The following is a 72,089-nucleotide window of genomic DNA, read 5'->3' as shown; positions in this document are numbered from 1 at the left end:
GACAAAAAACACAAAAACAAGAAGAAAAAAGGATTCTACTTCTACGATTACTGTCAAGATTGTTTGCTAACATGAAAAGGTATGATCAAGACATACAGCATGGTACTTTGCTCTTAGTCCCAAATGAGGTCGAAAAAGGAGAGTGTCCACTTCGTTAATCACCACAGCCTGTCCAAAGAAATGGCCAAAGGTAATCAACATAAGATATATATTAAAAAAAAAAAAGGAAAAAATAAATAAAAAAAAAAAATGAACCTTCATATTTGGGTGATCAGACAAAAGGTTTGACAAGTGAAAGTCAGCATTGGAAGCACCCCTATTTTGAGGATCACCAAGCTGCAAATAATCAAAATATCAACTTTGAAGGATCATGTTAAGTTGTTAACTAAAATCACTTCAGAGCAAACCAAAGTAGGGAATTCAATATTTCAGAAGGCCAAAGAGCAAAAGTAACTTACTTTGTTGACAAGACCAGTGAGCAATCTGCGCTCCTGCTCGGATTTGCTTTTCAACAGGGCATACATGGTCTAAAATCGGAACCATCAACTGATTAACTTCGCATCAAACATTGAAATTCTCACTTCACATAGACTTAATGAAAATATATTTGGATAGAGCAAATATTAGGAAGTGAATAAACAACAACACATTCATAAAATGGGAAAGCAGTCATGAGGATGTTACATCTAAAATAGATGTGTAAAGATTCACATTAAGGTGTGAGAGCAGAGCACACATAAATTGGAACTGGAACCCTTGAGGACAAATTGAGTGGTGACGGAGATGGTTTCATCATGTCCCATCAAGTTTGACTAAATTACTTGGTTGGTGGGGATTAAATGGAAAACCATAGATAATGTGTGCTGATGCATAAATTTGTGATTGACTAATAGTAATACAAGATCACACAGATTGAAAGATACATACATACATGCATATATATACACACACTCACAAACACACATATATACACATAGAAAACAAAAACGTGAGAAAACATGCAAATATAAAAATATATGGATATAACTATCAATTTTTAAACTTATAAGAATGCATGTCTACGTATATATATATATACACACACATTAAAAAAAGTACATTCAATTCACATAATAAAGAGAAAACAAAGATTTTTCATTTTAAAAGCCTATAGAAGATGATCTAGAAAATAATAAGGATTTACTGAACATGTGATTAGCAGTGATCCACTTCTGAAAACACATTGCATCCTACAAAACGACTTTCCAATTTTTTTAAATCACACGTGTGACCCGAAACATTTTATACAAATTTCCGAGAGCGGTTTCCAAAACATTTTCAGAAACATGCAACACTTCTTAAGATCAAAGTTTTCATGCAACATATATATATATGGAGAGGGGGAGAGTGAATGGAAAACTAACCTTCAATGCCTTGTCTTTCAGTATAGGTAGCATATCTCTTGATGCTTCCTCAAGCGCAAAAACAAAACGTTCATACCTAAAATATGTTATCAATATCCAGATAAGACTATAAATTTGAAGATATAAGGCAAGATAAATCCAGTAGAATTAACCTGTGATGTGAAGTAGAAAGCAGTCAAGCAAGTAACAGTCACCACATTGATAGCAGTTCAAGAAACAACAGTTGCCATATTAAACGGACCATATAATATTTTCAACCATAGCAGGCCAAATATTTTTCATAAGTATAACACACTTCCTACCTTTTCATAATTTGAATTTGAATTCTAAGCTTAACCACAAAATTAAATCCCACAAAGAACTGAAATTAAAAACAGAAAGAACTGAGAAAAGACACTAGTCATTGGGATAGGCAAGTTACAAGTTCTATTCGAACTTTCAGTTCTTCTATACCCAAATGTTCCAAATAAATCAAGTTCTTTGATCTCAAAACACTGTCTTTCACGATTCAATCTAATAGCAACAGAATTTTTCTTTGATACAGCAGTGTATTTTGATAGTAAGATGCCAATGAAATGGTATCCACCATCCTTTAGTGCAATAAGCACCCTGCTTTGCTTTTTTAATACATCCAATTGTGGAAGTAATAAGATTCACTTCACTTATGACCATACAACATAACAAGCAAAAGTTGCACTTGTTTCAATTTGATTTGTAAGCTATTAGACTACAAAAGTCAATAAAAAAAAAATACATCAAAAAATTTGGATTACCAAAATATGCATGTGTACTAGTATCATGTGATACTAAATAAGTTGCGGTTGCTACTTTGAGAACACAGTTAGGAATGGTATATGGACACTACTGATGACGCATATATCATGTATGATAAACTAATCAAACGGAATGTGCAATGTGAATGGCTAAATGACTTCATCAGGTACTGCAAACTTGTAATCAAACTCAAGGCATGAACGGACAAAAGAAGGATGCCAATAGTGATTAATTAATCAGAGAGTTAAAAAGCCTTACCTTGTCTTCAAGCAATCCTCCCAATACCAGAAGAGTAGAAGAGAATAACCATCTTTTGTCTCAGGAAGAGTATCTACAGGCTGTTGCAAAAGGGTCTTCAGCTTCCGATCAGGCAGCATACTGGTTATATACAAGACGAATAGTACATCTTAAAGGATACTATATAATATGAAGCAAAAAAAAAAAAGAGAAATATTGAGTATGTTCACAAATTTTATAAAACCATGAACTACCTAAACGAGAATGAAAGGCTCCCTTATTATAGTTTGATGTTGTATGAGATGAACATATCATCATATCAAACTAGAAGGTTAAGCTTCTCATGCTCAAAGTGTGGCCATTAGTCATGAGAGGGAATACTTACTAATAGTGCATAAAATAGCACAAGAAGAAAGTACCCAACACTATTTAGCAGCAGATACCAATAATATGAAAATTATTGATAAGAATATATTCCCTTGAGAAACTATGCAGAATAGCTTTTAACATCCAAAAATGCAAGAGATACAAGAAGCATATGATGAAAATAGGAAGTATAACAATTAACAAATGACAACCTTGAAATAAAAAGTTCTTTAAGTGCTTCAAATCCAGTTAAAGCATGGCGCTTTCCTACTTTTGATGTTACCATTCCTACAACAAAAATCATTTGCGTCCGCTGTCAGGATATAGACAAAAACAACACATGCAATGCATTTGATTCAATCAATAAAATATAAGTATTTTTAATACAGTAATGAGTAAATGATGTTTCTTTAACAACAATCCAGTAAAATTTGGAATTAGTTATATAACTAATCCAACCAAACTATAAAAATACATTATATGGCTACGAGAAAAGCAACCAAAATGACTGCAAGGTAAAGATTATACCTAAAAGAATATCGAAAAAAAAAAGCTAGATGCGTTGGCCTTCCCCCTCCCAAAACCAAATTATCTTTTCGTATGGGATAGAGGGGAATCCCAATTCCTCTGATCTCATTTCCATCCATTTAGAAAAGAGAAAAAATCCAAAACAAGACAGCTAGGTTATCCTGTCCTCCTTTCCCACAGAATAGGTATATTAGAGGCCTCAAACAAAGTAGATAAAGCTAGTTTAAGAAACTGTTCTCATGTCAGAAAGACATCCAAAATTTCTTATTAGCAACCTCGTCTACACGGACAATAGGTTTCAGATAGTGACTAACCCTAGACATAAAAGCTAGCTTTCTGGAATGTCATGCTTGGACACAATGAGCAAACTAGGGGATATCCTCAAATTCAGGGAATGACCACTGTCTATGGCATCCGTAAATACAAAGAAGTAAGAGCCTGAAAAGCAAAATGCTTTAACTGAAAACCTTCTTTTACCATGTATATAGATTGGCATTTTAACCTAGTTTGCGCAACTTCAAGGACTCCTGTGTGCTTTGCAAGTTTTGTATCAAAGAATGGTTAGTAATCAGTAATCAGTAATCATTGAGCTATCTAACAGCAAACTTTACTCAAGAGTTTTGATAAAAGTAGACCTTTTTATACAATCCTCCAAGATCAGAACAAGTAATCATTGAGCTATTCTTGTTTTTTTCTTTTTAATCTTCTAAATAAGCCATAAGCAGCTTCAAAAGTTAACAGTTAACAGCTTGGCTTGAGGTTTCTATATTGTCCAAGTCGAAATGAAGGAAGTAACATTTCACCATAACTTAAACCCATAATTTTATCAACTAAAAATCACCATTGCTAACTAAACCAGAATTTCAAACATAGCACCATAACTAAAACCCATAACGTTATCAACTAAAAATCACCATTGCTAAGTAAACCAGAATTTCGAACATAACACGTACTAATGGTTCAACCTCGAAATCTAGGGCTATATTCACTATGCACGCTTCAACCTAAATATTCCATACAAACATTTCAAACTAAATTAGCCATCTACAAATACAAAAGCAAAATGCACCCAAAAAAAAAAAAAAAAAACATTCCATACCTAACAGTGCATCAAGTGACCTCAAATTGGCAACGCAATTATCCCCTACAAGCACAGAAAAAGCAGACACCTTATCAGCAGCTGTACCAGACCTCTGGGTAGCTACCAGCATCTTAATATCTCCACTCTTCCCTCTACTTTGCTCATAATCTTGAGCATACTGCCACATCAATCTCTCCCCTAACTGTTTTTTCTTCTCTACCACAAGCTTCCATTCCTCCGTACCCATCTTTAAATCCAACTTGCTCTTCCCTTCACCAAATACTTTTTTCTCAAACTCCATCGCATCCACATGCCACATGCCCAAAGTACTAGCCTTTACTAAAGGTAGCTTCGGCAGGTTCTTGTACTTATTAAATAATGTTGTATTGTTGTTGGTTTTCTCATTTTCATCAAGTGATAAAACTGGAGGCTTTGGTACTGGTTTTTTATTGGGATTTTGATCAAATTTTGAATTCTTCTCATGTCTGTTAGAGTTCTTATCCCTGTTGTTGAAATTCTGGGATTTCTGCGACCTCTTATCGAACTGGATTTTGTTGGGCTTTTCACTGTTATTGCTGCCTTCAGCATTACTAAGGGTTTTTGGTTTTGAGGGTTTTGGGTTCTTGAGAGTACCAGATTTTCGAAAATCGACATCATTGAAACCAGAGCTAGGAAGAGAAGAAAGACCAAGAGTGGAAGCAAACGAAGCTACGTCGGATTTCAAGAGCTCCAGGTTGTTGCTCTCACCGGCGCCGTGTTTCGAAGGCTTTGAAGGTTTTGACATCGCCATTGATGTTGCTGGCAGTGGAATCCACCCAGAGAGGAGCGAGCGGGTATTAAGTTTTCCTCCGTAGAGGATTAGGGTTTTAGCTCCAGAAACCTGAATAAAACGACATAGATTGTATGTCGTTTAGTACTTTTTAAAAGAGGAATTTTACAAAACTAACCCAATGCAAATCCCTTTTACATTTTTAAACTCATTTCAACACCTTCTGCCAAATTAAACACTTACGTGTTTTTCAAAAATACCCAAGTATATATATAACTAACAACACGACACAAATATGAAACTTATAAGTAATATTTCCAAAAGATAGGAATCTCTCTCTCTATGGCAAAACCTAAATCGTCGAAGGCGGCTGCGGGGATGGGGGATGTAGGCGGCGGATCGGCGCGGGTCTTGCTGGATCTGGCGGAGGGGAAGGCGCTGGAGGAGGATCCGTTGGCGGACGGGTTAAGGGAGGACCCTGCTAGGTGTTCGGCGAGTCTGCGTGAGGGTGGCCTGGAGGTTGGGGATGGCTGCTCGTCGGATCTGTCGCGAGAAAGGCGGAGGAGCGGCGATCGTATGAGGGAAAGATCGTGGGAGCGGATCCGGCCGGCTTGTGATGGGGTGGGATGCCGGATCCGGCGGGGCGCTTGGTGGGTGTAGGAAACTACGGATTGGATCAAGGCCGGGAGCGACCTTCCGGGTCTTCGGCGTTTGGTGTAGGGGAAGGGGGGTTGTGCGGTGCGATCTCCTTCGGGGCTCTTGCTCCTGTTGCGGGGGGCCTTGCCTTCGGATCCAATTCTGGGAGTGTGGTGGTGAGGCGCCCCACCCTTGGCGCGCAGGTTTCCCCTGCTGCGGCTATTTGTATTCCCGCGGGGGGGCCTGGTGGGAAGGGACCGGGTGTGAGTGAGGGAGAGGACAATGCTGCCGGGGCGGTGCCGGCAGGCTCGGAGGCTGTCTTGGCAAAAATTCTGGTGGTGCCCTTGGGTCCTAAGGATGCTAAGGATGTTGTGGCTGTGTCTTGTTCTAAACCTAACCTGGTAGATTATTCCAATTCGGGCAATGGAGTGGGAAAATTCTCTTGGAGGGATAAGGTGTTGGGGGTGGTTGATGATGAACCTATGATGGAGGAGGAGATTTTAGAAGAGGATTCTGTGGTTTCTGAGGATGTTTTCTCCGACTCTGATGTTGAAGATGGTGAACCGGGAGACCCGCTTTGTCCTGTAATTCGTCTTTCTTCTGAAGACAAGCGTGTCCTCAGATCGAAATGGAAATTAGCCTTAATTGTCATTGTGCTTGGAAAGAGGATAAGCTTTAATTACTTTGCTCGGAGGATTCAGGCTTAATGGGCAAAGAAAAGGAAGGTTACCATTACGGACCTGGAAAATGATTATTATGTCATAAAATTTACAAGGACTGAGGATTATAACGCTGTTGTTAATGGTGGTCCTTATATCATCTCCAATCATGTTCTGGCACTGAGGCCATGGGTCCCAAATTTTAATCCTCACGATTGCTCTGTGAATAGGATCTTTACTTGGGTTAGATTCCCAGGGTTACCCATTGAATACTATAACGAAAGATTTCTGAATAAGATTGGTGGCCTAGTTGGGAAAGTTCACCATATTGACAAGACTACCGTTGGGGCAGTGAGAGGCAAGTTTGCCAGGGTGTGTATTGACATTGATCTTGCTAAGCCTCTTCTGTCTAAATTCTCCATTCAGAATAAGGTCTTTCATATCGAATATGAAGGCATTCATAATATCTGCTATGAATGCGGTATGTTTGGCCACACCTATGATGGTTGCCCCAAAAGAAGGGTTGTGGTTGAGGAGATGGTGATTCCTATCATAGGCAAAACTGAAGAGAACCAAGGGGAAGGGAAAAATTTTGGTCCCTGGATGCTGGCCAAAAGGCCTGTTAGAAGAAAGCCACGGGCAAATACTACCCGGAATCAAATCCCAGATATCAGTAAGGAGATGAAGTCTCTCCAAATTGTTCCTGAGATCAAGGCTAGACCCCCTGAGATTAAGATTGGTACTGGTATTGACTTTGCTTCTGGGTCAGGATCTAGATTCGGAGTCCTTTCTCTTGTGGATGGTCATGATACGGAGCTATCCACCGATCATATGGAGTTAAGCATGCCAGGCCTTGAGTCTGTCGAGCCAACTACCATCCTTGGTGACTCTATAAATCCTCTTTTTGATCCCAAAGCTCATGCTAAAGGGAAATCTCAGATCATTGGCTCAACAGGGAAAGCTAAGCTTAGTGAGGTTAGTAAGTTGCAAACTCTTGTTGATGTCCCAATTGGAAAGTCGATAGGAGTTAATAAGTTGAATTTGAAGAAACCTAAGGCTAACCATAAAAAGAACCATGGTTCTTTGGAGTCTTAGGATAAAAGAGGGCCTGCTGGCACCTCTTCAAGGCTCTCAGGAGCCCCGAATAAATACCTGCTCTAGGGTTTGGGCCTGTGATCGGTTGTCTTCCTTCTGATGGACTTCTTTGTTTGGAATGTTAGAGGTGCGGCTAGCAAGGCGACCCGCATCCATGTTAATGATCTTATTAAGCAATTTAATCCTTCTTGCTATGCTCTTCTAGAAACCAAGGTTAGTGGTTCTAAAGCAGATGAGGTGGTTAATAAGTTCAAGAATTGGAAGTGTGTCAGGTCGGAGGCGACTGGTCGAGCATGGGGGATTTGGCTTTTTTGGAAGCCAAGTCGTGTTAGTATTGATATTATCACTATCGATAAGCAATTCATTCATAGTAAGGTGTGTTATCCTGGCAACAATCCTTTCTTTATCTCCTTTGTCTATGCTGATCCGGTCTTGACGAACCGGAAGAGGCTTTGGGAGATCCTGCACTCTATTAGTACGAACATGGTGGATGCTTGGTTGGTTGTTGGTGATTTTAATGATATTGCCCTGATGAGTGATCAGAAAGGGGGGGGGGGGGAAATCATTATATTAACCGGTGCCTTAACCATAAACAGAATATGGATCTTTGCGGGCTGTCAGACCTGGGTGCAGCTAGCCATAAGTTTACTTGGAAAAGGAATAGCGTGTTTGTTCGGTTGGACAAAGTTTATGTGAACGTGGCTGCGATCTATAGATTTTCCGAGGTAAACGTGCTGAATCTCCCTTTCCGCCATTCTGACCATTGTCCTATCCTCGTTAAGATGGTTAAAGGTCTTCGGCCCAAAGGGAATAGACCTTTTAGGTACCTTATTGCTTGGGATACCCATCCTGAGTTCAGGAATTTTGTTAAAGATAATTGGCAACCCCATTCTAATGTTCTCCTTGCTTCTGAGGAGTTCAGGAAGAATGTGGTGGGATGGAATAAAAACATCTTTGGCCATATTATCCGAAGGAAAAACAAACTTTTAAGGAGGATGGAAGGTATTCAGCGCTGTTTAGAGATACGTTTTGACCACAGTCTGAGTTATCATCTTAGATCTCTCCAGAACGAGTTGGAAGCAGTGCTTAGACAGGAAGAGCTCCTTTGGTTCCAGAAATCTAGGAAGGCTTGGATTAAGGACGGTGACTGAAACACCAGATTCTTCCACCTTTCTACTATCATTAGAAGGCAGAAAAACCGGATCGATGCTATTAAAGACACCAATGGTGTTTGGATTTATGAGGAGGAAGATATTCGTCGTCTTGCTCTTGATTTCTATAAAGGCCTCTTTAAAGAGGAAGATGTGGATCTGGACAAAGCTCTCTCCGGGATCACCTTTCTTAGGCTGGAGGAGGATGCTATTGAAGAAGCTTTCCGTCCTATCGATCTGAAAGAAATTGATCTTGCCTTCTCCAGTATTGGAGCTACTAAGGCTCTAGGGATTGATGGTATTCCTGCTAGTTTCTACCATAAACACTGGGACACGGTAAAGGAAGGCATCTACAACTTTATCTTAGGAGTTTTCCGTGGTTCCAATGATATTAGCCTGGTGAACAAAACCCTCCTGGTTCTGATTCCTAAGGTGGAGAAACCCTCCTCCTTTTTACAAATGAGGCCAATCAGCCTGTGTAATGTGTTATACAAAGCTATCACTAAGATTGTGGCTAATAGGCTCCGGCGTATCCTTCCTGAGATTATTAGCCAAAATCAAGGTAGTTTTGTTCCTAGAAGGCAAATGATGGACAATGTGGTTATTGCCCAGGAGATGGTTCATTCCATGAAAATGAGGAAAGGTAAGAAAGGGATTGTGGCTCTCAAACTTGATTTGGAGAAAGCCTATGACCGTTTAAACTAGAGTTTCCTTATGGATAGCTTAAGAAAAGCTGGTATTCCTGAGAACTGGAGGAATTTGATTGAGGGTTGCGTCTCTTCTCCTGTTTTCCAGGTTTTGATCAATGGAGAAATGTCTGATGAGTTCTCTCCTTCTAGGGGTATCCGTCAAGGAGATCCTATGAGCCCTTTTCTTTTTGTGATAGCTATGGAGAGGCTGGCTCACCTAATTCAAGAGGCTGTGAGTAAGGGGATTCTCCATCCCGTGACCATTAACAAGTTTTGCCCTCCTATTTCCCATCTGTTCTTCGCTGATGATGTGATGATCTTTGTGGAAGGGAATGAGGAACAAGTTGGTGTGGTCATGGACATCCTTAATAGCTTTTGCGCCGCTTCTGGATAGAAAATCAATGTCCACAAGTCTCGGATGCTGTGCTCTAAGAACATGGATAGAAGTATGTGCAAAAATCTTAGCGATCTTTCTGGTATTCCTCTTACTCACTCTTTGGGCAAGTATCTTGGGGTTCCCCTCCATAGTGACAGAGTTTCCAAAGCCTCCTTTAGAGAGACTCTGGATAAAACTAATGGGTTGTGTGCCAGTTGGAAGGCTAATTCCCTCTCTTTGGCTGGCCGTCTAACCTTAATTCAGTCTGTTAACTGTGCGGCTCCCAATCATATCATGCAAGCCTGTAAATTGCCTGAGCCGGTTCTCAATGAGCTCGACAAAATTAACCGGCGCTTCCTTTGGGGAAAGTTTGGAGAGGGAAGGAAAATTCACCTCGTCCCTTGGAAGGAGATTTGCCAGCCTAAAAGTAAGGGGGACCTTGGCATTAGACAAGCTAAGGACAATAACAAAGTTTTACTTATGAAGCTCCTCTAGAGAATGTGGCAAAACCCTTCTTCTCTTTGGGTTCGTCTGCTTTGTGGCAAGTATCAAAAGGACAAAATCTTTGGGGGCCCAAAGGAGAGAGTTGTCAATTGTTCTTTCCTTTGGAAAGGACTCAGTGCTGTGTTTACTAAGTTCTGCTCGGGGGTTGGCCTGGAGGTGGGTAATGGCAAGTCCATTAGCTTCTGGTATGACACCTGGATCGGAGATAAACCGCTTATTGATCTTTGTAGCTCTCCCCCGCCCAGTAACATCTGCAACTGGAAGACTGCTGATGTGGTGGACTCTGATGGGGACTGGATTTGGTCTAAGTTTGATTCCTTCTTGAGCCTGGATACTCTCCTCGGAATCAGGGGAGTTAAGATTAGTAATCTTGAGGAGGACAAAGATAGGCATTGTTGGGCCCTGACTAACAATGGTGCTTACTCTTGCAAATCTGCCTTTGAAGCCTTTACTCTCGATAGATCCGACCCCCTCTAGGATACTTGGAAGTCCATTTGGGCACTGAAAATCCCTTTCCGAATGAGGAGCTTCCTGTGGCTAGGCGTTAAGGACAGGTTGCTTACTAATTCGGATAGACATAGACGGCATTTGGCGGATTCAGGAGTCTGCAGCAGATGCAGAGGCCAAGTTGAAACCCTTTGCCACGCCCTTAGGGACTGTTCTAGAAGTAAGGAGATTTGGCAGAAGATTCTTCCGCACCACATTCTCCTTTCCTTCTTTGCCTACTCTGAGAAGGACTGGTTCTCTAATGGGGTTAATGGTAAGTTACTGGCTAACATGGAGCAGGGAGACATTTTCTTTGCTATTGTCTGCCACCATCTCTGGAAATGGAGGAACGAGGAGATCTTTGGTGAGAAGACTGTGTTCATTCAAAACTTACCCGAGTTCTTCTCGAAAAAGCTCCTCACTATTTCTGAGAGCTTCAAAGGGGACTCCCTTGTTAAGTCCACCCAGAATAAAGAGGTACACCTTGTTGGGTGGTGCAAGCCGAAGGATGGGATGGTGAAGTTGAACACGGATGGCTCTTGCCTCATCAATGGTAGAATCGCGGTCGGGGGTGTTCTCAGAGACGCGGGGGGTGCCTGGTTGTCTGGATTCACCCATAACCTGGGTTTGGGCTCATCGTTTTCCGCAGAGCTTTGGGGTATTCTGTCTGGTATCAAGCTTGCCAGAAATCTGGGCATCAATCGGCTTGCTGTGGAGTTTGATAACAAGGAGGCAATTAGTATGATCTCTAATAACCATGCTGTTTGTCTTAGTAGCCAGAACCTTATCAAAGCTATCAGAAGCTTAGGTTCCTCCTTTGAGTCCCTAGAGTTTAGCCACATCTTCAGAGAACAAAATCGGATTGCAGATCGCTTGGCGGCTGCTGGGCATGAAGGTTTGTTAGGTGTTACCACCCTATCTGATCCTCCTATCTACCTCTCATCTCTCCTCTTAGAGGATAGGATTGGGGTTAGCTTTCCCAGGCTGATCCCAGGCTAGTTTTGTTTTGTGTTGTCTTTCTTTTCCTGTTTCTACCAAAAAAAAAACACGACACAAATACCCTTAGCTACTTTATTTCAAGCTTCATCTCTCCAACTTCACTTTAAAGAATCAATTCAAGTTTTTTTATTGATTTCCAATATCACATAAGTTTTTGTTGATTTTAAATACATAATAATGAATTGCAATTCTAAGTTAGTTATAGTAGTTTGATTATAAGTTAGTTATACGCAACTGAGGTTCGTAATTTATGTCACTTCTCAAATCGCCAATTGTGAACCACCTTGTGAACTATCTTTTATCATTCTCATTTTGTATAAATTGCGACCCAATTATAAAGTAACTTTCTGATTCGCAATACCTCAAATACGAACTGACTCTACCAAAATGTGAAGAGTCAATTCCAATCCATTCCACTCAATTGTGAACTACATATTTTATGTCTTTATTTAATATGATATGATTATTATAGGAATTTGACAATGAATTTTGCTCGTTTCAATATAAGTATGTCCATAAAGTTTGTTATTTGTTTGATCTCGTGCAATGTTCTATGAAAAAAAAAGTTACAAGTAACATGACGTACGTGGATGGTGAATCACAGTTGCTCTGGGTTTTCACAAAAATAAAGTTGGAGAGGTTAAAATAGAGAAATTACACTTCTGTAGATGTTGATTCAACTTCATTTGACCTACGTATGTCCATGCAAGAAAAAGATGGTCCAAACAGTTTGATCTTAGCAAAGTAGTATCTATTATTGATCGCAAGATTCTTCCTAGAGTATTGTTGGAAGAATCTGACCTATGTGATCCCATTATATGTTGAATTGATACCGAGAACAATAGATGCACAAATACCACGAGATTGTAAGGAATATAAAAGTTGAGACGACTAACCCCCTGTAAGACAATACATGTGTAAACCATGTGTCAGATCAATCAAGTAGTGATTTATTTGTTGATAGAATCACACGTGAAGATATATATGGTACTTATAATGTCGATCACGATGAAACACAATCAATTGGTAAAGTTGTTCTCGAAACAAATGCACGAGTTGACTATGTCCCATCGCGTATATATGAGACATATGATAAAGACATAAAAAAAAGAAGGACGGGTCCATTTTGGTGGCTTCTAGAGGTCCGTGATGTACCCGTGATTCCTATTGTATCTAAAGCATCAATAAGGGTGATCAGTTTTAAAGGTGCATGATATATTCTTAAACAAACGAGAATTGCAAGATGCACTTGGGAGACATATAATTCAAGAGAAATATGGATAAAAGTTCAAAAATTCAATAAGTCTTTGCTTGGAGTTAAATGTACACATGATATATATAAGTGGTGGGCTAGAGCTATCGTGATACAGAATTCTGAGATTCAGTCTTCAAAGAATGGATGGGATGGACCAACACAATTGTCCTAGATTACCACATCATAGGCAAGTAGGGAAACATGTTGCAGATAAGCTTGATCAGGATGATAGAGTGAATCGATCAAATGACATTATTTGTGATTTTAGGAAAGATCACACAATTAACCTCTCTTATATGCAAGCTTGGAAAATAATGAGTTGGGCATTAAATGCTCAATATGGTACACCGAAAGAGTCATGCATGTTGTTACTAGACTATTGTGAGATATTAAATAGTACTAATCCAGGTACGGTTATCCATATTGAAACCGATGATGATTATCACTTTAAGTACTTCTTCATGGCTATGAGTCCTTCACTTAAAACCTCTAAAGAACATATTCAACATGTTATATATGTTGGATGAGCTTTTTTAAAAGGCAATTTTCCTGGCACATTGTACATTGTGGTTTGCAAAGGTGATAATAATCAAATTTATCATAATGCTTTTAGGATTAGACGGAACAAAAGATCATGGTTTATGACCAAACTAAGAGAATGTATTGGTGATGTTGAAATTTTTGCCATAATATCATGTAGACACAAGAGCATTGATTATGTCGTGAATTTAGTGTTTCCAAATCTGATACATGGATGTTGTTGTCAACATCTGAAAATGAATGTGAAGACCAAATACTGGTCTATTAAGAAGATAAGAAAGCAGTATTAGCGAGCTGTTAAAGCTTATCGCATCTCTAATTTTGAAGAGTCATTCTCAAAACTTCGTGAAATACATGCCTCATAGCTGCATATTTAGAGGAAGGTGGAATCGAAAAATGGTCATGTGCATAATTTTCTACTCACTGGTACAACATCATGACCACTAATATAGCTGAATCATTCAACACAACCATAATTAATGGTAGACGTTTATCTATCACAATGTTGGTGGAGTACATAAGAGCAACCATTCAAAAATGGTTTTACGAGAGAAGTAACACATCAGGCCACATGTGTATGATTGTTCAATTTAACCCCATATTTTAATATAATATATTTGGCTTTCAAGAGAATGTAGATTCCATTTGACAGAATTGGTTGAATTAATGGTGATAAGGTTATATTTTAGCTTTAACAAATTTTATTTATTGTAATAAATTTTAAGATTATATTAGAATATAAACTTTCTATCTCAAATATGATTTAACCAATAAATTATATTTTTAAATTGACTGGTTAGTGACCGGTTAAAACTACTAAATTGTTCAGTCACCTTGACTTGGGTATATTTTTTTTTGGACAAAATGAAATTTAAGTACCAAAATGTGAATTGAGGTAAAGTTCATGTACCTTTAGTTTAATTTACCCGTATAAAAACAAAAAAAAAAGGCTAATATATGCTTTTAATGATATATTGTGCGTCAAGATTACTGAGCAAATAAATCACTTATGTGAGAGTGAAGTAGAGTCACTTTGAAAGAGACTAATGAGATTAGAGTATCTATAATGAGGTATAAATAACCACTCATTATACGCATTTATTAAACTCTATCAATTGAAGTGAGTTTAATATATTGAACACTTATCAACCACTCAATATATATTGAGTAGTTGATTAAGCCTTCTGGTTGTTTTTATGTACATATTTTTAATTTTTAAAATAATATGATATAAAGTTTAATTAATTGGTGGATCCTTTATGATTGAGTGGTTATAGAGTTTAACCGTTGGAGTTGATTATTTAATAAAATGAAGTTTATTAAATGGATCTACAATAATGATGTGACATGCATATTAAATGGTTGTGGGTATGAACAATTGGAGATACTCTTAGTTCTCTAAAACTCTTGTAGAATCAAGAGATGTTCATGGACATAACGAGCATAACCATGAGAACAAAAAACCGTATTATGTTGGTATTTAATTACACAAATAGAATAATAGTTTAAGAACATCACATCTACTAGTCCGCCAGTAAAGTAAATATACTTTTATATGAGAAAATTCAAGAGTCGTTGCCTCTCTATCCTATACGTCAGTAATGTTTACACGGACCCTAATGACCAAATGAATTTGGTCATTCACCATTAGATATAGGCTGATTGACATCATAAGGTGGAGATTCAAGCATCCAAAGACTTATATTTAATCAGACTGAATGACCAAATTCATTTGGTCATCAGGGTCCATGTGAATATATAGTCCTATGCAGGTATCGAATGTAAAAAATTATCACCACGATGAATTTTGCCGCTTCCAATTTTATTTATATATAGATCGTTCGATAAATTATATGATTAAAATTGTATTTTTATTAGTTTTAGTTATATTAAAGTTAGAAAAAATGGTTATTAGAAACCGTTTAGAATTTACTATCTATATTCCTTTTTATAAGTCATTCTAGGTTATTTCATATAAATTAAGAGATAGAATTAATATAGAGTCGAATTAATAAATTTACATTGGTTAACTAAAAAAGTTTACTTTCATATCATAGTTGGGGAATAATCCTTAGAATATTAAAAAACACATGGATCAATACAAAAAATTTAATATTTAGATAAAAAACTATATTAAAATTTCTTGGAGTATTAGAATGACTTCTAATTTGATAAATGAATGGAATATTAGAAACCATTTTAAACTTGTGTAAAAATTAGCCAAATACTACAAATGTTATATACATATATAACATCATTGGTAGACCCTATGGTTATTTTGTTTTAAACAAAGTAATAATTACTTTGTTTTATTATTTTTTTCATCAAATTAAACAAAAAAAGTTTTTGCAACTTTCGCCAATGAATCTATTGTATTTTATAAAACGATAGCTAATAGTGGTTAAAACTGTCTTAAAAAACTGTTAATACAAGTATTAGAATACTCTATCCAACTTTCAATTTGTCTGTCTAGGTTTTTCACAATTTCATTTAAATTACTACAATTTTAGTTAAATAATATTTTTATATTGTTATTATTTTTGAACTAACATTTCCAACAATTGATATTTTCCTATATAATCAATAAAAGAATAATAAACACTAATAACAAACAACAGACCTTAAATAATAATGTTAATTTCTTATTTATCCATCTTCTAAATTTATTTATATATATATATATATATTTAAATCAATTACTATAGGTATATATTACATGTTATAAATTTTATAATAATAACAGATCTTAAATAATAATGTTAATTGGGTGCTTTCTATGGTTACTTTGTTTTTGACAAAGTACCATTACTTGGTATGTTTTCACCATTGGATGATGGGGCATAAAATTAATCCAATGGTGAAAACACACAAAGTAAGGTGCTGTTTGATAAAACTGAAAATTAAGTACTGAAAAAATAAGTACTGAATTTTAAGTGCTGAATATTATAAGTACTGAAAATATTGAATGATATAACTTTTATAAAAATATTAGTAGATAATGTTTAACTTAAAACGTTAAGTTAAATATTTTGACTTATCAAAATAAGTGATTTTTAACTTAATTAACCAATTTAAGTGGTGGAGAAACAATCGTTATCAAACACATTTAAATTAAATAAGTGTTTAATATTTTAATTTAAACAATTAAGTGCTTTATCAAAAAGGCCTAAAACTTACTTTGTAAAAAACAAAGTAAGCATAGCCTTTACCATATTTAATTGGTTTAAAAAAAATATAATGTTAATTTCTTATTTATCCGTCTTCTAAATTTATATATATATTTTTTAAATCAATTACTATAATAATAAATTGTATAATGCCAAAAAAATCTTAAATAACACGTAGTCAAATGTCATTTTAATCCATTTTTAATCTTTCTCCAAAATTGGAATTTAGGATAAAAACGGATTTACGATTTAGTAAACTTGTAATTTGGGAGATTTTAGTAATTACGAAAAAGAATAAAAAGAACACAGAAAGATACTGTATCTGTATTAATGGTAGGAGTTCCATCAACTCAACCATAATCAGCTTCTCTCCTCCTCCCTCTCTCCACTACTAACAGAAGAAGAGAAACATACCAATTGCGCTATTTTTTTTCCTTCTCTCTCTCTATCAGATCCATTGCATTTGCGTTTCCTTTTTCAATAATAAAGGTACACTCTCTCAGCTGATTTAACTGCACATTTTTATATTTTCTATTATTGTTGTAATGTTTTTGTGTTTCTCATTCTGGATCTGACGTATTACCTTACTTCTCCTTGTTAGAATTTAGCTTTCAATGTTACGGATTGGAGTTTCAAGATGTTCATTGCTGATTTCAATCAATTTTGATTTTGACTCATTATAATGCCAGTTTGAAGATGTTCATTGCTGATTTCAATCAATTTTGATTTTGACTCATTATCATGCCTCTTTTCTCTCTTTTCCTTTTTCTTTTTATGTTGCCTTTTCTATATTTGGCCATTGCTCGCATTAATCGTACTATTAATGGCTTTAGTTTCCATTTTGGTTTCACAATTATGGATATTTTTCTTGCTTGTTTTTTAGTCATTATATTTTTTGGAATAAGGCTAGTTCCATGCTGTTTTAATGAATTTCAATACCTTTGGCTATCACAGGAGTTGATGTTTGGTACAAGATCTTGGAAGACTCGTCTAAGTCTTATCATTCATATCCAGGTCTGATCTAAAAAATGATTGGCATGAACAAAATGGCATCAGCAAAATATACTAGGATAGATGCTAGAAGGCAACCAACAAATTATTGCTCAACACTTAGAATTGTGGTTTTTGTTGTTCTCTGCTTGGTTGGGATATGGATGATGTCATCGTTGTTTGTAGTTCCTGGTCAAATTGTTGAAGTTTCTCAGGAAAACAAGAATGAGGTGAAGGAAGAAAAGCAAGAAGAGACACATGAGACAATTAAGAAATCTGCCACTGATGAGACCGAAACAGAGAAAAAAACTGAAACTGATGAAATTGGGACAAAATTGGATGAGAGTTCTAGTGGAACAAAGGATGAGAATACAGACAATGGCATAAATCTTGATGTACCAGCCAATAACCAGAGTTCAGGTGAGCTATATCCTTCAAGGGTTTACTTGGAGCATTTGATTGAATTATGAACCACACGCTGAGTGGGTTGTGGTCAATTCAGTTAGTTGAGTCAAAGAATGTAAAAGAACCATAAGGATATTCTAACTTAATTGAATTTATATAACTGGAAAGTGTGCTATGTCACCGTTGGACCTGATTGCTGAATAGGAACAAATTCATAGGAAGTTCTGATGACAGTAAAATTCCAAAAAAAAGTGACTTCTTTTTATTATATGTACCCCGGAATTTTTTGGCAAATAGTCTTGCATCATCTCCTTAAGATTCATTCTTGTTTGTTTGGAATAGACATGAGTTAAACAAGATAGAATTTGAGTAACAGACACTGTTATGGCTGTAAATTCATTAAATACTCGTATTATTAGATAAGTAAGCTGGTTTTGGGGAGAAAAGTGGCTCTAGATAGCATAGTGTAGGATTCAATTGTATGCAAAGAAAACTATAGCTGTGGCAAGTTTCATGGTTAGAAAATTCTAGAAGTGCCCTTTTGCATTTTAGTTTAGATGCAGACAATTCAAGCAATTTCTATTTTGTGGATTTTTTAACTACCACTAAAAAAGATATGAAACGGTGAATGAGCAAATTCACTTGCTCATTAAGGTGTATGTGAAAATTACTGTTCTTCATATCAGTCTTGATCACGTGCACCTTAATGAGCATGTAGAATTTGCCCATTCACCGTTAGATCTAGGCTTATTAGAATCCTAAGGTGGAGATTCAAAGCATCCTGAGGCTTAGATTTAATAAGCCTATATCTAACGGTGAATGAGCAAATTCACTTGCTCATTAAGGTGTATGTGAAAATTCCTGTTCTTCATATCAGTCTTGATCACGTGCACCTTAATGAGCATGTAGAATTTGCCCATTCACCGTTAGATCTAGGCTTATTAGAATCCTAAGGTGGAGATTCAAAGCATCCTGAGGCTTAGATTTAATAAGCCTATATCTAACGGTGAATGAGCAAATTCACTTGCTCATTAAGGTGTATGTGAAAATTCCTGTTCTTCATATCAGTCTTGATCACGTGCACCTTAATGAGCATGTAGAATTTGCCCATTCACGTTAGATCTAGGCTTATTAGAATCCTAAGGTGGAGATTCAAAGCATCCTGAGGCTTAGATTTAATAAGCCTATATCTAACGGTGAATGAGCAAATTCACTTGCTCATTAAGGTGTATGTGAAAATTCCTGTTCTTCATATAGCCTTACAGAACACTTAGTTCCTTCGAGTTGCTTGATCCTGCTCATATTATCCTATCTCCAGTGCATATTCCTGACTTAGCAACTTTGCTTTTTGATATAATTTATACCTTTTCAGCCTTTAGCAGCCTAGAAACTAGCCCTGAAATGAATTTGCAGGCTGTGCTGCATCAGTTGTGTTAATTATTCCTATGTGAAGCTAAAAGTTAGTATGGGAAAAACTCAAAGTGAAATGCTTGATGAAATAGGAAAAAATCAAAATAGAGGCAGAGACTCCCAGATTTATTTCTTCATTGTGAATTGGTAATTTTATCATTTCTTCTTAGTCTAGATGTTTATAATTTTTGTGAAGTCTTGTTCATCTAAACTTGTTACCTGATTTGCTTTTGGCTTGATGTTCTGCAATACTGTTATTTGTGCAGATATTGTTTTTCTTCTACCCGTTCTTTCTCATTTGAGTATCTTTTCTGTTCCTTGGGTGGAGCAGTTTTTCCGATTCATCCAAAGTTATCTAACGGACATGATTTATTTATAATCAATTGAATGCATGTCTGAATAGTTTCAAATTGACAATCCCCCTCTTTTTTTTTTTGGAACACTACACAGATGTCAAATGGCCTACATAACGTGGTCTGTCCTCTTTCTGACTTTTAGAAAATTATTATTTCTCCTGATTATAAAGGCTTGATATTGATATGTTTTCTCAGTTAGTTCCCTTGTACGGAATATTATTTTCAAGAATGATGTTGCTATATATTCCTCTGTCAGAGATTAATATATATTCCATGCATACAAAGTCAGATTAACTTCCAAAGCGAACAAACACACGGTTCTGCCTATTTCAATAGTAACTTTTATCTTACAACTCAAGGATTTAAGATCCTAAAACCTTATTTTTTGGAAACAAGTAAAATAACTAGATCAAGTCTGAGCTACATTTCATTTACAAAGCTTTATACATACTAATGAGGATGTCAGAGATTAATATAAGATATGTGATTGAGCCTTAACTATAAGCTCGAGCTTTTAGTTAAAGGTCCACTTCATATTAATAGTGGACACTCCCCCACACGCAAATGCCTACTAGGCTTGAAGCGTGCACAACACAAATGGGGCTGCCAGGAATCGAACCCTGGACCACTTGGTCAAAGTGGCTTTGATACCATGTCATGGAACCGATTGAATTAAAAGCTCGAGCTGATAGTTAAGGCCCAATCACAGATCTTATATTAATCTCTGACATCCTCATTAGTATGTATAAAGCTTTGTAAATGAAATGTAGCTCAGACTTGATCTAGTTATTTTACTTGTTTCCAAAAAATAAGTTTTTAGGATCTTAAATCCTTGAGTTGTAAGATAAAAGTTACTATTGAAATAGGCAGAACCGTGTGTTTGTTCGCTTTGGAAGTTAATCTGACTTTGTATGCATGGATGCATGTCATTTTTCATGTAATATTATAACAAGGATGCTCCTCAAGTCTACTAAACACTCTCTTTAACTCATACTTTTGTGGAAGACACTAACACAGGAATTTACCTCATTACCATCTCTATTGGCCTTCTCCATTCTTATTTTTATGGGCTGGATTTTGTTGCTGATGCTTCTACATAATGTTTTTTCATTTTGAATTCGCAAGCATGTTGAAGAAAAATATTTGCATTCTGTAATTTCAGAAAAGATGGGGAGTTCAAAGGAAAGCTCTGGTGATTTGCCAATGAATGTTACTCCTTCATTGGCATCAGAAACAGAAGCTAGTCATGGAGATAGTGTATCTTCTCCCACAGCGAAAGGTTCTTAAATATTCATCATCATCTTCTGAAATATTATTTATGATATATTTATGCAATTTTTGCTCCCTCTTTTTTTGCGATTCCATTTTGTTTTCATTGTTAAGTCATGAACTTGTGGTGAATGCATATTTTGACTCAATAATCTGACTATTTTAGGGTTTGCCATCTAAATGTTTAAGCAGTTGGTTTTGTTTCTCATTAAGTATTCTTGAATTTCAAGTTCAAGAAAAAATATTTTCCCTTTTGTTGATACAACATCTTCTAATGAGTCCTACAACTTAAAGATATTGAAAATACAACATATTCATTTCTTATTAAGTTAGTCTCGTTAGGAAAGTTATAGGTAGGGCATTTTCATGGCCAAATTGTTTTTCATTGTATTGGATGCTATATCTAGTTATAGTTAGAACACAAGTTTTATAATGCATCAAAACTATAGATAGGACATTCATTTTAGTGCTTGTCAAGTTTCGTACCACATCAAATGAGAAATGGGAACACTTCAATTTCTTGTTTTGGATTCTTTTGATGATAGTAATGCTTGCCTTAGCAGTCCAGCACAAAATAAAGTTGTAAGAGATAAGAAAGTGAAAGGCACACCTGTATTATATGAAGAGTATTGAAAAGCATATAGTGGGTTCACTTTGCTATAGATTTTAGTAGATTATATTAAAATAATCTATAAAGTCAACTGCCACTAGTTTAAGACAGTGAATCTATTAAGTTTAGTAACTAGTTTATCCACATAGATCATTTTAATCAGAACATAAACACTCCTGCCCAAACCAAAATAGATGAAGTAGGATTTTATTGATATATTCTCCTCTACGACTGACTGAGAAAGACAAAATAACGAAGTTCGCTAATAATCTACAATAGAACTCAATGCAGAAATGTCATGAAGAACAGAATGGAGAATTTTTTTTATCACCTCAGGAGTTAGAATTCCCTGTATTTACTCAGTGAAGAGCCATTCTCTTTCCCTATAACATGTACCTTTTCTTCAGGCCAACCAGCCAGAAATACTTGTCTTATTCCCTCAGTATCCTTACAGCTCAGCAAGGAATAACTTATTTCCTTTTGCCCCAAGCTGGACTCCCACATCTTTTCACCCTTTCTTTTTTTCTAGAAAGACGTCCCAGACTCTAGGCCCAACTAATTCACTAAATTGTCCCCATCAGGCTTTTCCCTATCACATTTTTTACTTTACTCGTTACTATTTATAATTATATTGTGTTTTTGTAAAAGAACTAGAAAGCTCGAAAATATCATATTATTATCAATATCTATACATAGAAAAATAATATTCGTTAGTCTTTCGTCAACTATAATAAATTTTGTATGTTAGGAATAAAAAGAACTTGATAACACCAATTTAATGTCAGGATCATTCAATCAGGTAACACATAAATAATACTCATAGTTGATTGCTATTTACTGCTATTAAGTATCACTCTATCCTCATCAGCTAAAAAGTAAAACTAATTGACATCGTACAGAAACAACACTCAGTACAAAAATCAAAGAAGAAAAACTGAAACACCAAGATGAAGTAGTGTTAAATCATGAGATAGGCTTTTGAATTTTTTCCTTTTTAGGATTAACTGACAACTCCTCTTTACTTTGCCAAAAAAGTTCAGAGATTTCCAACATTGGATAGCAATGCCTTGCCTGCTCCCTTTTTGCAAAGAAACTATAGAACATCATCTTAATATGTAGTTTATAAATCTAAATATTACTCCAAGAAAAAGTACAAGGGAGGTCAGATAGTTAAGCTGGTGATTTTTAGAAAAAAAACAATGAGAGGCAATGCTGACTTGTTTTGGGGATAATTGCAAACTGATGACACAAGTTTATGGACTCTGAACCCTTGTCCATAATTTGCAGTTAACTCCAGAAAAGACAATAAATGGAGTAAATAATGAAAGAGGGGTTGATATATTATAGAGCTTAAAAACATGAAAGATGCTACAAACTTTAAAAGTCAAAGCATTCATGGGATGGGACAAAGTACACATCCAAAGGGAAATGCAACTAGTCCATTTGGAAAATCTACATACTCGTACTGAAGTGTTAATGGGCATAGTTGTTAAAGGCACAAGGCACTAAGGGTCCTTGAGCCTAGGCCCAAGGCGCAACTCAAGGCATGTGCCTGAGGAACACGAGGCGGAGAAACGAAAAATATATATACTCTATTACTAGTTAAAGCATATCAATATTTGATATCAGTATCACTAATACTCTATTACTAGTCAAAGCATAAACCAAAAACTCTTATGACACATAAACAAGACAAAACGACATAAAACCATAATACTAAATGTCCAAAACACCAAGTTAAGTTCATACTTCATAGAGATATTAACATAAAACAGTAATAAAAAAAAAAAACTAGTGAAAACAGTATATGTTACTGTTCTTATTTATGTCTCTTGATATTCTTATTTATATCAAGGGTTAATATTAAGTTTATTTAAATTAGATTAGTGGTTGAGATTAATCAACCATTTGTTTTACATAAAACAGTAAAAAAAAAAACCTTAGTAAAAACAGTATATGTTACTGAGGCGCACTTTGATTCAGGCTCCGAAGCCGAGGCAAGGCACACAAGGCGAGAGCCTTTTAAACTGCACCTCACCTTGTGCAATCAAGGCTCACTACCTTGAGCCTTGAGGTGCGCCTTTAACAACTATGTTAATGGGTCTGAGCTAACGTATAAATGCAAAATATGTATACTTTTACGTATATGCATACATTTGCATTAAGTTTGTATTTGTTTCTAAGGATGTCTGTATGCCATCTTTTCAGCCTGCAATTATGCAAAGGGTAGATGGGTGGAAGACAACAGGAGGCCCTTGTATTCTGGGGCTGGATGTAAACAATGGCTATCTGAAATGTGGGCATGCAGACTAACACAACGAACCGATTTTTCCTATGAGAGATATCGGTGGCAGCCTGATGATTGCGAAATGACAGAGTTTAAGGATTCTGAATTCTTAAGAAGGTTTTTATTTTTTTATTTTTTTATTTTTTATATTTACTTTATAATCTCCTTATCTGCACAAGCAAAGAAAGATCTAATAAGCTTGCACTGTTCCTAAAACATAATAATATCAACTATACTTTTTTTTGAAATAAAAAAAAGAACAACAAAATAAACTGGGTTTTTATTATCATTCTTCTGGACTGACTTATTTTAATGCCCCAAATATTGTTGCATTTCAGGATGCAGGACAAAACAATTGCATTTATAGGAGATTCTTTAGGCAGACAACAATTTCAATCTTTGATGTGTATGGCAACTGGCGGAGAATGGAGGCTAGACGTTGAGGATGTGGGGGTAGAATATGGTCTTGTGAAGGCCCGTGGAGCTGTCCGTCCTGATGGTTGGGCTTATCGATTCACAAACACGAATACCACCATCTTATATTACTGGTCAGCGAGCCTCGCAGATCTAGAGCCTTTGAACGTCTCAGATCCAACCACTGACGTTGCCATGCATTTGGACCGTGCACCAGCTTTCATGAGACAATTCCTTGATCGATTTGATGTGTTAATTCTCAACACAGGACATCATTGGAACAGAGGGAAGCTTAGAGCAAACCGTTGGGTGATGTATGCAAATGGGAAGCCTATCAAGGATAAAAAACTTCTAGACATTGGGAATGCGAAGAACTTTACAGTACATAGTATCGCCAAGTGGCTCGATTCTCAACTTCCATCCCATCCCCGACTTGTAGCTTTCTTTAGAACCATCTCACCAAGGCATTTCCGTTTCGGGGACTGGAACACCGGAGGCAACTGTGACAATACTACTCCATTGACTGGAGGGAGTGAAGTTTCACGGAATGATTCAATGGATGAAGTTGTGGGGGATGCTGTTAAGGGTACAAAAATAAAGCTTTTGGATGTTACTGCTGTGTCTGATCTGAGGGACGAGGGACACATTTCTCGATACAGTGTGAAGGCGAAAGAAGGGGTAAATGATTGCTTGCATTGGTGCTTACCTGGCATTCCAGACACATGGAATGAACTTGTTGCTGCTCAGGTATAGAGTCCAGCACCAGCATATCAATTAACAAGGCAGGCATTTGTATATATACAGACAGTGCAGAGATGGAATCTTGTGGTAAGACTTTCTGTCTCCTATTTTTATGGACTTAAAGCTCTTGGAGAATTTCCAAGAATGGATCACATGATCAATAGTTCTCCAGAAAAGCTGGAAAAGCTCGAGATTCGGCTTCAAAGGATGTAATCAATTCAAGACAGCCATTGATTTAAGTAAGTTTCTGACATGAAATGGAAATTTTGATGTTTCAAGCATGTCTATAATGTTGATTCTTTAAGAAAAACTATATCCTAGATAAGTAGAAAGATCATCTGTATTCATTAGAACATGAGATTCATATGAAATGTATCTATTCAGTTACTGCTATTCTGCCAATAAAAAAACTCCAGTAATTTTACTATTCAATTTAACTTAATACCATGTCATTAGGGTTGTCAACTGGCCCGAAATTCTGAAAAAGTGAGATGAGGAATTCCTTTTATCTTCAAAATTGGGACGGAGATGGTGAATACACTTCCCACACTATATTTGATTTCCAAAGTTATTAATAAATTATGGTAGAGGCTATGCTTATTTTGTTTTTGACAAAGTAAGCATGACTTTGTGTGTTTGTACCATTGGATGATGGAGTGTAAAATTAATCCAATGGTGCAAAAACACAAAGTAATAATTAGGCTTAATACATCATTTGCCCTCTGAACTTGTCAAAAAAGCTTGATTGGCTCCCTGAACTTTCAAAGTGTCCCGATAGCCCCCTGAACTTGCATAAAATACTCAGTTAGTCCCCTGAACTTGCGTAAAATGTAATCAATTGATCACTCGGTCGTAAAAAAGTAAGTTAAATGCGAAAGATGTATTCCACGCATCTCAGAATGTTATTACATAATTAAAAAATAAATTAAAAATGAAGTTATTACTTGTTCAACTATACAACTTGTCTTCTCTAATATTAGAACTGCATATCTCGATTTTGGTCGTTTTACTTTTTTTTAAGACTCCTACAATACATATTCCGTATTTAACTTACTTTTTTTGCGACTGAGTGATCAATTGATTACATTTTACACAAGTTCAGGGAGCTAACTGAACATTTTATGCAAGTTCAGGGGGCTATCGGGACACTTTTAAAGTTTAGGAGACCAATCAAGTTTTTTGGACAAGTTCAGGGGCAAATGATATACTAAGCCATTTATCCTATTTAAAAGTTTCTAAATAGAGATGTGGTATATTTTGTTAACAAAATATAATATTTTAAATTAGATCGTTAAGTTCTAATAACAAATAAAGATATTTTTATTTTTTACAATAATATTGTATGAAAATATTGTGTATGTAATTTACTATATTTTGTTAATAAAATACATACCTTTATTTGCAAATTTAAAACCACATGTCTTGGCAAATCACAAACATTATTTGCAAATTTAAAAATCGAGTTAGAAAATATAAAAATGCGAAAACAGAGGTTTTTGGTCAGTGTGCCTCTAGGGGAACAGTCACGACCAAAGAGGGGCTAAAGGACTCCTCCTGTGCCATTTTGCATTTCGTAGGGTTTTATTCGCCAGTAATCACTCCAAAACAAACATATCAGTTACTTTCGGAAGGTTTGGGTCTGTTTGGTTCAGCTGTTAGCTAATAGCTGTTGCGGTTGCTGTTAGCTGTTTGTAGTTGCAGTAAGCTGTTAGCAGTTGCTATTAGCTGTTTGTTATTACCTGTTTAATTACTAGTGTTTGGTAAAATTATATTGAACTGTTGCTGTTCGGATTTAAAATGTGTAAAATGGACATGTTTTAAATTAATCAACGATTAAATTATAAAAGGGATAAAACTGTGCAATTTTACTCCTAATATTAGCAAGTTGGGTCGGTTTTTGTGATTTAATAATAAAATTGAAAATTAATATTATAAATTTGGTAAAATATTTGAATTTTTTTGTCCAACTCGTACAAAAGACAATATATATATATATATATATATATATATATATATATATATATTATTTTTTTAAAAAAAATCATGTCTAATCATATGTTTGTGATCTGTTACTAACGATGATAAAATGGTGCACGTGTGAAGTGTAGATAACAATATTAATGACTAAAAAAACAGTTTAATAAATTATTTCTCAAATTGACCTTACTTGTCAATGTTAGGAGTAAAATTGCTTTTGGCTGCCAATATTAGGGGTATAAATGCACAATTTTAAACGTTAAGGGTAAAATTACTCCTAGCTATAAATGTTATGGATATTTTTGCACCTTATCCTATTATAAAATAAAAAAAATGTGTTACACAAATTAATAAAACTAATCTATATAAAAAAATAAAAAATTTATTTAATGCAACAAAATTTTATTCTTCCGGTAATTATGTTGTAGAAATATAAATAATGTTAAAAAATAAATATATTTTATGCAAAAAAGAAGGATAATTTTGTCAATAACAAATAACTACAAACAGCTGTTTATGAAAAGCTCCAAATAAGAGCTTTTCGTGAAACGCTCCAAAACGCTGCAGTTTCCAGAGAAAATGCTAAACGCTGCGGTTATATAAACCTAACCAAACGCTATATTCCCTGCAGTTTGGAGTGAAACGCTAAACGCTCCTCCGAAAAGCTAAAACAAACAGCCATTAATTTGTAAGAAAAAAGGCTTGAGGGGTGGTGAAGCTCAATACAGATGGTTCTTGTCTGGCTAGTGGGCGAATTGCGGCCGGAGGGGTTTTAAGGGATGGAGGGGGTGCCTGGTTGTCTGGTTTCTCTCATAACATTGGTATGGGTTCATCCTTCTCGGCGGAGCTGTGGGGTATCCTCTCTGGGATTAAGCTTGCCAAGAGTCTGGGTGTCAAGAGGCTCTCAGTGGAGTCTGATAATAAGGAGGCCATTGATATGATCTCCGACAATCATGCTATCTGTTTTATTAGCCAAAACCTTATTAAAGCCATTAGGAGGCTTGTCTCCGATTTTGAATCTGTTGAGTTCAGACATATTTACAGAGAGCAAAACCGTATTGCGGACCGCCTGGCTGCTGCTGGCCATGAGAGGATGCTGGGTGTCTCCATTCTTTCTAGTCCTCCTTCCTTTCTCTTACCCCTTCTGCTTGAAGACAGGATCGGGGTCAGCTTTCCTAGGCTGATCCCAGGCTAAGTTGTGCTTGTTTCGTTTTGTTTTTCCTTTCCTTGTTTACCAAAAAAAACAAAAAACTTGAAAAACGAAAAATCTGGGATACATCGATGGACCACCAGCCGCAGCTGGTCAATTGGCCAACACCCTGATTTACCCTTTTTTCGTTTTAAAATATATTTTCTCCCAAATACGAATCCAGACTCTACACCGGTTACATCAAAATCTTGGAATCCCATGATAAATAAAAAAAGGGCGGCCCGGTCGCATATGAATCTCATAAGACTCGAACCTGTGACCTCTGGTCACACGGCAACAACGTTTTACCGTTGCGCCAAGGCTCGCCCTCTTGGAATCCCATGATAAATAAATGAAATTATTTATTTTTTGGAAAACTTGAAATCAAAACAATTAGAATGAAAACAAAGGTGAAAATAAGTGAAAATCAGTGAAAAACACCAAAAAAAAAAAAGATCATGTTTAGTTATGAAACCCGATTTTTACCCTAAAAAATACCCTATATTGATGTGAGGATGTTCCATGAAATATATAAGGTTTTAAGGGATAATTTGTATTGGGAAAAAGGAGTAAAATCACTTTGATCTCTTGTTTCGGAGAAATAAGTGGCTCCTAGCTTTCAATTCCATAAGCATTCAAAACCCTACCATTATTGGAAAGGAATAGCTGTTAAGAGTTCTCGTTCTACTTCCTCTTAGCTGGTACAGTATGAACTCAAACCGTTGGGATTGGGGGAAGAGGCTTGAGAAAGTTAGGCCAGCTATATTTCAATTCGTCCTCTTTTTTCAAGGGTTTCATAACTGGACGCTGAACCCATTTCATATTATGGGAGTATTGTTTTAAAATTTTATCTCCTATAGCTCTTCTAAAATTAGTATATATTGATTCTATGAAGTATTATTTTAATGTTTGAAGGTAGATGATATTGTTAAGAATGCATGTTCTTATTTGAGATGCCTTATGTTCAACTCTCTCTAACCTAAATTTTTTTTTCAACCGCACGGTCAAAATTAGCCCCCTAAATCTAAATTTCTGGCTCCGCCACTACGCTCAAACACCCTAAATGTATTGATTTTAACTAGAAAACCTAAGTGATTATGCTTAGAACTCTCACAAGGCGAAACCTAATTTATGGAATTTAGATACTCTTAAGATGAGAAGATGACAATATAACACTAAGGAAATGCTTTGGAATTGCCTCTCATTTCCTCCAAACTAATATTTATATACATATATATACAATGGGTTGAAAATGGAAGGTGAAAGATGGAAAAATTCCATCGTAATGGCCACCAACCCCATACAACATGGACTTCGTTTTGGGTCTTAGATGGTTAAAGTGACTGATCACATGGCTGCCAAAACGGGCAAGAACCATCTTTGGAAAACTTTTCCATGACCAGCCATTGTTGGTGTTATTCAGGGCCCATCAACCGCGACTAGTAAGGCTCATATGCGTGTTTAGAGCCATTTCCAACTTCATTAGTCTATTGATGTTGGTTCTGTTTGGTAAATAGCGGTTAACTGTTAGCCTATTATTGACTTACTGTTTGATAAAGAGTTTTTTTTTATAAAATTAAAAGTTTAAGTCGCCTTAGAGGTTTTGACTGGTCAAACCTTTAATGGTGGTGTTTGGTAAAGAGATGTTTGAAAGAGGTTACTGGATCAAAAAAAGCCAATTTTGAAAAAACTCATTTTAGGAGCTTTTTCAATTAACTTATTGGACATTTTTACGTCTAATTACTACTCTTTAACCCTAAATAAAAGATTTATCATGTCTTTATTTATCATTTTACACAACAACTATTAACGACCAGCTAAGTTTTACTAAACAAGTTTACACAATCAGCTAGTCCAATCAGTCAATAAAAAAATGTAACAAAAAAAAAATGTAACCAACTAACAACTAACAACTATTTGTCATTACCTTTTTTTGTTAGCTGTTTTGACTAACTGGTTTGACTAGCTGATTATTCAAACTTATTTGGTAGCTGATTTTTTTTTGAAGAAGGAAACTTTTCATTATGAATGAATATCAGACACAGCTACATCCCTCAGGAAAAGAGGAACTGCGTCCCAAGAGGTTGGACTAGGCCAAACAAACGCGGATTTAGCTAATCTATCGGCCACACAGTTCGCACTACGCATTACATGTGTGATTTTAACAGTGGTACAACGACTAGCTACTCTACGGCAGGAATCTAGGACGATCCCAAACTCTGAAAGGTCTGGCTGGCGGGAGTGGAACGCTTCGACGGCGGGCAGCGCATCCACCTCAATATCCACGTTGTGCCAGTTATTAGCAATTACCCAGTACAGCGCCTCCAACAGCCCGCGCGCCTCAGCAAGACGGACATCCCAGCACCCTCTGATCGTTTGCACATAGCATGCCAAAACTCTTCCAGACCAGTTCCGACACACAAAGCCGAAACCCATCTGAGCTTGCGCAGGATTCACTGACACATCCACATTAATTTTTAGGCTTGGGGGGGAGGGAGGAGTCCAGGCACTGGCAGATCGGCGACGGGAGGCGCCAGGCCCGCCATGTATGACGTTTGTTGACTGATAATCCTTCAGCCAGTTTAGACAGGTCCGCACGCAGACAACCGGAGGAATAGTTCGGTTTTCCCAAAGACGCAGGTTCCTCTGCTGCCAAATCTGCCATAGGACCAACGCAGCTTTTTCAATATATTCATGACTTACACCTGCGCAGAAGAGACTCTTCAGCCATTCCGCCACTGAATCCGAACCAGGAGATGGAGCTTCAATTCCCGCTGCTGTCCAGCACGCTAATGCTGCCTGACAGTCGAAAAAAATGTGAGCGTTATGCTCCCCAAAATCATCACACATAACACATAAGTTACACACGTTGAGGCCTTTTAGGAACAGGTTAGCACGGTTTGGGTTCAGATTCTCACAGCACCGCCAGAGGAAGAATTTTACCTTGGGAGGCACGTTCAAGCGCCATAGGGCCGCCCAACCAACTTGCTCTTGAAAACCGTCCTGTAAAAACAAGCGCACGACAATCTTATACCCAGACCGAACAGAGTAGAACCCATCCTTCGAGTAATTCCAAATCATGCGGTCATCAGTATTGAAGTCCCCCGGCGGAGTGGATAGGATGGCTTTCACGACGTTATGATCGAACAGCTCTTCCAGGCATTCACTGTCCCATTCAAGACAGCCGGGGATGCGCAGGTCAGCAACGCGGAGCCACTCGAGGCCAGGGGTCGGATCCTCTCTTATACGGAAGTTCTCCAGCTTAGATAACCAGGGGTCCCACCAAACAGAAACTGACAGACCGTTACCAATCCGCCATCTACTGCCTTCCACAAGCACTGGTCTTGATTGCAGGATGCTCCGCCACACAAGGCTCGGGTTATGACCCACTTGAGCCGTCCAAAAAGTCCCCTCACGGAAATATTTAGCTTTGAGGATCTTCCCGGCTAGAGCATTGTTGTCTGAAATCAATTTCCAAGCCTGCTTCCCGAGTAAAGCAAGATTGAAGGACTGAAGGTGTCTGAAGCCCAATCCCCCGCTACTCTTGTCCCGACAGAGACTCTCCCAGGCACACTAGTGTATTCGTTTCTTACCTGCGGTAGAGCCCCACCAGAAGGAGTTCATCATACGATGAAGCTCAGTGCACAGAGTGGTGGGAAGTAGGAAGATGCTCATGTAGTAAGATGGGATAGCTTGAGCGACTGCTTTTAATAAAACTTCCTTGTCTGCCTGCGAAAGCAACCGGCCACTCCAGTTAAAGAGACGCTTCCACAGCCTATCCCTCAGGTAACTAAACACAGCACGCTTCTTTCTGCCTATCAGCGACGGGAGCCCTAGATAACGCCCAGTGTTCAGCGGGTTGCTTACATTTAGCACAGACTGGACACTATTCTTCAACATCATAGGCACATTTGAGCTAAAAAGGATTCCCGATTTACTAAGGTTAACTGACTGGCCTGAGAGCACCTCATAGGTATTAAGGATGTTCTTCATAGCTGCCGCTTCCTCCAGCGATGCCCTGAAGAAAAGGAAACTGTCATCTGCAAACAGTAGGTGGGAGACCCTGGGAGCCCTGAAACTCGCCTTACTGCCGTGAATACTTCCACAAATTTCCGCTTGCCTGATCAGAGCCGATAAACCCTCTAAACACAAGATAAACAGGTAGGGGGAGAGGGGGTCCCCTTGCCGCAGGCCTCTTTTTGGGATAATCGGGCCCACCTCTTCATTCTCAAGAAGAACATTATACCGCACTGAGGTGACACAAATCATGATCCAATCAACAAAAGTAGAGTGAAACCCCAATTACATCATAATGGCACGGAGATACGGCCACTTGATACGGTCATAGGCTTTACTTATGTCAATCTTTAGCGCCACATCCCCCTTACTGCCTTTAACTTTCCTTTTTATTGAATGAATCAGTTCGAATGCAGCAATTACGTTATCAGATATAGCCCGCCCTGGCACAAAAGCGGACTGCTCTTCCGAGATAACCGCGTCCAGCGTGCGCTTTAATATGTTTGCCAGAACTTTCGCAATAATTTTGTAAAAGACGCTACAAAGCGAGATAGGGCGGAGATCCTTCATACATGCCGGAGATTCGACCTTAGGGATAAGAACGATATGGGTATCTGTAAGGGCAGAGGGGAGCGCACCAGAGCGCAGCCATTGTGTACTGGCATCGCAGATGTCAGGTCCAAGGTCAGGCCATAATTTTTGAAAGAACGCTGGATTTAGACCGTCAGGACCCGGGGCCGTGTCTGGTTTTATAGACGAAATTGCATCACTAAACTCTTCTAGAGAAAAATCAGCCAGCAGAGCCACATTCATGTCTGCAGTAACACGAGGTGCGATAAAATCCAAGTTCGGAGAGCCCTCCCCTTCATCTGAATCAAATAAGGATTGGAAATAATTAAGGATTACCTGATGAATTTCCGGTTTTGATTCAGCCCAGGAAGCATCGTCGCGCTGGAGCCGAGTGATTTGATTCCTTTTTGTTCTAGAGGTGGCGGATGCGTGGAAGTATCGGGTGTTTCTGTCACCACTCTTCAACTAGTGTGATTTTGATCTTTGTTTCCAGTAATCGGCTTCCTGAGCAAGAGCCACATTCAGTTCCTGACGAATATTAGCAACCCTGGTATCATCGGAGGCATAGGCGGATCCCACAGCCTGTTTCAAGCGATAATTACAGCTGGCAATCTGGCGAGTGAAATGGGATTTATAATCTTGACCCCAGCGAGTCATTAATGCAATGTTTAGGCGGAGGCGCTGACAAATTTCCGTACCGGACGACTTCCTCCAGTCTTCTTTGATAAGAGACAAGAACTGACCATCACGCAGCCAACCATTCTCCACTCTGAACCTGAATTTCTTTCTAACCGTGCTTCCTGTATCTGTTCGGAGCTCAATCGGGTAGTGGTCTGAGACACTAGCCACTAGACACTCAAGTCGGGCGTGTGGAAATCTATCCCACCAGCTAGACGTGACCAGGCATCTGTCTAGACGCTCTTTAATAAACTGCTCGGTACCTCTGCCTCTCTCCCAGGTGAAACCGTGCCCTTGTAACGGTAAATCCGTAAGCTCACAATCCCCAACAGCCTCACGGAAACCCCTGAATAACCACTCTGGATGGGGCAGGCCCCCACGTTTATCCTCCACAAACAACAAGTCATTACAGTCGCCGATCACACACCAAGGCAAAACCGACCGGGGCTTCAAAGAACGTAATAGATCCCAGGAGAGGTGTCTGTTTGCCCTGTCAGGTTGCCCGTAGAAGCCTGTGCATCTCCAAGGCAAGCAATTTTCTTCGGAAATATCAAAATCAATATGAGATGAGGAGTAGGACAAAATGGAAATAGATATTTTATTCAGCCAAAACAGGGCCAGGCCCCCACTGCGACCATTATAATTAACTGCAAAACAATGCTGAAAACCAAGCAACAACTTAATTTGGGAAATCCTACTATCAGTAACTAAAGTTTCTGATAAAAACAAAAAGGCGGGACGCCTAGAGCGAACAAGGCTCTTTAGGACATTAACCGCACGCGGGTTGCCCAGGTCGCGGCAGTTCCACGCAACGCCTATCATTGCGGGCGGCGGGGCTCCCCTTGGGACCCGGCCGATAAAAGATGATTGAGTGACTCTCCAGTTGTGTCCTGACCTTGATCATGTAGAACCCCAGTGTTGGCCATTTCTGATTCCTGTTCAGCTGCTTTGCCATTCTCTGCCCTTCTTCTCTTCCTTTCATCCCCGAGGATCATCTCCGTGTCCTCTAGATTCCCAGAGGCCTGATTATTTGCGTCATTAAGCACAATCTCACGAAGCACAGCCCTATTCCGGGTCACAACCATCTCCGCCGTCTGACGGCTTCCAACATTCTGTTTACGGGGTCCTTCCTCACTTAGCGGTTTGCTGAAACGAGCAGTGTTCTCCAGCTGCAATAGGGCATCCCGCCCACAAGCCATGTCAGAGTCCTCATTCTCATCACGGAGCCATCGCTCCCCTCCCCCCATACCAGGCCTGCGTTCCGCTCGGACCCATTTTCCCCATTCTAAAACTGGTTCCTCGTTGTCATTCTCAAAACGCTTCGCGCAGTGGCTGTCTGAGTGCCCCAACAGGCCACAGAGGTAGCATAGTTGACTAGCTGATGGGATCTCATATTTAAACTGAACTACTCGGCACGAGCCGTCCCGCAGTTTTAGCTTCTTCCAACGCTTCAACGGAGACAGGATATCAATCGTAGTCCGAATCCGCATGTAATTCTTCCAGCCACCACTGTTATTCTTTACATCATATTCCAGAAAACCTCCTATGAAGTTCCCCAGCAATTCTCCTACCTTTGCAGACATATACCCAACTGGCACATCATGCACCTGAACCCAAACCGTAAGGCGATTCAGGGTAATGGCAGACGGGACCTCCCCTTCCTGGAGGTGGTGATAGACTAGAAACAATCCATCGTAGGTCCACGGGCCACCTTCTAGCACCCGCTTTAGGTCCCGAGGATGAAAGAATTGGAAGATGTATAAGCCCTCTCCTATGTCCTTGATCGTCAGACCTTTTTCAGGCCTCCAGATTGCAGCAATGCGGTTCTTCATAACCGGGAACTTGATCACTCGATCGGTCAAAAAACGACCCACAAGGCAAAACGCGTTCAGCGACGCAACTTCGGTCTCCTCAATAGGTTCCACAGGGACTTCGTCATCCTCTTCCAAGGAAAGGGAGAGGCGAGCAAAGCGAGAATCCATGGGAAAGGAGTTGGGGAGACAGGGCTTCTCACAGGGGAGAAAGACAAAAACGCCGCACTAGAAACCTTAGGTGGCTCCTATTTGGTAGCTGATTGCTAATAGTTGTTTGTATAAAATGATAAATAGTGATATAGTAAAGCCTTTTATTTAAGATTAAAGAGTAAGTAATTAATGTAAAATTGTCTTTAAAAGAAATGAAATAATAAGCTAATAGAAAAAGTTAGATTTTTAGATCCAAATTGTTTCAAATCTATTTCCACCAAACACCACCGTAGAGTTTGACAAGTCAAAACCTTTTAAGCATTTGTTTTTATTTAATGTAATGACTTATATTTAAAAAAAAATTAAAGTACCAATGTTTTTTTAGAAAATTATCGACATACAAATAGCTAAATTGATAATTCAATAAAGTTGATTTTGATACATTATAAAAAACCAAAAAAGAAAAATTACTTGTTTTCTTTTTCAAATTATTTACTTTTGAGAAAGAAGAATATGTCCTCTGCAATAGGAAAAGCATTTTTCTTGTTTATGTTTAGAACTTTTCAATTAAAAAACGTACGACCAACTGGTTGTTGATCTTTATAAAAATCACTTTTGCAGAATACCTTTTCTCCATTCTATTCTATTATTTCTTTCTTTCTTTCGCCGGCGGCCTCCACTATACATCTCTGAGGTAGTTAAATCATACCCTACAAAACGTATCACCAATTTAAGTCTAGCACCACAAATTGTACCAATTCCAACGAAATGGACCCACATAGTTGACACGTGTCATTTTCTGACTGGCTAGTTTTTCCAAATTCAACTTGTACAGACTGTACGGAAACATGTCTCCCTTCTTCTTTTCTTATGGAAATACTACATCCCCTCCCTCCTCTTCCTTGTGATTAGTATAATAAATAAATAATTTTAGTGTTTATTTAGGAGTGGAAGGCCAGTTGCTCCTATTCTCACTTTCTGTAATGGAGAATCTGTTAAAAGATTTCGAGTTGGAGCACAATCCCTCGGAGGCTGCGTTGCTCAGATGGAGGAAGGCTGTTTCCGTCGTCAAAAATCCACGCCGGAGATTCCGATGGGTTGCCGATCTCGCCAAGAGATCCGATGCTCAAAGGAGAAAACGAAGCATTCAGGTTCCTTTTTCTTTTTTCAATAATCTTTTGCTTAGCTCTTTACATTTTTCACTTCCTATTACCTGATTTATCCTGATTCACGAGTTTTAGAAAATAGTAGCATTTTCTCAGAAATAGATACTGTGAAAAGAAAAGAAAAGTCTCAGGTTCACATTTTTTTCTATATATTTTAGGTGAATGAGAGGAAATATTTTCTGTTTTTAGACATTAGAGGGAGGAAGTCTAGTCAATGAATTTGACTATTTTCTCGGGAAACAAACAGTGACACGACTGGCATTACCAATGTGAAATAAAGGAATTTTTCTGTTTACTTTTTGCTTTTCAAATTTGACGGCGTTTCCCACAACATTATGCGCACATTAGCAGGGGAGAAATTTTCTTCTTAGTTAAACTTTAGATCGGGAGCTCCTCGGCGGTCGGCAGGCACTCTTGCGCGACATAAGGAGAATTTTTTTATCTAACACTAACGTGGCGATTTAGAGAATCACGATTGTTTTGTTTTATCAATACAGTTCGTTTCACTCGCTGCCTGGGATATCCCTCCTTGCCTATGGTTGCGTTGCATCTTCCCATGAGGGGACCACTCTTCTTTATGACTTCTTTTACCAACTTGATTTATTTTTTTCCATTTATTGTGTGGTGGATCAAAAAGTTGAACTGTGTTTCAACTTTTAGCATCCGCTCCTACGTCTCGAAATTTAATGATGACAAGCTACGAAACTTCTTCGAAATTTCTCATATCTGTAGTCATTATTAAGCAAAATACAAAAGCAAATTAATGATATGCTAATAGGATCTATGTTGCGATTAATTCAACCCTATGGTAGAGAGGAAATAATTATTTAAGTGGTTATTTATTACCGTTTTTATTTGGATTTTTTTATTCTTATAATATTAATAAAAAACGGAATTTTTTTTTTCTAAAATCATAAATCCGAACAACAATAATTGAAATTATGAAAATAATTTATGTGTAACAATTCGAATCTCGAAAATGGATGATTACAAGTCGGAAATATTAAAATTTACGTTTTTTTTATCAAAGAACTCATGAAAATAATATATATTTTTGTGACGATTTTACATTTTTCGTTATAAAAAATTAAACGATTTAGTATTTTTTACCACTAAATTTTTTATAATTTTGCACTGGCCAAAATTTGGCCTAGACGGATGTTGCATCCGTTCGGCCCATGACAGGAATGGATGCCGCATCTGCCCCGTCATGGGCCGAACGGATGCAGTATCCGTTCCCGTTATAGGCTAAACGGATACGGTATTTATTTAGGCCAAATTTTTGATTCTCTTTAAAAAAAATATTCAGTTTTGAAATTTTTTATAAAAAGAATAAAATAATTTAAAAATGACGATGATAAATAATTTGAAAGCGGTAAATAAATCATTCCATTTCCATCCACTGATGGAATCAATGAATTGCTTTTATTATAGTATTTGTCCTACTTATTTCAGTGCACCTTATATGATGACAAATTTATGTATTATTATTTTAATTCGGCTTCCAGTTTTGTTTATTCGGTAATATATTCTTCACATGTGACCGTCTGTGGTGCTTTAAATGTCGTTGTCTTCTATTGCAATCTGATTTGACTTTCTGGAGCCTGATTTTTAACATCATAAAAATATTTCATAGTTGAAATCTAACTAACCATATATGCTTTTGCTATCATTTAACGGCACCAGCTTTTAAAACCTAAATCTTCATCCAACTGGGAAAGAAAGTATATTTAACTTTATACGAAGTTCTTTTTAACAAGACTATGTAAAAAAGAAAAAGAAAAACCAGCAGAAATTATTTAATACTCACCATAGCTATACATCTATAATCTTGAATGTGGTAAGCAATTGGAAAATTGGACTGTTTTAGATTTATATTTGTATTACTAGTCTATCGAGTTCTGCTAAATTCCACAATTAAATAATGTTAAGATCAGCTGTCTGAAATTTTATAAATTAAATAGTCTAGCCTGGTGGTTAGACCCATATGCTATTGTTGATGTTTTAAAGTGCATCCAAATTATGATCCTTATAGATGGTTACGATTTCACATCAACAATGGCACAAAAACTCAAGTAGATGTTCACTGTCCAACTGGCTGGGAAATTAGGTATTAAATTATTATTAATTTTAGTAAAAACTTTATAAATGAAAATTAAATAAATATGTAGATACGTGATGACCAATTGAAAGTGATTGGCAGTTGTTTCTTTTTATATTTTGTAATGGTTCTGTCAAAAGTAAGATGAGTAGGAAATACAGATTACAGACAATTGAATTAAAGAAATCGCGGTCATAAAAATTAATCAACACATAACGTATTGAGGCAAATTACTTAAAAATTATAAATGAAGTGTTTAATTTGTTTGACTTAAATATATAGAAGACTAATATTTAAAGTTTATACTCCTATACAATGCTGAGGGCGAGCCTTGGCGCAACGGTAAAACGTTGTTGCCGTGTGACCAGAGGTCACGGGTTCGAGTCTTAGGAGCGGCCTCTTGCCAATTAAATTGGCAAGGGAAGGCTTGCCCCCAATACACCCTTGTGGTGGGACCCCTCCCCGGACCCTCGCTCAGCGGGGACGCGTAATGCGACCGGGCCGCCTTTTTTTTTTACTCCTATACAATGCTAACTCGTTTCCTTTTGTCAAAATCAAGATGACTGCTTTAGGTAATAGAGATGTATACAGCTGGTAAAGTTCATAATCCTGTTGGAGAACAGAAAGAGAGATCAGTTTGTTCAGTTTGTTTATTTTGCCAATATCATGAGAACAGAATATCCATGAAATGTCTAATGAGGGTTCAACACTTGAAAATAATGGATCAGTTAGTTTCTATTTGATCTTTATACGGTGGACTCAATTTGATGAGCTTAACATAAGTCAGAAAGGCATGTGTATGAGTTGAACTTTGTTTGACAATTGAATACCTTTCCTTGAGAGTCAAGTGCTTTACATGTTTAAGCAAACCAGTCTCGTGGTTTCTTACTTTTGTATTTTTTTCCTAAGATATATTATTTCTGAATTTTTTAATATCAATTAAATGAAGTGATTTATGAAAGTTATGCATCTTAAATGGAAAACATAGTAGTGTGTCATTTCAATAATGCATATAATTTGTATACAGTTATGTATGATTGATAAATATTATACATATTGATTTTGTATTTAGTTACCACTTAGCAGTGAACATCAATCTCCAAAATGATTATTTTCAAAAGAATTGAACTCCACCTGTATAAGTTATTATGATTACTTCAGTTGGAAATTTTTGAAATGCACTTATTAGTTGGTTCATTGGATTTTCAATTAGAACCAAGTAGCACTAATTCATGCTTTTTTTTTTCTTCTTGCAATTGTTCTTTTATCTTTTTGCTAACATGTTCTGTAATCGGTTGATATGTGATTTGAGCTTCACACGTCTTAAAAAAACATTGCAAATAGGTGACTAAAAATGAATGATCTGGTTGATGAGGTTAGGTTTACACACCACATAATAAAAATTCTGATTAGAATTTATTTTGTTTGGAGCTTGGAAGACAATGCTGATGCTTTCAAGAATTACCCTACTTTTTCCACGATGATCTTGCTTGCTTAACTACCAGCCATTCTTCGATTGAGATACTTCGTCTGCTTCGTATTCTAGCTGTTAATATTGTGACTGCTGAAAATTAGACGCTAAAAATCTTAGTTAATAATGAATGCAGGAATACTTCTTATTCCATGGAAAGCACAATTTGTAATTACAAAGTAAAGCTTGGATACCATCTTAAACGTTTGATGTTCGATTTTCATTTATTACTTCTTAGTTTCTGTTACATTTAACTATTTTTGCTGATGATGGCCTTGCAGATTTCCTTATAAGTATAGTTGTAATAAATGTTATCTGTATCTAACTTATTTCGTTCTTCACTCTCCACTGTTCCTTCTCTCCTAATCACTCAATCAGGAAAAAATTCGAGTTGCTTTGTTTGTCAAAAAAGCAGCCCTGCAGTTCATTGATGGTATAATCCTCAATTTGAGTTTCCATGAAGAGTTGTATCCTTAGACCTTCTTCATTGTTCTTGTGTCTTATGTTCTTGTTTTGCTTTCTGTAGCTGCTGCTGCAGCTGATACAGTAGGTAGCTTGCAAGCTGAACACAAGCTTTCAGATGAAGTCAGAACTGCTGGTTTTGGAATTGAGCCAGAGGAACTTGCATCCATTTCTCGTGAGCATGATATTAAGGCTTTAAAAATTAATGGTGGAGTTGAAGGAATTGCACAAAGAGTCTCAACATCGCTGAAAGATGGTATCCATGAAAGCAGTATACCTCCCAGGCAACAGATTTATGGGTTCAACCGTTATCCTGAAAAACCTCCCAGAAGTTTTTGGATGTTTGTTTGGGAAGCACTGCACGACTTGACATTAATTATCCTTATGGTTTGTGCTGTGGTTTCTATAGGTGTTGGAATTGCGACTGAAGGATGGCCAAAGGGTGTTTATGATGGATTAGGAATCATAATCAGTATTTTACTGGTAGTCACGGTTACTGCTGTTAGTGATTATCGTCAGTCCTTGCAGTTCAGGGACTTGGACAAGGAGAAGAAGAAGATTTCTATCCAGGTTACAAGGGATGGGAGGACACAGGAAGTCTCTATATATGACTTGGTTATTGGAGATGTTGTCCAATTATCTACTGGAGACGTAGTTCCAGCTGATGGGATTTTTATAACAGGGTACAGCTTAGTGATTGATGAGTCAAGTTTGTCAGGAGAGAGTGAACCTGTAAATGTATATAGTGAAAAACCTTTTCTTCTTTCGGGAACCAGAGTGCAAGATGGGTCAGGAAAGATGCTAGTGACAGCAGTTGGTATGAAGACTGAGTGGGGTAAGTTGATGGAAACTTTGAATGAGGGTGGAGACGATGAGACACCATTACAAGTGAAGCTGAATGGTGTTGCTACAATCATCGGAAAGATTGGTTTGGCTTTTGCTGTGCTTACTTTTGTTGTTTTGACTGCAAGATTTCTGCTGGATAAAGTACTTAATGATGAATTCACGCATTGGTCTTCAAGTGATGCAATCACACTTCTAAACTACTTTGCTATTGCAGTAACCATAATTGTTGTTGCTGTTCCAGAAGGGTTGCCATTGGCGGTGACTTTGAGTCTTGCCTTTGCTATGAAGAAATTGATGCAGGACAAAGCACTAGTCAGACATCTATCTGCATGTGAGACAATGGGTTCTGCTACTTGTATTTGCACAGACAAAACAGGGACCTTAACAACTAACCACATGATAGTTGATAAAATATGGATATGTGGAAAATCTAAAGATGTTAATAACAATCATGGTGGAGAATTGGGATTGGAAATATCTGAAAGCGTACTGAGCTTTCTTTTTCAGGTTATATTTCAAAATACTGGTTGTGAAGTGACTAAGGATGAAGATGGAAACAAAAAAATTTTGGGAACACCAACAGAAAAAGCATTATTTGAATTTGGCTTGCTTTTGGGGGGTGATTTCGATGCACAGCACAACGAGTTTCAGATACTTAAGGTTGAGCCTTTTAGCTCAGTTAGGAAGAAGATGTCAGTGCTTGTAGCTCTTCCTGGAGGGGGCTCTCGAGCTTATCTGAAAGGTGCTTCTGAAATAGTATTAACAATGTGTGACAAAGTTGTTGATGATGCTGGAAATCATGTTCATCTCTCTGAAGAACAAGTGAGGAATCTCTCAGATGTTATAAATGGCTTTGCTTCTGAAGCTCTGAGGACCCTTTGCCTGGCTTATAAAGATCTAGATGATAATTCTGAAGGAAATAGCATCCCTGATTCTGGCTACACTTTGGTGGCCATTGTTGGAATCAAGGATCCAGTGCGGCCGGGAGTCAAAGATGCAGTTAGGACTTGCTTAGAAGCTGGAATTACTGTCCGTATGGTAACTGGTGATAATATAAATACAGCTAAAGCTATAGCCAAAGAATGTGGCATACTTACCCAGGATGGGTTGGCCATAGAAGCACAGGATTTCCGTAGCAAGACCGATGAAGAGATGAGAGAGATTATACCCAAAATTCAGGTTTCTGAATAACTTTGTTTTCTAGGATTTGATTGCTTACCAATTAGAATGCTTTCTTAACATGACATGGAAACAGGTGATGGCTCGGTCTTTACCTTTGGACAAACACACCTTGGTGACCAATTTGAGGAATATGTTTGGAGAGGTTGTGACAGTAACTGGCGATGGGACCAATGATGCTCCAGCTTTGCATGAGGCAGACATTGGACTTGCTATGGGAATAGCAGGAACAGAGGTTTGCTTGTCTACTCATTTATAATTTATATGGATCTTATAAGGAACAAATATGAATTAAGGCTTGGTTGTGATATCTCACTTTTATTCTTGTAGATTCCATTGGTTATTCTGATTGGTATCATTTTGAAATCCCAGTATTATATATGTTCCAAGCACATCGATTTTTTTTAATTGTCTATAGTTTTTTGTGTTTTTCATGTTGTTTACATTTTTCTTGACAATTTTCTTTGAATGTTATTACAGTTTATTTATATGAGACTATTGTCTTTCTCCCTATGTACATGTTTTCTGATTATAATATTCTAGATTTGAAGCTAAGGAAAAACTTAAGTGGTTATAGTTTCGTATCTGTAATGATTTATTGTAGTATGTAGGTATAATGTCCCTCCCATTGTAATGCTGTGATGTTCATTACCAGTTTTCTGCTATCTGTTAATGACTGAAATATGAGTTGTGCTGGATTGTGGATTTGAGCGAGGATCTAGTTTTTATAGGTCAAATAGATAGTTACATTTTAAGCTTATCTTTTGGAAGATGTGAATTTAATGCTCTCTCTTTCCCTTTCTCTCCTTAACGTGCTTGTTTTACCTTTATGCGTATGAACCTTATTCATGCATACTGTTTTCAGGTTGCTAAAGAAAATGCTGATGTCATCATAATGGATGACAATTTTTCGACCATTGTGAATGTGGCTAAGTGGGGGCGTTCAGTCTATATAAACATTCAAAAGTTTGTGCAGTTCCAGCTAACAGTTAATGTGGTAGCACTTATAATCAATTTTGTTTCTGCATGCATATCAGGTGTGCTGGTTTACGAGGCTTTTGTCAATTTAGATCATGAAGGCATTATTGCTGAAACAGAGTAACAATTGCTATCTTTTCTTATATATATATATTTCAGGGACTGCTCCCCTAACAGCTGTGCAACTGCTTTGGGTGAACATGATAATGGACACTCTTGGGGCCTTGGCACTGGCTACAGAACCTCCTGTTGATGAATTGATGAAAAGGCCTCCTATAAGGAGGGGTGAAAGCTTCATTACGAAGGCAATGTGGAGGAATATATTTGGTCAGAGCGTTTATCAACTGGTTGTCCTTGGAGTTCTCAATTTCGATGGGGAGCGTTTGTTGGAACTCAGTGGTTCAGATGCTACAGATATTGTCAATACTTTGATATTCAACTCTTTTGTGTTTTGCCAGGTCTGATACTTCCTTGACTCTACTACGTTGCTCTTCTGTACCTACATTTGTAATTAAGCATAGCGTTATGTTGTTTTGGGTGGCAGGTTTTTAATCAAATAAACAGCAGGCAAATAGAGAAGATAAATATATTCCGAGGGATGTTCAACAGCTGGGTATTCTTAGCAGTTATGGTATCAACAGTGACATTCCAAGTAATCATAGTGGAGTTCTTGGGAGCTTTTGCAAGCACAGTACCTCTAAGCTGGCAAATGTGGGTTTTTAGCGTCGTAATAGGAGCAATTAGCATGCCTATTGCAGTTGTCGTAAAGTGCATTCCAGTCGAAAGAGGCATCGCTAAGCACCATAGCGATTATGTTGCTCTCCCCTCTGGTCCAGACCTCGCCTGAAAACAAGTAAGTTTTACCTTTCCAATGCAATAAAAGGCGCAATGGTCTTAAATTCGTAATGCCCTGAATATATGCTTCATGTTTTGTTTTGGCAGGAAATTTTTTTCATGGAATTTGAAGACACTGTTACCTACCATTTTGATAATTGGCCTTTTTTGTTTAAATGAGTAGAATTTCACAAACTTTTATTCCAAGGAACATGCCAGTTTTCCTATCCTGTTTCCATATCAACTTTTCTTTGAGATACTGCTACGCCCGGCCCATTGCATATCAAGCAACATTAGAAGATGCGGAACAAAAAAGAAAAAAGAGTAAATGTTACTATAATCATTTTTTTTTTCTATAATGTTATAACGTGGACATGACTTGAATCTCTTTACATGTCACCTTTAATAGAAATCGTAAAATTACAGGTGACTTGTGTACATATTATACGAATGCAAAATAGATATTGGATCAAGTTTTTTTTTTTTTTTTTGTTTTTAATAAGGAATGCCATAGAAAACAATAGAATATATAAATATTCGAATTCTAATAGAATTCAAATCGAAATAGAATATATAAAATCGAAATGCAATAGAAATCTAAAATATATAATATAAAATAATTAATAAATATAGAATATTAGAGATGAGAGAAAAGAGGGAGAAGGTGGTGGTATTTTTAGTACAATTCCATTGATGAAAAAAAGAATCCTTAGAGCCTTGATGAAGACATACGTTCACTACAGACAAAATGGCTCAAGTAACTAACAAAGGAGAAAAGCTCAATAAGACAATAAAGCAGAAAAATATTCCTTTTTCTATTCTTAATACTCCCCTCAAGTTGATTTTTAATTCAAATCTTCAAAATTTAACTTACAAACCCGAATCCATTAGAGATGCTCTTAGTATGAATAAAATCAATAAAGTCAGTTACAACGGATGTAATTTACCCCAAAAATAACATAAATATCTAAAAATTATTAAATCATCATTAAGAGGTAGTAAAGTATATATGTAATCCACAAACGCGACATAAAAACAATAATAAACATGATTATAATACAATTTCTTTTTTAAAATTCAATCATAGTTAACACTAACCTGATAATTAAGATAAGTAGATGACACGAACATGATCCACTTGTATGAATTGTCATCCCTACTAAATTGGACTAGAAAGAAAGAAAAAAGCAAAGTAGATAATCAGATGAAAAAGAACTTGTTGTTTTGATAAATTTGGAATTAGTGGTAAATGTCCCAACCCAAGAATTGTTCCATAGAATTAGTGATTGGGAAAAATGAATTTGCTCAAGCAGAAATGATGATTATACTGGAGAATATGTAAAATAAATACAACATCATAATCTTCTTTCTGAAGTTTAAATAATGTGGATCTTGCCAATATAATTTCACTAACCCCTACAAGGAAATTCAAAATAAAATTCATTCATCTAAATCTTCTCTTTGCTTCTCCATAACCAACTACCCCGAGTACTGTCATCGTGTAACCCGCGATGCCCACGAATGTTACCGGATTCCTGAAGATGAAAATTGAGATCACAACAGCTACAGCACCTTTTGCATTCCCTAATACCTGTTCATATTATTCCAAATAAATTAACTTCATCTTCAAGCACCACAAGATTTAAATATATGTCTACTTGTTTCAACCTATTCAATTTGTGCTGGAGTTGCCATGATTTGAAGGCAGAATTAGCCCCGAACCTTTGAAATTCAGCCCCCGCCATCACACATTACGATTAAGTGGTGCATCTGCCTGGCGGTTGGGGCTAAATTTCAACAATGATCGAAGCACAATGGCTATAGTCAAACCATATGATCATGACCTTGTGATATGCGGAACCGAGTGTAAATGGGCATGATGATTATGACAATTCTATACTATTCAATGCAAGACTAGAATAATATGGTTTCAGTAATTTTCAAAGCAACAAACCGAACCTGAAGTGTCAAGGCGCTTGTGTGCTTAGTAACCAAGAAATTGGTCAAATTAGCTGAGTAAGCCATGGTTGAATTAAGAAACAGCAATAACCACATAAACTTATGTTCCGTTCCGAGATTTAACGTATAGTCGATCACACCAGGCTCCATTATAATTGCTGCAGGCAACAATGCTAAAACTGCAATTGGGGACATATACAACAGCAAATTCATCGAGTTCAATTTTTCACTGCAATGCAAACAAAAACATAAGGTGGCAACCAAAATATGTTCACTAAACTCATTAATTCATTTTTCTACAAACTATTAGTTAGTCCAAATCCCGTCCTTGGTAATTTAGTCATCATAGATTATTTCCATAGAAGGACTTGAGCTTCATATAAAATCATTCTGTATGTCGCGAAACTGTAACGCATATATATGTACTTTGACCAATCATTTTCACCTACAGTATCAATGGCTATTTGAGGACTAAAGTGTGACACGAACACATCAATAACTCAATCTAAAATTAACATATAAAAGAAAAACTCCAACATGATCTTTCATTTCAGAAATGCCTGTTCAAATGCATCCAGATAGAGAGAGACAAAAAAAAGGACATCAAAATGCTAGTAAGGCTCGTTTCTTAAATTCTCGGGGGAAAAAGACGAGAAACTTCATATTGAGATGAAAATACGTTTTAAAATAATCAACTTAAAGAAAAAAAATGCACTTACGCTTCAGAAGAAAGCAAAATTCCCTGAAGTACGGTTTTAAAGGCTCTTGCAGCAGTTGCACTAATGCACATAATAAACCCATACAAGTGAAAACTTGGCTCACCCTGCCACCAAAGAAACCAAATTAAAGCTTCAGCCTCTCCTGTGATTAGAACTAAGTATGTTAAGTGTTAGTCAAGTTTATAATGTAAAAAATTTGCAAGATGAAGCCATAGTTATTAAAGGTGCAGTAAGGTGCCATGGTCCAGAAGCCTGCCTAGACACACGCCTGTGCGACGCAAGGCGCACTAAAAAAAATATATATATATATAAAACTGCGCCTAGGTGCACCTCCCAAGGGGCTAGGCTCAAAAAGGCGCGCTCAGGCGAGCATCTCTTTAATAGAGCCTGCCTTTTGGCTTCACAGGCATGCCTTTGATAACTATGGACAAAACATAATGAAACTTGCAACGCTTACTAAAATTACACACAAAAATGAAAGCTAATATAAACATCCACACAACCCATGTTTGAGCCGGTATCATGAAGTTAACATGGTAAAAATATAAAGTAAAGAGTAGAGTGAGGGCAAGGGTGAAGATTAATAAATTGCAACAACTATTAAATAACAGCAGCTGAATCAACCATTAGCTCTTTGAAGTGTAGAAAAAAGAAAATCATTTAAACTAGCTAGGTTAGGACATACCACCATAAGCACACTGAAACAATATACTATTCTACTACACAGCTGGAGATCAATAAGGAATAGAGAAAATTAAACTGATAATACAGAAAAACACAAGCCATTTGACATGAATTTTAACAAGAAGTATTGAAGGTACGAGGTATCTAAAGAATAAGTTGCAGCATTGCATCTAATCTTCTCCTCGTAACATTTCGGTACAATTGTGCTATACTCTGTCTTCCAGAGCCAAATGACTCAACACATTTAAGTTTCTTGCTGCCATTTACACACCCAGTACTTATTAGAGACAGTAAAATTTATATGTAAGCATTACTCTATTAACCAAAATTTACTATCATCTATAGTTCTCCAGCTTAATGTCCGCCCCAATTATGATCACATATAACTATTTGTTCCATTACATAAAACAAACAGAAAACGCCGTCTAAATATGGTAATATCTACCAACCTATGTTGCACGGACATAGACACGGATTGGGACACGGAAACAGATGCGGAAACGTTATTTCTAAAACATAAACTTCATAAAATAGCATTCAAACGAAAACAGATGCGGACATGAATCGCAGAAACGCTAATAAAGAGGAGTGTCAGTGCAACATAGCTACCAACAACCAAATCTTCTATATTCACTTTTAGCTCTGCCATTTCCTAATGCCCTACTCCAAGAATAAAGATAAACTTGTCAAGACATTCTATAATAAAAAAAGTTATGATTTGTTTTTAAGCTTCTATTTCAGATGCTAATCAACATTTGAGTCATCATTGTGAAGCTCCAAAAGAGTAGAAATGCAACATCATCAAACAACTGCTATAAACAGATCATATGAGGTACTTATTACAATGGAAAGAAGCAATTAGCACAGAGCCACAAATGGAAACCAGATCTCAGATCCAAATCAATTAGGCATTGTATAAATCTGGAAAATCAAATCAAAATCAGGCAAAAAGGGAAACACAGATCAAAAAAAGGAAAGAGAGAAAAATACGTACCCCACTAGCAATAATCACACCAGTAACAACAGGGATAAGAGCAGTATAAGTAAGCCAAGCTTCCCTCTTGAATGTCATCAAATAAGCAAAAACAGCAGTGAAAAAGGGAGTGGTAGCACCGACAGCCTGATTAAAGGAAACAGGCAAATACCTGAGGGAAATATTCCCACCCACAACTGACCCACAAAACACAATACTCAATGTCGCAATCTTCAGGAGCTGAGGCCTCGATTTCACTGCCTGAAGAGGCACAATTTTGAAAAATACAATAGAAAAATAACTGTAAATAGCACAGGCGGACATATGACACATTGTGAGGAAAATTGGGAATTTGAAACCATAGTTTGAGAGCAAGAATTTGTTGAGAAGCAAAACGCCAATGTTAGATGAGTACCAGAGGATGATTAGGGAAGCAACGAAAATGGCTGGATTGTTTGAGGAGGAAGAAGAAGACGAAGAAGAAGGAGAAGACGACGCCATTGTGATTGGATTTACGGGTTGTGATCTAATCTGATGAGCTTCATCAATGGCGAATTAACAGTAATGGGGTTTTAATTTGGTGGAAAATAGATAGAGAGTGAGTGATTGAGTGAGTAATTTATGGGGTGATGCGTCAAAACTCAAACTTTGGACATCTTAAACTCTAATGTCTGGTATTATGTTGCTCTTACCATTTCATGTCCCAATCTTTTGCATTTAATCAATAACAGTACTAAATTAATATTTATAATCTCCTATCTAAAAATTAAAATAATATTTAAATCAATCCATACTTTATTTTTATTAAATTCTGTTAGGAAATATTCTAATAGTATTAAAATAGATTTTTAACTCAATTTTCAGTATATACAACAAATTTTAACTAAAAAAAAAAACTCAAGTATTGGATCTGTTCTTAGCATGGTGCAAAATCCAAAAAGGATGGATAAAACTATGGAGTTTAGTTTGAAGTTTTTCCTATGAAGATTTGCTACTAAGATGTTGCCTACTCAAATTCGTTTCATTGGGAAGGATATTAGGGGGCATTTGCTTCGCGTAGGGATAGCGAAATGGAATCAAAAAAGGAAAACAAGGAGAAATGAGTGGAATGACTCTGAATTCCCTTTTCTATTTGTTTCAGTTCCAGAAATGGAATGATATTCCTCGATTCCCTTTGTGACTGTTTGATTCAAATGAGCTAATAAACTAAAGTTTTTAACGACAATTTTCATACATTCGTGTATAGTAAATTAATCACATGTAAATATAAGAATTAAAATCAATTACTTCAACCATTAAAATCAAAAGATGATGTAACACATGAAACTGAAATAAAATTAATCGTATTTACATTCTATTTTAAAGAGAAAATAATAATTTTAAAATAATTAAAAATAATACTAAAACTGAATAATATGAAAAAGAAAAAAAATTGGTCAAAATTGTTTTTTAGGGCAAAAAAGTAAAAATAAATAAATATAAGGATCAAAAGTGAAATTAGTGTAGGGATAAAAAAATATAAAAAAATAAGTATACTGATCAAAATAAAAATAAAAAAGTAAAATTTAATTAAAAATATTTTTTAAGGAAAAAACTTAGAAATATATAAGTAAAAGGATCAAAAGTGAAATTAATCTAAGGATAAAATAAGTAAAAGTAAATAAATATATCAACTAAAATAAAAATTGAAAGTAAAATTGAGACTAAAGTAGAATTTTACATGGAGGGTAAATTTTTAAGTTAGTAAGAGAGGGAAAAGGAATGGAAAACCTTAAGGGGTTGGGAAGGAATGAGATTAGAGGAGTTAGGGGTAAACCCAAAACTGAAAACGGATAAATGGAATGATTGAATTGATAAAACAAACACCAATAAATGGAATGGATGCTTCTCTTTCCCTTACCCTTTCCTGAAATCCTTAAAACAAACGCCCTGTTAAGCCCAAAATATACCTAAAATATCATCAATATTTATATCAGTTTTGCTACGAATTTGTGCCGTTTATATCTATTTAGAGTACTTTTACGTCCGAATATGTTTCTTTCATGCAAGGTACCTAAATATTTGGTAAAATCCAAATAGGAACGAAAAGAGGTCAGAAACAAATGAAAAACCCTACGAAAAGAGTCAAAGACGAAGAAAATCAAACGCACCGAAACGAAGATGGAAAACGAAGTCAAGACGTGGAATAATCATCCGTGTCGCGACCGAGATTCCCTATTCTCGGTCGCGACACGCGTCGCCCAGTCACTTCTCCTCTTGCGTACGAAGACTGAAATTTTACTCCCTTAATCTCGGCAACTTCAGATTTTCTGTCAGCACAACATACACATGTTCGTTTTCAAAGAAACACGTCCGTTCGATTGGATAGAAACGTCTCTTCGCAGCAGACACGTCCCCTAGACACGACTCTTCAACATCTATAAATAAAGAGTTGATTGAGAGTTGAAGGATGATATAATTGAGAGTTAAGATTTAGTACAGAATTTATGCAGAAATTCTGAGTCAAGAACGATTCAGAGTTAGAAGTTCGATTTTGTAAAAACGATATGATGTACACACATTGTTTACTCATTAATTACAAACACAGTAGCATTTAGATTTAGATTAAGATCTGTTCAAACTAGTTTACATTTTGGTAGTAGAAGAACCATCTCTATTCCGAAGATTCAGTGAGAAGATTAAGTAGCGGATTCGACCCTGGAGCCTGACAAACTCTAACGAGGTTTGAGGAAAGGATTGACGACCCGAAACTCTCATGTCGTTTTGAATGCTTTCATGTTTTTTATTCTCTGTAAACTTGTATCAAATTCACACTTCATCTAATAAAGTTCATGCAATTCAATATAATTTTATGTAGCACTTATGTAAATGATCCGAAATGAGTTCTGGTGTTTTCATTAAAAGGTAGTTAAATTCAATATCTTTACAAGGAAACTTTGTTGAACACTTAGGTAAATTCATTCTTTGAGAATTAATTTGGTTAAGGTAGCAATCTAACCCGACCGTAGGAGGATTGTCTGTGTTCAAAGCCTTTTAATTAAAAGAGTTTACGTTATTACACTTTTATAATTTATACAAAGTTTAAAGTTGTTTTTTTGCTTAATGCAAACGAATACAATTATTCTCTTATTTTAAACACTAAAAGTTTCTGTTTTGTAATTCATATTCAAAACAGAATTGATTTCTAACATTCTACATATTCTAACCTAATTCTTATTCAATCAATCTCAAAACCAATTTCACATAACGATTATCTATTTTTATAAACCTTAAGTCGTATTTAATCTACACATAAATAAGTTTTTGTTGAATAAAACTTCATGTCTTTCTCTCTTTTTCTCTCGCTCTCTCTCTCTCTAAAGAATAGAACAATCTACAGAACGACTACGACTACTATAACAATCAATCCAACTCACAGTTCATACAACAAGATTTCTACAATCATGTAAGTTTTTCATTGATTTCTACGAATACTACAACAATCAATCCAACTCACAGTTCAGAACTTCGTGTCTTTCCATCTCTTTCTCTCGCGCTCTCTCTCTCTCTTCCTTTTTCATGTTTTTCCTAGTCGTGCGAACCCAAAAAACAGTGGCATTGTTGCCTGAAAATACATTTTGGTTGGAATATCAGTTTCAAATTTTTTTCCCGATAGTGTCGATATCTGTCGATTTCTGATCAATATCAACAGATATGAATATCGACTAATATTGATACGATGCTATATGGTCATATCTGTCGATATTGATCAGAAATCGACAGATGTCGACACCGTCGGGGGAAAATCTGAAACTGATATTCCAACCAAAATGTATTTTCAGACAACAATGTCACTGTTTTTGGGGTTCACACGATCAGAAAAAACATGAAAAAGGAAGAAAAACAATATACATTGGGTTGTAGAGAAACAACATGCTAGATCTTAACGATGAATGGACTAAGCTTTAAATGTTTTCAATGAAACTAAAAACCAATGAAAAACTTACATGATTGTAGAAATCTTGTTGTATGAACTGTGGGTTGGATTGATTGTTGTAGTATTTGTAGTCGTTTTGTAGATTGTTCTGTTCTTTAGAGAGAAAGAGAGAGCGCGAGAGAAAGAGAGAGAAAGACACGAAGTTCTGTTTAGAAAGAAGACAAGGGCAAAGTTGGAAGTTGTCTGTTGAAATAGGTTAGTTTAGTAAAAAAATTGAAAGAGGCTAGAAATGTAAACTAACCCCTAAAAAGTGGCTAGTTTAGTAATTGTCCTTTAATTTTTTTTTTTTTTTTGACTGAATGTGATTAGTATTATTTAATTGCTAAATCAAAATTATAACTTTCAATTTTTTTAAACTTGCTTTTAGAGAAACACATAAGAAATCTTTTTTTTTTCTTTTTGTCAAAAATTAAATATCTTAGCCCCTTTTGGTTAATAATAAATAGTTTTAATGAATTTACTATTAATTATTACCCAAAAAAATCTATTATTAAATTTTTATTTCAAAATAGGATGTGCATTTGATAATTGGTATTTTTCAAAATAGTCAATCAAAGCTCGGAGTGGTTAAAATATGTTTTCACAAAATAACAAAAGTGTCACATATATCGACCGATCGGTGATTATACTATGATGTCGGAGTAAAAAGATATATCAAATGTAAATTACGGTTTTGATCACATGGATCTTGATGACAATATACTATTTGATCATTCACCATTAGATCTGGTCTTATTAAAATCCTAAGGTGAAGATTCAAAGCATCATGCAGCTTAGATTTAATAAGCATGGATTTAACGGTAAATGACCAAATTTACTTGGCCATTAAAGTACGTGTGAATATTCCTGATGTAAACTATTTATATAGTGTATAATTGTTGTTTTTTCTACATTTTTTGGTGTATAATTTTTATTTTTTACATAAATATACTTCAAACTTAATGATAACCTTTTATTGGACTTGACCTGATATTACTTTGTAAAAATTGGTCGTACATTTTAAATGTAAAAAGTTCTTTAAGGGATAAGGAAAAAGTTACAAAAATATCACTTGTTACAAGTAGTTATAGTTGGATTAGTATGGTGCAACTCTTATATTTTTTTTTAGAGAATTTTTTTTTTTTGGTAGAAATAGGAAAGGAAAAACAAACGAAAAGAAACCCTAACCTGGGATCAGTCTAGGGAAACTGACCCCAATTCTATCCTCTAAAAGAAGAGAAGAGATAAAGATAGGGGGATCCGAAATGGTAGTGACGCCCAACATCCCCTCATGACCAGCCGCTGGCAATCGATCAGCAACCCTGTTCTGCTCTTTGAAGATGTGGCTGAACTCAATGAGCTCAAAGGAAGAGCAAAGCCTTTTAATAGCTTTGATAAGGTTGCGGCTATTAAGACAAATAGCATGATTATCATAAATCATTTTAATGGCCTCCATGTTATCAGATTCAACAGATAACCTCTTAACACCGAGGCTTTTGGCAAGCTTGATACCAGATAGGATACCCCAAAGCTCCGCAGAAAAAGAAGAGCCCAGCCCCAGATTCTGGGTGAACCCAGACAGCCAGGCACCTCCGGCAGCAATCTTTCCGTCATTGAAACAAGAACCATCGATGTTCAATTTCACCGCCCCCTCACGCGGCCTGCTCCAAACAAGGAGGTGGACCTCTCTCTTCTGGATAGACCTGGCAAGGGAGTCCCCTTTAAAACTCCCAGTAATAATAGAGAGTTTATCTGAGAAGAACTTAGCTAGGTTAGGAATAAAAATAGTTTTTTCACCGAAAATCTCCTCGTTCCTCCAATTCCAAATTTGGTGGCAGATGATAGCAAAGAAAATATCACCATGCTACATGTTAGCCAGAATCTTCCCATAAACACCATCAGAAAACCAGTCACGCTCAGAGTGTGCCAGAAATGAAGGAAGAATGTGGTGTGGGAGAACTTTCTTCCACACCTCTTTACTCTTTGGGCAATCCCTAAGAGCATGGCACAGAGTTTCAACATTGCCCACGCACCTACTGCAAACTCCAGAATCCACCATATGCCGTCTGTACCTATCCGAATTAGTAAGCAACCAGTCCTTAACCCCCAGCCATAGGAAACTCCTAATACGGTAGGGGATTTTAAGGGCCCAAATGAATTTCCAAATATCAGAGAGAGGACTAGACCTGTTAAGGGAAAAAGCTTCAAAGGCCGACTTGCAGGAATAAGCTCCATTATTCGTCAGGGCCCAGCAATGCCTATCCTTATCTTCCTCTAGGATACTTATCTTCACTCCTCTAATTCTAAGGAGGGTATCAAGGCTAAAGAAGGATTCAAACTTAGTCCAGATCCAGTCCCCCTCAGAATCCACCACATCGGTGATCCTCCAATTACGGATATTACTAGGCGGAGGGGAACTACACATATCAAACAAAGGTTTGTCTCCAATCTAGACATCATACCAGAAGCTGATGGATTTGCCATTGCCTACCTCCAAGCCAGCCCCCGAACAGAACTCATCAAACACCTCGCTAAGTCCTTTCCAGAGGAAAGAACAATTGACCACTCTTTCCTTAGGGCCCCCAAAAACTTTATCTTTTCGATACTTACCATAGAGGAGACGAACCCAGAGAGCGGAGGGGTTTTGCCACATTCTCTAGAGAAGCTTCATTAATAAGACTTTGTTGTTGTCCTTAGCTTGTCTTATCCCAAGACCCCCCATACTCTTCGGCTGGCAGACCTCCTTCCAAGGGACAAAGTGAACCTTTCTCCCATCTCCAGATTCACCCCAAAGGAACCGCCTGTTAATTTTGTCAAGCTCACTAAGCACCGGCTCAGACAGTCTGCAGGCTTGCATGACATGCTTGGGGCAGCGCAATTAACAGACTGAATTAACGTTAGACGACCTGCCAGGGAAAGAGAATTCGCTTTCCAACTAGCACACAAACCATTAGTTTTATCCAAAGTTTCTTTGAAAGAGGCTTTGGAAACTCTGTCGCTATGGAGGGGAACCCCGAGGTACTTTCCCAAAGAGTGAGTAAGAGGAATACCAGATAAATCACTAAGCCTTTTACAGACGCCTTTATCCATATTCTTAGAGCAAAGCATCCGTGACTTTTGGATGTTGATCTTCTGGCCTGAAGCATCGCAGAAGCACTTAAGGATATTCATAACCACACCAACTTGCTCCTCATTCCCTTCCACAAAAATCATCACATCGTCAGCGAAGAAAAGATGGGAAATAGGAGGGCAGAGCTTATTGATGGACACAGGATGGAAACTCCCAATGTTCACGGCCTCTTGGATCAGGTGTGTCAACCTCTCCATAGCAATAACAAAAAGAAAAGGGCTCATAGGGTCCCCTTGACGGATCTCCCTGGAGGGAGAAAACTCATCAGACATATCTCCATTGATCAAAACCTGAAAAACAGGAGAAGAAATGCAATCCTCAATCAAACTCCTCCAGCTCTCTGGGATACCAGCTCTCTTAAGACTATCCAGAAGAAAACTCCAGTTTAATCGGTCATAGGCTTTTTCCAGATCCAGCTTGAGAGCCACAATCCCTTTCTTACCCTTCTTCATCTTCATGGAATGAACCATCTCCTCGCAATAACCACATTGTCCATCATCTGCCTACCAGGAACAAAACTACCCTGGTTTTGACTGATAATCTCAGGAAGAATACGCTGAAGTCTATTTGCCACAATTTTGGTGATAACTTTGTACAACACATTGCAAAGACTAATCGACCTCATTTGTAAAAAGGAAGAAGGTTTATCAACTTTTGGGATCAGGACCAGGAGGGTTTTATTCACTAACCTAATATCACTGGATCCACCGAAGACACCTTTAACAAAACTGTAAATGCCTTCCTTCACAGTATCCCAGTGTTTATGGTAAAAACCAGCAGGAATACCATCAATCCCCGGAGCCTTAGTAGCTCCAATACTAGAGAAGGCCATATCAATTTCTTTCTGGTCAATAGGATGGAAAGCTTTCTTAATAGCGTCCTCCTCCAACCTAGGAAACGAAATCCCAGAAAGGGCTTTATCCAGATCTACCTCATCCTCTTTAAATAAGTCTTTATAGAAGTCAAGGGCCAGGCAACGAATATCCTCATCCTCATAGACCCAATTTCCATTGGAATCTTTGATAGCATCGATACGATTCCTTTGCCTTCTAATAATAGTAGACAAGTGGAAAAACCTGGTATTCCGGTCTCCGTCCATAATCCAAGCCTTTCTAGACTTCTGAAACCAAAGAAGCTCTTCCTATCTAAGAACAGCTTCCAATTCGTTCTGGAAAGATCTAAGATGACAATTAAGACTGTGGTCAAAACGGATCTCCAAGCAGCGTTGAATGCCTTCCATTCTTCTTAAAAGCTGATTCTTTCTTCTGATAATATGGTCAAAGATGTTTTTATTCCATCCCACCACATTCCTTCTAAACCCTTCAGCAGTAAGGAGGACATTCGAATGAGGCTTCCAATTGTCCTTGACAAAATCTTTAAAATCAGGATGGGACTCCCAGGCCACCAGATACCTAAAGGGCCTATTCCCTTTAATCCGATGACCTTTAACCAGATTAACGAGGATAGGGCAATGGTCTGAGTGGCGGAAAGGGAGATTCAGAATGTTAACTTCGGGGAATCTATAAATTGCAGCAACATTTGCATAGACTTTGTCCAACCGAACGAACACACTATTCCTTTTCCAGGTAAACTTATGACCAGCAGCTCCCAAATCCGACAACCCGCAAACATCCATATTCTGTTTGTGATTGAGGCACCTGTTCACATAATGATTACCCCCCCCCCTTCTGATCACTCATGAGGAAAATATCATTAAAGTCTCTAGCCACCATCCAAGCATCCACCATACTAGTACTAATAGAATACAAGATCTCCCACAGCCTTTTGCGGTTAGCCAAAACAGGATCGGCATAAACAAAGGTGAAAAAGAAGGGTTTATTACCAGGGTAACAAACCTTGCTATGAATAAACTGTTTATCCATCCTGATAATATCAATATTAATCCGACTTGGCTTCCAGAAAAGCCAAATCCCCCCTGCCCGACCGGTAGCCTCAGATCTGACACAATTCCAATTCTTAAACTTTTTAACCACCTCATCTGCTTTGCAACCACTAATCTTGGTCTCAAGCAAAGCAAAACAAGAAGGATTAAATTGCTTAATTAGATCTTTAACATGGATGCGGGTAGCCTTACTAGCCGCACCTCTAACATTCCAAACAAGAAAGTCCATCAGAACGGAAGACTACTGACCACAGGCCCAAGCCCTAGATAAGGTATTTATTTGGGGCTCCTGAGAGCCTTGAGGAGGTGCCAGCAGGCCCCCTTTTATCCCAAGAGTCCAAAGAACTATTGTTCTTTTTATAATTAGCCTTAGGTTTTTTCATATTAATCTTGTTGACTCCCATAGATTTACCAATCGAGACCTCAACATAAGCTTTCGAAGTACTAACCTCATTGGACTTCAGATTGCCAGTTGGGCCAAATTCCTGGGAACTCCCCTTGGCAACAACCTTGGAATCGAATAGAGGATTAATAGAGTCACCTAAGATAGAAGTTGGCTCAGCAGACTCAAGGCCTGGCATGCTCAACTCCAAGTGCTCATTAGAAAGATCCGCGTCCTGGCCATCCTTTGTAGACAGGACCCCAAATCTTGACCCTGAGCCTGATGCTGCATCAACACCAGCACCAGTCTTGATATCGGGGGGCCTGACCTTGCTCACAGGAGCAATTTCTAGAGACATCATTTCCTTGCTGATATCAGGGGGTTGGCTACGAACAACATTAGCCCGTGGCTTTCTTCTAACTGATCTTTTTGCCAACATCCAGGGCCCAAAATTCCTCCCTGTTGAAACACCTTTCCACATAATTTTGATTTGACAAAATTGTTTAAGTATAAATTAAAATACATATTCTAAACACACTAAGTTTAAATGCTTTGATTTATTCTACTAATGTGTTTGTTCAATGTTGAGTATAAATGTTATAAGTTATAAGGATTGGAAGGCCCAAGCCCAATACGGAAGCCAAGGCCCAAGTCAAACAACTCAGTACACTCGGCCCGCGTATGTCAAGACGTTACCGTTTTGAACAAAACGCAACTCAGCAAACGGAAGGATCTAGAAGACCTTCAGGAACAACTTCACAATGAAGCTGCTGAGTAGTCTCGACAAAGCGTACAAGACAGCAGCTGGCAAAGGAAAACTTCCAGACAAAGTGTTTCCTCTTTTGGCAAAGTTCAGACGACACAGTATGCTGTCCAGTTGACTTTACCATAAAAGGAGAGACCATCTGCTGAGCTGACCGAGAATAGAAGATACACGATTGTGATTGGCCGAGAGCTCTGTACAAGTCAGGATGACAACGACATATAGCCGTTTCCCTCCAACGGTTATTTCGAATTTCGAAATGACCGATGACCCAGACGTCTCTATAAATAGTGCCATCACAAGCTTCATTCTATACAGAACTTTATCAAGCCATTACGCTGACCAAATCTCTACAAGTTCTGCAAGCAAGAAGCAAAAGCAAAAATTCTTACACTACATTTCTCACATCTGTGTAAAAGTCTAGAGTGATTGTAAATCGTCTAAAGTGTCTTAGCACATCTTTGTATTAGGACAAAACACTTATCATTTCTAGAGATAGAAAGGAGAGGCTGAGTACTCGGTTTTAAGTACTCAGCGGAGAGATTAGGATTGAGTAGAAGTATAGAGGAAGGTACTCTTGTCATACTCAATTGCTGATATTGTAAAAGGTTTGAGGCTCTACCTTTAAAGAGCTCAGTAGAGGATTCGAAATCTCGGACGTGTTCCGGGGACAGGACGTAGGCTTAGAAGAAGCCGAACCTGGATAAATCTGCTGAGTGAAGTATTTCTAAACCTTTGACTCCTTATTTATATTGCTTGCTTAAACAATCAAAACTGACCAAGTCAAGAGGTCAAGTTGAGTTATGCGCATTAAAACGTAAGAGCTCAGGAATAGACTCTAAGTGCTATCTCCTGACTCAAGCTAAGAAACTGACCTAGTCACCTGTTGACTAAGCCAGTATCTTGCTATTTACTCAGCGCTGCTGTTCAAACCTTTTCTTTAGTAAAAGAAGTCTGCCTAAATTGCCAAAAAGTTTAAATAGTTCCTAACCCCCCCCCCCCCCCCCTTGGAACTATACTTGCAACTAAATAAGGGACCAACAAGTGGTATCAGAGCTCTAAAAGCTCACTTTAAAAGGTCTAACAACCTTGAGCTGATCCCTACCATGGGCGAAAACAGCACTCGGTTTCTCCCTGGAAACCAAACAACTCAAATACTGCCTGAGGGGCTGTCCATTACTAGGCCTCCCCTATTCTTCGGGTCAAACTATACCTTCTGGAAGAATAGGATGAAGAACTTCATTCAGGCTACAAACATGAGTGCCTGGCTATCTATAGTCCAAGGCCCGTTTGTACCTGTCAAGGTTGTGGCTGGCCAAACAGTTATAAAAGCTGAGGCCAAATGGACAGAGGATGATCTTAAGAAGCTTCAAAACCATGCTTCGGCTATCAATATGCTTCACTGTACGCTCGATGCTGCAGAATATAACAAAATCTCAGGTTGTGAGTCGGCACAAGAAATCTGGAAGAAGCTAGAAGTCACCTACGAGGGAACAAACAAAGTAAAAGAATCCAAGGTGAATCAGCAGATGAGACTGTACGAGCTGTTCGAGATGAACAATGATGAGGGCATTTCAGACATGAACGCAAGGTTCACCAACATCATTAATGAGCTCAAGAGACTTGGGAAAATCTTCACTAAGGAAGAACAAGTCAAAAAGATACTCAGGAGTCTTCCAAAAGACTGGCAAGCAAAGAAGACAGCAGTTGAGGAAGCTCAGGATTTAACCACCTACAAATATGACGAACTCATCGGTTCATTGCTGACCCATGAGATATCCATGAAAAACTTTGAGGTGAAGGAAAAATCTGATGACAAGAAGCAGAAGTCACTTGTCATGAAGGCTGACTCCACTGACGGGAGTTCAACTGATGATGAGGAGATGGCCATGTTCACAAGAAAGATGAAAAGGCTGTTCAGGAAGAACGACAAATATTCTAAAAAGCCTTACAAAAAGTTTGATAAGTATAAGGCTGACTCAAGCGACAGCAAATACAGAAAGGACAGCTCAAAGCCCATTACATGCTTTGAGTGCCATCAAGCTGGCCATATTAAGTCAAACTGCCCCACGATGAGGAAAGACAAGAAGAGTGGGAAGAAGGCAATGGTGGCTACTTGGAGTGACAGTGATGAATCTTCATCAACAGAAACTGAGGCCACCGAGTCAGCGAAGATATGCTTTATGGCTGACGAACTTGCTGAGCCATGCGTCTCTGAGCATGCTGACCCATCCATCGCATCAGATGATGAAGAGCAATCAAATGAGGTAATTTCTCTTCCCCAGCTCAGAAACGATATGGTTAATACCCTGAGTGATCTCTATACACTTGTTAAGAAGTGTAATAAAAAGGTTAGAGCACTCAGCAGGCGCTGTGACGAAGTGGAAGAGGTCAAACTGAGTGACCTCATATACCTTCTTCAGGACAATTCGACTCTGCATGATAACATGAAGATCATGCATGAGTATGTGTCTGAAGTCCAGTCAGTTTCAAAGAAACTGAGGAAGGACGTCACAACCATCCAGAACCAACTAAAGGTTCCTAAGAAAAATAACATTCCTCTGAGAACTCAGTACCAAGGTACTCAGCAGAGATGGAATCCCCAGCGAAAAGTCCAGTGTGACTTTTATGGGAAGTTAGGACACACTACTAAAGTGTGCTGGCACGCTCAGCACTGGGGTGCTGACAAGTCAGTAAAAAATCCTAAACAGAAGGTCAGTTGTGACTTCTGTGGAAAGAATGGCCATACTGTCCATGTATGTCGCCATAAAATAAAATATGATGATATACCTGTTGCACCTAACAAGTCAGGACCCAAAAAGAATTGGGTACCTAAAAGTAACTAGTTACAATGCAGGTAAGCCTGAGATGTGCCGAGAAGTCAAAGATGTGGTATATTGACAGCGCATGCTCAAGGCATATGACGGGTGATGAAACTCAGTTCATCACGTTTGAACGTAAACGAGGAGGGAGTGTAAGTTTTGGAGACAACAAGAAGGGTAAGATAGTAGGCTCAGGAACCATCGGAGGTAATCCTACTATTGAATCTGTCTCCCTAGTCAGCGGACTCAAATATAACTTACTCAGCGTAGCTCAGCTATGTGACAATGGGAGAAAAGTTATATTTGATGCTACTAGATGTAAAATATACGAGGGTAAAACTAATGAGTTAATTTTAACTACCCCTCGGATAGATAATGTCTTTATGCTAGACTTAGAGAAAAAGTTTTCAAAAACTGTATGCTTAGTAACAAAGGAAGAAAATTCCTGGCTATGGCACAGGAGATTTGGTCATGTAAGCATGGACCTCCTGGCCAAACTAGCAAGAAAGCAATTGGTTGAGGGACTGCCTGAACTTAAATTTCAAAAAGATCAATTATGCCACGCTTGCCAAGCTGGAAAACAAACCAAACAATCTTTTCACAGTAAAAACATTGTCTCAACTAAACGTCCGTTAGAATTACTACACTTGGATCTCTTTGGTCCAGTCCAGCCGTTGAGTCTGGGTGGAAGAAGATTTTCCTTGGTCATTGTAGATGATTTCTCTCGGTATACGTGGGTTATCTTGCTAACCAGCAAGGATGAGACCTTTGAGACATTTTCAAATTTGGTTAGAAAAATTGAAAATGAAAAAGACCTAAAATTAGCTCATATCCGTAGTGATAACGGTGGAGAATTCAAAAACCAAAAGTTTGTTGAATTCTGTGAAGCCAGCGGCATTGACCACAATTTTTCTGCTCCTAGAACACCTCAGCAAAATGGGGTTGTAGAAAGGAAGAACAGAACTCTGGTTGAAATAGCCAGGACAATGCTGGATGAGCATAGGCTTCCAAAGTATTTTTGGGGAGAGGCTGTTAACACAGCATGCTACATTCTTAATAGGGCTCTAGTTAGACCTATACTCAATAAAACCCCCTATGAACTTTGGAAAGGACGAAAGCCCAATATTGGATACTTTCGTGCCTTTGGCTGTAGATGTTTTATTTTAAATACCAAAGATAGCTTAGCAAAGTTTGATTCAAAAGCTGATGAAGCTATCTTTCTGGGCTACTCAACAAACAGCAAAGCATACAGAGTTTTTAATAAGCGAACTCAAGTTTTAGAAGAGTCAATACATGTAGAGTTCGATGAAACTGACCCTGCAGGTAGATACCAGCCGCTGACCGAAGATGATCCAAACTCAGTAACCATCGCTGACTCAGAACCAGCTATTGAGTCATTCACGAAAAGGCTGACCAAGAGTAAGAGTGAACCTAAGATTACTTTTACTGACCCATCTACTTCTGCAGAGATTGTTGAAACAGGAACAGCACAAGACATGAATCTACCCAAAGAAATAAGGATTCCAAGAGGGCACTCCGAAAGTGCAATTCTTGATTCTGCTGGGAATACCCTGATGACGAGGAATCAACTCAGGAAGTACCTCAGCAATGTTGCTTTCGTCTCAGTACAAGAACCGAAGAATTTCGCTGAAGCTGAGTACGATGAATTCTGGATGAACGCAATGCAAGAGGAGCTCGATCAATTTCGAAGAAATGATGTATGGGAGTTAGTGCCTCATCCAAAGAGTCAAAAGACCATCGGAACAAGATGGGTCTTCAGGAACAAGATGGACGAACAAGGAAACGTAGTCAGGAACAAAGCAAGGCTTGTAGCTCAGGGCTACAGTCAGCAAGAAGGTATAGACTACGGTGAGACCTTTGCCCCAGTGGCAAGTCTAGAGGCAATTAGAATATTATGTGCATATGCATCTTACATGAATTTTAAATTATTCCAAATGGATGTCAAAAGTGCATTTCTTAATGGAGTTATAAACGAGGAGGTTTATGTAAATCAACCTCCAGGTTTTGAGGACCCTAAGTTCCCAAACCATGTTTACAAACTCAAAAAGGCTCTGTACGGCCTCAAGCAAGCACCACATGCTTGGTACGAGAGGCTGACCAGTTTCCTGCTGACTAGAAATTACGTCAGGGGCAAAGCTGATACAACCTTATTCATTAAGAAAAAGGGTAAAGATACCCTGCTGGCCCAAATTTATGTTGATGATATAATATTTGGTGCAACTAACGAATCAATGTGCAAGGAGTTTAGCAAACAAATGCAGACTGGGTTTGAAATGTCTATGATGGGAGAACTCAACTTCTTCCTCGGTCTTCAAATTAAACAAGGAAAGAATGGCATCTTCATCAGTCAAGCCAAATATGCCAAGGAGATCTTAAAGAAATATGACTTGGAAAATTGCAAGCCAATATCCACTCCTATGGGCACTGACACTGTCCTCTGCGCTGATGAGAATGGTAAGGCAGTAGACAGCAAGTTATATCGAGGTATGATAGGCTCTCTACTTTACTTAACAGCCAGTAGACCGGACATTCAGTTTTCAGTATGCTACTGTGCTAGATATCAATCTAACCCTAAGGAATCTCATTACATTGCTGTAAAAAGAATCCTTAGATATTTGCAAAGCTCAGTGAACGCAGGTTTGTGGTATCCAAATACTCATGATTTTACACTTATCGGATACACTGACGCTGATTATGGACGAGATAAGCTGGAATGTAAAAGCACCTCTGGAGGATGCCACTTCTTAGGAAGCTGTCTTGTATCCTGGTTCAGTAAAAAGCAGGCGTCAGTAGCCTTGTCCACCACTGAAGCTGAGTACATTGCCGCTGGTCATTGTGTTGCTCAAGTCCTATGGATCAAGCAACAACTTGAAGATTATGGTGTTCAAACGAAGACAATTGAGGTCAAATGTGACAACAAAAGTGCAATTGATCTGTCCAAGAACCCAATTCAACACAATAGAATGAAGCATTTCAGCATCAGACATCACTTCATTAGAGACCATGTACTCAAGGGTGAGATCAAGCTGACCTTTGTCCCAACGGACGAACAACTTGCGGATATCTTCACGAAGCCACCGGCTCGTGAGCAGTTCAGCATACTGAGAGAAGCAATTGGTATGTTTAATCCTCTTCAGTGAATTCCTGTGCTAAATGAATATGAATGCTGAGTGAATTACATACTGAATGATTTATTGTTTGCTGAGTTACTCACCGGAACTGTCTGAATATACAATAAATGAGTAAAACTTGCATACTGAGTAAATTAGTTTAGAACTTGAACTTAAAATCATCCTTAAATACTGCACTGACCACTCAGAATATCAAACGCTTGACATTCTAAATACTGAGTGATTAATCCGTTAGCATAAATGCAAAGCACGCATATAGCCTAGGATGACGTATTCGCCGTAATGTGTCATAAATGCCAGGATCATTGTCGGTACATGATCCCAAGGCAAAACTGACACATGGATTCGATTAAGATCCACACCGTTCATTTCGTCTATAAATTATGGGTATTTCCCCATCTTTTACTCTTTACGCTTAATCAATTCTTAAGGCAAAGAAATCACTTAGAACTTCTTTTCTTTCAAATTCCTCTAATTCTTCCATCTCCGAAGAATGACTAAGTTATCTTTCAAAGTCTCCGGTGCCGGCCACCAAAAGTCCAGCTCCGATGAACCATCACAAAACCCTTCTACACCGAGCAAGGGTAAAACTGGCCAAACTTCTGGCAAAGAGAAAGCTGTTAAGATCAGGACCTACTCCAAGGTCTTCGACAATATATCTAAATGGAAGGTAGAACCCTCCAGATGGGTTTCGGAGCACTTTGTACAGAACGAACAACCATTTGCTGAATGGATTTCTAAAAACGAATGGACTGGGCTGTTCTCGGTCAGGGATGAGACATATCCTGACCTAGTGAGGGAGTTTTACCACAACCTCAAGGTTGCCAGTGACTCCGCCGACTACCTAAGCACTGAAGTAAAAGGGAAAACCATCTTCATCAACCCTCTGTACATAGGAAATCTCCTCCAGCTCAAAACTAAGGGAGTAAGGCTGAGGAAGTCAGGAGATCAGGACAAAACCAACTACGTCCATACCTTCTGCAAACCTGAGGGTCACTCAGGAGAGATCTCAGCATCTTCAATGGGACAGCACCAGAAGATGGTTCACTACCTGCTGAGCTATTTCATTTACCCAAAGATCAACTGCACTACATCAGCAACCAACTTTGAACAGTGCTTCATATGGCACATGCTGACGTATACCCCCATCAACCTGCCAGTCTTCTTAGTTGCTGGGTTCCTACGCAGCACGGGTACGATGAGACTTGGGTCACTCATAACTCGAATTCTTCTTGACCACAAGATTGATCTCAAAGGCGAGGAATCCTTCAGAGGAACTGAGATCACAGATGCCTCGCTGAGGGCACTTAAATTTGGATAACCCTTGAAGAAGGGAAAAGTTGCTGCTGCTGGTCAAACTGACCAAGCTGAAGAATCCACTGCTGTGCCTCAGAAAGGGCCACGATCTAAGGCCCCAGCTTCTCGCAAGAGAAAGTCTGCTGAGACTCCTTCATCGAATGTTGAGTCTCCTGCAAAGAGGCAGAGGTCAGTTGGAAAGTCAGCTGAAAAGAGAACCAGGCAAGATGTGCCTGGAACTGAGGAAGCTGCTGAGCTCTCTCAGAAGAAGCAGAAGACTTCATCTATGACTCCTCTACATGCCATACCCACTGATTTCATCATACCGAGTGATTCTCATTTCACTCAATGCCAGGGTACTGATGCTGAGGAAACTGAGGTCCAGTTAGATGACCACTTCATCTCCCAAGTTGAGGAAGAACTTGATGGAGACAGCACTGCTGAAGAAGAAGCTGAAGCCAGCGGTCAGGATGACGCTGAGGAGTCTGAAGAGTATGACAGCGAAATTGAGGTTGAAAATGCTAACACTAGGTTAGAGTGTGGAGCTGTGCAAACTGACACCGAGTTAGCTGCTGGAGTTGAGCAAGTTGAGCAAGCTGACCAGACCCATACTGAGCACAAGGAACCTTCTCCTACTCACTCAGAAGAACCTGCTCATCATACCACTCCACCGCGTAGAAGGCGAAAGCTGGTTAAGGCCAGTGAGAAAATGGTCAGTGAACCTCCTGTGCAATCACCATCTATTCCTGAACTTGTCCTCTCTAAGACAACAAAGGATCCTTTTACTGTCAAACTGACATTCTTCAAGCGGCAATCCACTTCAACTTCCTCCGCATCGTTGGAAAAACAAGCCTCTGTTTCTTCTCAACAGGAACATGCCGACCATAACACTTCAACCACATCAACTAGTCAGGTTGAACCGACCACTGCTCATGCTGTCTCCTCAAGCATGGTGCTGACTCCCCATCTTTCTGCTGTCATGTTGTCAGCACAGACAGTGTTCGGGTTATATCTTCCATCAGCAACCTCTCTGCTGATCAATCAATAATTCCTCCAACTCAAGTGCAGATTGAGCCAACTCATCCAGTCACTACCAGGGTACTCCCTTCACTCCACCTTCTTCTGGTCATACTGATGTACATCGGGATGCCACTGAGTCCGGCAAAAAGCTCATTGACTCAGTGCAAGCACTCATCCACGATCTTCAACACTCCGCTTCGCCTGCTGCTGGATCTTCAATTCCTGAGACAACTCAGCTCTCCCAGGTCACTCTACTTCTCAACGAAGTCAAGGGACTCAAGGATCTGCTGAATGTAGTCTTATCACTCCAAGCCCAGCAAGCTAAGCAGGATTCACTTGCCAAGTTGGCAGAGATACAGCTGTCAACAATTCAACACCTGAACTCACTCCATCTACAAGTTCAGAAGTTGTCTGCTGTGAACACTGACTACGCTACTTCCTCAGAACTCAAGATGCTCTTTGTTCAGCTTCATACCGAGCAACTTAAGACAAATGATCAAATGGTATCCTATAGTCAGTGCTTAGTCGAGCAAATTGGTGAGGCCATACGGCTACTTAACCTTAACAAGCAAGAGATGGATACTGACGTGATGAAGCAAAGCGAGTTGCTATCTCTTGCACAGCAATCCTTCAATCACATCCGTCATAACAATATCCAGCGTCATCATTATGACTCAGCACTCTTGAAAACCTTCCACCAAGTCTTTGCTGGCCTCACTGAAGCTCTCATTTGGCAAGCCAAAGCACAAGCTTTCAGTGTAAATATGCTCAGTGCTGCTGATCTTCATATACCAGTCGAAGTATCAGCTGATGGAGTTGCCATTTTTGATGGCGTCAATGAAAGTGCTGACAAACTAAAAGAGCTTTCACAAGAACTGACTCGCGCTGTCTTAACCGATGCGTTTAAGCTCCCTGAAGTTGACAAAACGGGGGAGAAAGCGCAAGCTGCTAGAGCTCAGCATGAGCAACGTCAGTACGAGCGAAGTCAATCACAGGGCAAGAAAAAGAAATAGATAGGCTAGGTCTTAACATTTGTAATCTATGTGCTATGTTTATTTCTTTTGCTGTGTAACTGCTGACTTCTTTCAACTTATATATCATACTTACTTTTCTTATTCAAATACTGAGTTATGATATATGCTAATAAGTACTGAGTTATTATGTATCTTCATTTATATCAGTTTTGTTTAACACTTATAATATTTATTGACTAAATGATATGCTGATAACATGTTTGACATGAACCTATACACTTATGAAATATTCTGATAAGAACTCATTGAACAACAAATTACTCAGCGCGCTCTATATGTCTAAAACTTCCGCCTAACACTGAGTAAATAGAATATGTGATATAGCTGACCTATATCTGAAAACTGACCTTAGACTTACTCATTTAAATCCTTAAATGTCTTAAGTAAAACTAAGCCAGTAGCTCAACCCTTACGGGGGAGTTTGCTAAATTATACTAGGTCAACTATCATGGGGGAGCTCATACTAAGTTCTTTGCTGAATAGTTTTGCCAACATCAAAATGGGGGAGTTTGTTGAAACACCTTTCCACATAATTTTGATTTGACAAAATTGTTTAAGTATAAATTAAAATACATATTCTAAACACACTAAGTTTAAATGCTTTGATTTATTCTACTAATGTGTTTGTTCAATGTTGAGTATAAATGTTATAAGTCATAAGGATTGGAAGGCCCAAGCCCAATACAGAAGCCAAGGCCCAAGTCAAACAACTCAGTACACTCGGCCCGCGTATGTCAAGACGTTGCCGTTTTGAAAAAAATGCAACTCAGCAAACGGAAGGATCTAGAAGACCTTCAGGAACAACTTCACAATGAAACTGCTGAGTAGTCTCGACAAAGCGTACAAGACAGCAGCTGGCAAAGGAAAACTTCCAGACAAAGTGTTTCCTCTTTTGGCAAAGTTCAGACGACACAGTATGCTGTCCAGTTGACTTTACCATAAAAGGAGAGACCATCTGCTGAGCTGACCGAGGACAGAAGATACACGATTGTGATTGGCCGAGAGCTCTGTACAAGTCAGGATGACAACGACACATAGCCATTTCCCTCCAACGGTTATTTCGAATTTCGAAATGACCGATGACCCAGACGTCTCTATAAATAGTGCCATCACAAGCTTCATTCTATACAGAACTTTATCAAGCCATTACGCTGACCAAATCTCTACAAGTTCTGCAAGCAAGAAGCAAAAGCAAAAATTCTTACACTACATTTCTCATATCTGTGTAAAAGTCTAGAGTGATTGTAAATCGTCTAAAGTATCTTAGCACATCTTTGTATTAGGACAAAACACTTATCATTTCTAGAGATAGAAAGGAGAGGCTGAGTACTCGGTTTTAAGTACTCAGCGGAGAGATTAGGATTGAGTAGAAGTATAGAGGAAGGTACTCTTGTCATACTCAATTGCTGATATTGTAAAAGGTTTGAGGCTCTACCTTTAAAGAGCTCAGTAGAGGATTCGAAATCTCGGACGTGTTCCGGGGACAGGACATAGGCTTAGAAGAAGCCGAACATGGATAAATCTGCTGAGTGAAGTATTTCTAAACCTTTGACTCCTTATTTATATTGCTTGCTTAAACAATCAAAACTGACCAAGTCAAGAGGTCAAGTTGAGTTGTGCGCATTAAAACGTAAGAGCTCAGGAATAGACTCTAAGTGCCATCTCCTGACTCAAGCTAAGAAACTGACCTAGTCACCTGTTGACTAAGCCAGTATCTTGCTGTTTACTCAGCGTCGCTGTTCAAACCTTTTCTTTAGTAAAAGAAGTCTGCTTAAATTGCCAAAAAGTTTAAATAGTTCCTAACCCCCCCCCCCTTGGAACTATACTTGCAACTAAATAAGGGACCAACACTCCCTTCTCCTTGACTCTCCTCAGTTCTAACTTTATCAGTCACAATCACCTCCTCAACCACCTTCCTTCTCCTAGGACATCCATCATAGGTATGGCCAAACATGCCACACTCGTAGCAGATATTGTGAATACCTTCGTATTCAATGTGATAAAACGAACCCTGAACGTAGAATTTGGACAGAAGAGGCTTAGCAAGATCAATGCTAATACAAACCCTGGCAAACTTGCCTCTCACTGCCCCAACGGTAGTTTTGTCCACATGGTGCACATTCCCAACAAGGCCTCCAATTTTATTCAGAAATCTTTCGTTATAGTATTCAATGGGTAAGCCTGGGAATCTAACCCAAGTAAGGATCCTATTCACAGAGCAATCATGAGGATTAAAATTTGGGACCCATGGTCTCAGAGCCAAAACATGATTGGAAATGATATAAGGTCCACCATTAACAACAACATTAAAATCCTCAGCCCTAGTAAACTTAATGACATAATAGTCATTCTCCAGGTCCATAATTGTAACCTTCCCTTCCTTCGCCCATTGAGCTTGGATCCTCTGGGAAAAGTAGTTAAAGCCAATCCTTTTCCCAAGCATAGTGACAATTAAGGTTAATTTCCATTTCGATCTAAGGACACGTTTGTCCTCAGAAGAGAGACGAATCACCGGACACATCGGGTCCTCTTACTCACCATCATCAGCATCAGAATCGGAAACGATCTCGTCAGAATCATCCTCGATAAAAACATCCTCCATCATGGGTTCCTCCTCGACCACCCCTAACACCTTATCTCTCCAGGATGAATTCCCCAGACCTTTCTCCAAGGTAAAATTAACAACTTTGTCCACAGTTTTACATGAGTCTGGATTAGCATAAGCATGATTGACATTTATCCCCGCATCCCCCTGGGCCAAAGACTCGCCCCTAGGGTCTGCCTCAACATTCCTCATTCCCCTAGGACCCGGGGACACAACCGGATCCCGCGCCTTTCCATCAAGCATAATTACCGGCACACCCTCGGTAGGAATGCCCTTCTATGCCCACGAATTAGGGTTCTGCCTACCAATTTGCAAGCCGCGATGCAAATCCGCACCCGAGACAAGGCCGCCAGAACCCCTAGCATGCCCTCCCTCATCGCTCACCATCACACCGTCCGCTACAAGATTCCCTCCCTCGTCCATACCTAGATCCGCAGCCATATCCCCCCGAAAATTTCCGGCTCCCATCCCCTACCCCTCGCGCCATCCCTACCAGCCACAGGATCCGGCGACTCACCCCCCACGCGGTCCGGCGACAGAACCCGTTCCCTACTACGCTCCCGCACCCTCTCCCCGCTCACCCTTCTCGCATCCAAGACCGCCGCCGATCTCCCGACACCCCCCTCCAACACCCCATCCGACGCCAGATCTGCGACCCTCTCCTTCCCAGCCGCCCGATCTCCCAGACGCAGCTCCGACCGGTCGGCCGTACCACCCATTGCCCTAGCTTTCTCTCGCCCGTTCTCTCGCTCTTTCTCTCTATCTTTCGCCATGTGCCATGTGATTAGAGAAATTTTATTTAATTAATTTATTTTAGTAATTTAATTAAATAATTGTTATACTGTAAATTAATTACTCTTAATCAGTTTTTTAAAATGTTTGGAGGACCCTGATTTTTCTCTTTGTAATTCCCCACTAATTAATATCTTGCACGTTATGTTCTTCTCTCTTAATATAAGAAATAGAAAGCTAGAGATTATATATCTCTTTTTCTTCATTCAAAAATTCGATTTTTGAATTGAGCAAAAAAAAATCTAAATATGCTTGAACAATTTTGAAACGT

The 72,089-nt window shown here is 38.2% G+C and overlaps 4 protein-coding genes across 5 annotated transcripts in view; 2 read left to right on the top strand and 2 right to left on the bottom strand.

The window, feature by feature from the left end:
- The window catches only part of LOC136208694 (protein SLOW WALKER 2), a 10,883-nt gene extending 5,643 nt beyond the window's left edge, over positions 1–5,240 (bottom strand). Inside the window, exons 1-7 of the mRNA XM_065999804.1 lie at positions 4,408–5,240; positions 2,993–3,068; positions 2,436–2,555; positions 1,404–1,479; positions 459–527; positions 256–336; positions 97–168 (exon numbers count right to left, since the gene is read on the bottom strand). Of these exons, the coding sequence (XP_065855876.1) occupies positions 97–168; positions 256–336; positions 459–527; positions 1,404–1,479; positions 2,436–2,555; positions 2,993–3,068; positions 4,408–5,179 (1,266 nt within the window). The 5' untranslated portion in view covers positions 5,180–5,240. The remainder of the gene's footprint in view (positions 1–96; positions 169–255; positions 337–458; positions 528–1,403; positions 1,480–2,435; positions 2,556–2,992; positions 3,069–4,407) is intronic.
- Positions 5,241–17,044: 11,804 nt separating this feature from the next.
- Positions 17,045–25,629, top strand: LOC136208980 (protein trichome birefringence-like 14). The gene is made up of 5 exons (XM_066000302.1): positions 17,045–17,204; positions 17,670–18,125; positions 21,039–21,155; positions 23,964–24,159; positions 24,381–25,629. Exons 2-5 carry the CDS (start codon positions 17,744–17,746, stop codon positions 25,207–25,209), a joined length of 1,524 nt encoding a protein of 507 aa, XP_065856374.1. The 5' UTR covers positions 17,045–17,204; positions 17,670–17,743; the 3' UTR covers positions 25,210–25,629.
- Positions 25,630–36,157: 10,528 nt separating this feature from the next.
- LOC136209282 (calcium-transporting ATPase 4, plasma membrane-type-like) lies at positions 36,158–45,102 on the top strand. 2 transcript variants are annotated; one of them, XM_066000708.1, is made up of 9 exons: positions 36,158–36,430; positions 36,538–36,743; positions 40,709–40,763; positions 40,857–42,817; positions 42,894–43,052; positions 43,683–43,854; positions 43,955–44,253; positions 44,340–44,648; positions 44,738–45,102. In XM_066000708.1, the coding sequence occupies exons 2-8, from the start codon at positions 36,576–36,578 to the stop codon at positions 44,640–44,642; spliced, it is 3,117 nt and encodes a 1,038-aa protein (XP_065856780.1). In that variant the 5' UTR covers positions 36,158–36,430; positions 36,538–36,575; the 3' UTR covers positions 44,643–44,648; positions 44,738–45,102. The 2 variants fall into 2 exon arrangements, with proteins under 2 accessions (XP_065856780.1, XP_065856779.1); XM_066000707.1 differs by having other exon boundaries at positions 36,158–36,743.
- Positions 45,103–45,848: 746 nt separating this feature from the next.
- LOC136209951 (UDP-URONIC ACID TRANSPORTER 1-like) lies at positions 45,849–49,664 on the bottom strand. The gene is made up of 4 exons (XM_066001586.1): positions 48,986–49,664; positions 47,308–47,411; positions 46,589–46,817; positions 45,849–46,220 (listed from the first exon to the last, which is right to left on the bottom strand). Exons 1-4 carry the CDS (start codon positions 49,463–49,465, stop codon positions 46,074–46,076), a joined length of 960 nt encoding a protein of 319 aa, XP_065857658.1. The 5' UTR covers positions 49,466–49,664; the 3' UTR covers positions 45,849–46,073.
- Between the last annotated feature and the right edge of the window lie 22,425 nt (positions 49,665–72,089).

This window comes from Euphorbia lathyris, chromosome 10 (genome assembly GCF_963576675.1).
Source record: "Euphorbia lathyris chromosome 10, ddEupLath1.1, whole genome shotgun sequence".
Lineage (NCBI taxonomy): Eukaryota > Viridiplantae > Streptophyta > Magnoliopsida > Malpighiales > Euphorbiaceae > Euphorbia > Euphorbia lathyris.
Note: the sequence above shows the minus strand (reverse complement) of the source record. Positions and strands in the feature narration are given on the sequence as shown.

Bases quoted from the DNA above. Each gene is read 5' to 3' on its own strand.
- LOC136209951 (XM_066001586.1), bottom strand. From the start codon at position 49,465: ATGGCGTCGTCTTCTCCTTCTTCTTCGTCTTCTTCTTCCTCCTCAAAC. The intron at 46,818-47,307 runs GTAAGTGCATTT...TTTGCATTGCAG, and splicing joins ATTTTGCTTTCTTCTGAAGC to TGAAAAATTGAACTCGATGA. The intron at 46,221-46,588 runs GTTCGGTTTGTT...TAATATGAACAG, and splicing joins CAAGCGCCTTGACACTTCAG to GTATTAGGGAATGCAAAAGG.
- LOC136208980 (XM_066000302.1), top strand. From the start codon at position 17,744: ATGATTGGCATGAACAAAATGGCATCAGCAAAATATACTAGGATAGAT. The intron at 18,126-21,038 runs GTGAGCTATATC...CTGTAATTTCAG, and splicing joins AGCCAATAACCAGAGTTCAG to AAAAGATGGGGAGTTCAAAG. The intron at 24,160-24,380 runs GTTTTTATTTTT...GTTGCATTTCAG, and splicing joins GATTCTGAATTCTTAAGAAG to GATGCAGGACAAAACAATTG.
- LOC136209282 (XM_066000708.1), top strand. From the start codon at position 36,576: ATGGAGAATCTGTTAAAAGATTTCGAGTTGGAGCACAATCCCTCGGAG. The intron at 36,744-40,708 runs GTTCCTTTTTCT...TCACTCAATCAG, and splicing joins GGAGAAAACGAAGCATTCAG to GAAAAAATTCGAGTTGCTTT. The intron at 43,855-43,954 runs GTGTGCTGGTTT...TATATATTTCAG, and splicing joins TGTTTCTGCATGCATATCAG to GGACTGCTCCCCTAACAGCT.